The 72089-nt window shown below is 43.5% G+C and overlaps 4 protein-coding genes and 2 pseudogenes across 4 annotated transcripts in view; 5 read left to right on the forward strand and 1 right to left on the reverse strand.

Moving 5' to 3' along the window:
• Positions 1–452, forward strand: part of LOC101881498 (G-protein coupled receptor 35-like) — a 963-nt pseudogene extending 511 nt beyond the window's left edge.
• Positions 453–3788: 3336 nt separating this feature from the next.
• LOC101881334 (G-protein coupled receptor 35-like) lies at positions 3789–4748 on the forward strand. The gene has a single exon (XM_005154137.3). It carries the CDS (start codon positions 3804–3806, stop codon positions 4746–4748), a length of 945 nt encoding a protein of 314 aa, XP_005154194.2. The 5' UTR covers positions 3789–3803.
• Positions 4749–9800: 5052 nt separating this feature from the next.
• Positions 9801–10553, forward strand: LOC106023563 (G-protein coupled receptor 35-like; annotated as a pseudogene).
• Positions 10554–27714: 17161 nt separating this feature from the next.
• Positions 27715–32074, forward strand: GPR55 (G protein-coupled receptor 55). Its single transcript, XM_034064264.1, has 2 exons — positions 27715–27911; positions 31141–32074. Exons 1-2 carry the CDS (start codon positions 27904–27906, stop codon positions 32072–32074), a joined length of 942 nt encoding a protein of 313 aa, XP_033920155.1. The 5' UTR covers positions 27715–27903.
• A 22410-nt stretch (positions 32075–54484) lies between these two features.
• Positions 54485–55390, forward strand: LOC101881166 (G-protein coupled receptor 55-like). The gene has a single exon (XM_031053492.1). The coding sequence runs from the start codon at positions 54485–54487 to the stop codon at positions 55388–55390; it is 906 nt and encodes a 301-aa protein (XP_030909352.1).
• A 14455-nt stretch (positions 55391–69845) lies between these two features.
• Positions 69846–72089, reverse strand: part of ITM2C (integral membrane protein 2C) — a 20158-nt gene continuing 17914 nt past the window's right edge. The window contains exon 6 of the mRNA XM_005153943.3: positions 69846–72089. This exon is cut by the window's right edge and continues 129 nt beyond it. The gene's annotated coding sequence lies outside the window, so the exon portion shown is untranslated.

Here is a 72089-nt window from a genome sequence, read left to right on the forward strand (position 1 = left end):
CCAGAAGGATACCACCGTGCCTGCTGCTCTGAGCCTGCTTTCCATGTTCTTCGGTTTTATTCTTCCATTAGCAATCTTGACTTTTTGCTCCATAGAAGTGATCAGGAGCCTCAAGAGATGGCTGAACACCAGTTCACCAGAGAAGAAATCAATCCAGAAAGCTTTTCACATCATCTTTGCAAACTTGATTGTGTTTCTAGTATGTTTTCTGACAGCCTTCTTTGGGTTATTTGCCAGGTTTGCAAGGGATAGCATTGGAGCTACCTGTTTCATGCTCCAGGTTATGAAGAACGTCTCCTCCGTGACAAAGTGTATTGCCACATCTAATTGCTGCCTGGATAGTGTCTGCTGCTACTTTGTGACCAAGGGGTTCTGTGAAGCCCTTCTACCATCCAAAACACAGCAGTGAAAAAACAGATCAAATCCACTCCTTGTAGACACACACTTGCTAAAGGAAAGCGAGGGGTGGAAGGAGGGAGGCAAGAGGGATGAAAAACAGCAAACCCAAACCAATAAAACCCAATATCTCTGCAACACCAAGAGAAGACACATCTGCAGTGTTACTGGGATAACTGTTGCCCTTTCTCTCTGAAGACATCATAGAATCATAGAACAGTTTGGGTTGGAAGGGACCCAACTGTTCCACCTGTTCATTTAGTTCCACTCCATTACAATGAGCAGGGACACCTTCAACTAGATCAGGTTGGCCAGAACCACATCCAGCCTGGCCTGGGATGTCTCCGGGGATGGCGCAAGATCTTGGTTAGGTTTAGCATTACTAAGTTAATTGTAAATTACATCCTATGCTTTTATTGATTTCATAGAGCTGTATGAAAGTGTGTATGGAATCTCTGGTCATTAACATGTCTCCATTCCACCCTCCAGTTACTCTTACGAGAATACAAGTGAGCCATGTATGTCTCCCTGGGTTATTTTACATCTAAAGGCTATTGATCCTTATTGTCAACACATACAAAAAGAATATATTATGTATTACCTCATTGTGTATTTCGGGTTGTTTGCTTTATTAAATTAATCCAGTTTATTTATTTCATATTGCTTTGGTGGGAAAGGGAGAGGGTTCAGGCAGTAACAGCATCTTGTCAAGGATGAAAGCAAGACTTATTTGGTCCCATAAAGGCACAATGTCCAGGAGATATCAGGGCTGAGCCCTAGCACAGACACCTCCTCAAGGGGCTGCTTCTCCCCTGCGAAGGAAGCCCTTTTAACTCTGTTTAGACCTTTGCCACCCATGCATGTGGCCTGCATCTGGTGCTGCTCAATCTGCTCTTGCCACCTTTGGAACTGAGTTCAGGAGACACAAATTAATAGGACAAATCCTGAGGAAGCTAGAACCTGGCTCCTATAGATAGTGCTACAACTGCTGCAGACAACAGACAGCAAAACCTATCAAAATGGCTGTAAAGTCCCACTGGGGAATGCACTTAAAAGAGTTCCTAAAGGTCTTGACAGTGTGCTCACTGCCTCACCAGCATCTCTGACCATTGACTGTCATTTCCAGCTCGGGCTTTGCAGTGGTGCTGATGAGCAGTGTTGGACACCTGAGTGCTTTGCAGAGGATAAGCCAGCCCATACTGTCTGTCACCCTTCTTGTAAAGACACTGAAGAGAAGCATCCTGGAACCTCTCACCCTGGGCTCACTATCACAGGGTGCACAAGCACTGACGTGTCCCCTCAGAAAGGCTGTCAGCCCCCCCACTGCACACACTTTGCAACCACACTGGAGGCTGCCCAGCCCTGCTGTGCTCCCTGAGGAACTTTTGCTGCCAGAAGGACAATTTGCAACCATTATGGGTTGTATTTCACAAATTATTTGTTTTCCCAAGACTGAAAACATTAAATTTTAATTACTGGGGTTTGTGCAAGGTGAGTGGGGGAGCAGAGTCTGGGTGGGTAAGGATAATGGTGAAGCATTCAGCTGATGTGAGCAGAACAACAGAGGGCACCAGAGACTCGACTGTCCCAAAACCTAAGTGATAAATGAACCACTCTGGGGGAACAAGAGCTCATTGCTGTGTTTCAGCTGCTGACAGCAGGCTCCAGAGCATCTGTGCCCTGGGGTAGCATACTGCACTGGTACCCGCGGACCTGGCACATCCTCTCCCCTGTCACAACACCTGTGTCTACACTGCAACCTTAAGGAGGATCAAACTACCCTGACAGCCCCACAAGCAGCAGGTAATGGCTTTCAATTCTTCTCATACTGAAGTGTGCTCTGCTCAAAACAGAATATGCTTTCTCACCTCTTAACTAAACTGCTAGCCTGCTGGTTAACATACATGCATGAGACCCAAGATGATTGTAACAAACCTCTCCTATGAAAACAAGCCGAGAGAATCAGCCTGGAGAAGAAAAGGCTCCAGGAAGACCTTACAGCAGTTTTCCAGGACCTACAAGAAGTCTGGAGAGGGACTTATGATAAGGGCCTGTAGTAACAAGCCAGGGGAATGGCTTTAACCTGACAGAGGGGAAATTAAGATTAGGTATAAGGATGAAGTTCTTCCCTGTGAGGGTGCTGAGGTGCTGGCACAGGGTGCCCAGAGAAGCTGTGGCTGCCCCATCCCTGGCAGTGTTCAAGGCTAGGTAGGACGAGGCTTGGAGCAAGCTGCTCTAGTGGAAGGTGTCCCTGCCCATGGCAGGGGGTTGGAACTGGATGAGCTTTAAGGTCCCTTCAACCCAAACCATTGGCAATCCTCACCTGCACACAGATGCTTTGGTGTCCTCCTGCTTTGCAGCCACCTGTGTCTTCAGAGGGGTCTTCATCCTCGCTTTGGTTTCACACCAGTTCCTCTTCTGTGTGCAAGGAGACACCCAGCTCCAGGCACACTGTGGGCTAGCAGGGAACAGCTGCAAGGTAGGTGGTACCACAACGCAGCTGAGAACCTGTGAGGCTGGAAGCCCAAGAGAATCAGGACACTGGCTCTATATTAGTTCATCCATAAATTCTACCCTACAAATGGCTGCGCTCCTGTGGTTCAGTAATGACATATGAGTGCTGGGGCTAGGGCAGGTGCTGTGCTTTCCTCTGTGGTTGCCAGCACTGTCTCCAAGTCTTTGACACTAAAACCAGTTCAGTTAGTTCATGCAACTGGGCATTTTCACTACAGTTTAAATGTTGATGCTTACAAGATGTTGACTTATAAGGCAATGTATTTTTAAGACTGTAGGGATCTGTGTGTTTTCTTTTCCTGCCTCGGTGTAAACACTTCCTTCATGAGCTGCAGACTAAATCCGATTTATCTTTCACAGCCTCCTTGCTGGTAGAAGAAACCCTGAATATTTAAAGGAATACCAGGAGATAATCTAAGTTCTTGGTTTTGTGTTTTCTGCTTTAGCAACATGTTGGCTTCCTCTCTTTGAAGGTTGAGATCAGACTTGTGTTCACATTCCCTTCTCTCTTTGGAGAACTCGGACTAGATCTGCAAGGCTGGTGGTACTTAATGCTGAGCAATTCCTCCTCAGCATCCTGCAGAGAGAGTGGGTTCATGGCAGCATGACACAAGCCAGCTTGTACCCAGACAGCCAAGCAGGCCAACAGCATCCTGGCCTGTATCAGCAGTAGTGTGGCAGCAGGTACAGGGCAGTGATTGTTCCCTGTACTGGGCACTGGTGAGGCTGCACCTTGAGCCCTGTGTTCAGTGCTGCTGAGCTGATCTGCAGTGCAAGGGCACAAGGAGCTCCAGAGCCATGAGAGTGGGGCACTGCAGCAGGCCCCAGCCCAGACAGCCTGTCCCCAAGCTTGGTCTCATGCTTGCCCCCTTGTCTTGCAGAGACAACCCAACATGGAGAACTGCACCAAAGACGACGACATGTGGAATGGCATTGCGCTGTTTCAATTTATAGTCTACATCCCAGTGCTCTCTTTGGGGATCCCACTGAACGCGATTGCCTTCTGGGTCTTCTGCTGCAGACTCAAGAGGTGGACAGAAACCAGGGTGTACATGATCAACCTCGTAATCGCAGACAGTTTCCTGCTCTTTGCTCTGCCTTTCTTGATATATTTTACCATGTATGAGCATCCCATAGACAACCTGTGCTTCACCATACAAAGGATCTACATGACAAACATGCCTATGAGCATCCTGATCATCACTCTGATAGCAATTGATCGATACATTGCAATTAAGTTCCCTCTAAAAGCAAAGATTCTTCGATCCCCACTGAAATCAGCATCCATCTGTGGGGCCCTTTGGATAATACTAATGATTTATTCCTACTTGCATCCACAGTTTCGTGACAAAAAGGAAAAATTCTGTTTTCGAAAACAATCTACTCAACCCAGTTATACAGCACTGGCATTTGTCATCTTTGGCTATTTTATTCCCTTGCTGATTGTGACTTTTTGCTCAGTACAAGTCATCAAATGTCTCAAGAAGAAGATGGTCACGAGTCCTCAGGAGACAAAATTAATCCAGAAAGCAATCCGCATTATTTCTGTGAATCTGTGCGTGTTCACTGTATGTTTTGCACCCTTCCACATTGCCCTGCTCCTGCGGTTTGCAGTGGATGTTGCTGGAGCTTGTTCTCTGCTCTCGGAAGCTAGCGCCTGTGTTCACATCCTTGCATGCTTAGCAAACTCTAACTGCTGTTTGGATGCATTTTGCTATTACTTTGCAGCTAAGGAATTTCAGGAATTTCCTTCTCTGTTCCCCACTTGCCTATCAATGAGGTGCAAGATGAACCAAAGCCAAGAATCCCAGTCACCCACGGATCAAGTCATGACATAAACAAGGTGTAGCAAACTACAGGTGTTAAGAGCCACAGGGCTGCTGCAGTTTTGAAGCAGAGGGAATAGGACCACCTACAGTATTTGCAATCATTGTAGCTATAGGTGTACCTACAAAACGGGGCCATCCCATCCAAGAGGTCTGATATTAACTTGAATTTTGTCCTTCTGTCCTCAGTGACTTGACTGCAGCTTTGACCATAGTCTTAGACCATTGTATCACAGCTTCAAGAGGGAGAGTCATGTGGAATGGAGAATAAATGACAAGGCCACTGTTTCCACCATGCACTTATTTGTATGTAACATGCAATTGAACATAGGAAACTGAGCCCCCATACAGCAATACACAAATCCACTTCTGGTACTGTTATATAGATGGTCACTTAAAACCAAGAAAAAAACCATGTACCACAATGCTAAACTTAATACATCTGTGCTGTTCACACCAAACCACACACTGGTAGTTCCCTGCCAGCTTATATGATGTCAAAGCTTGCAGCTATCACCAGGACACAGCTATTGCTGTGCATGGAGTAATGACAGTGGCCTGAGACTATTGCCCCATTCCTGCCATTTAACACTTGTATCAGCTTGTGACAAACACCCTGGCATTTATGAGACTAAAACCATCGTGGGTATAAATAAAGCCATTAGTGCACACAAAAACTGAGCCCTGCAAAGCATTGTAGAGCCCAGAACAGAACTTTTGCATTGTGCCTATACTGTGAAGACCTGATCTCACCCAAGCAACTGCTGTAAGTCCTGGTGACAGGTTTGCTGTACTTCAGTGGGATCAACTCCTCAGTAGGTGTTCTGACTGGTGAGAAGGGATCACATCTGCTCAATTTGCCACAGCCTCACACTGCATGAATGTTGGTGCCCAGAAAACAGCAACGAGCAACATGAAGCAGACGCAGCCATGATCCCTGCCTTACAATCCATGCACAGTTTTCAGGGAGGTTTGATGACAGTGAGGTGTGTGAGGCCCTTCTGTACAGATAGGGCAGACCCACAGCTGAGGGCTTCTTGGCACTGCCCTGTGCATTGCTTTGGATTTGGTGCTTTTTCAGCTGCTTGGACAGTGCACAGCAGGGGTTCAACAGCTTTCCTGCACTTCATTTTGAGACAGTTAACCCTGAAGGTGTCCCTGCTCATGGCAGGAAGGTTGGAAACAGATGATCTTTAAGATCCCTTCCAACCCAAACCATCCTATGATTATACAAAGAACCTTAAGCTTTCTTAACTGGATCCCAGACCACACATGTAAATGGCTTTCCAGCTACAACTTTCCTTTATAATACTTGCTGACTATGCACTGCGTATCCTCCCAACCCACAGGGAAGTGACAACACAGCAGCTCAAAACAGTTAAACCACAAATGGAAATCTTGGCCCACTAGAAGGAAGTGCCCTATAGAGTCAGCATGGGAAACTATAATTACAGAGTTGCTGAAATGCATGTGTTAGCTGTATCTCCTTTGGCTTAATGGCCTTTGACTCTGAGCGTTTTCTGTCTTGTAAATACCTAAACATTCCTCCAGGGAATGCAAATCCATATTCTGCTCATTTAAACCTACAGACAACTAACTTTCTTGGTGACATCTTACAAATAACTTCCCTAAAAGTGTCCTGTCACCTTCTAGTGTCTGCAGGTCACATGCTGAAACCACTGTCTAGACACCAGCCAAACAACATATGAAACAACTATTTGCATCACAGAAAACTCTCCTCATCCAAACATTAGCTCTAACTGTTTTGTGTCAATACCTTGGCACAGGTCCCAACATGATGGAAGCTCAGCACACAAATGGATGAAACCATTCAGGTCAGTCAGTTCATCATTTATGTCCCAATTTTCTTTGATGTATTATTTAATGCTCTGACATTGATGGTCTTTCACTGTGAGTTGAGTGCATGTGACCAACTTAATCACAGCACGCACTGCTTGGCCCTCATTCTGCCTTTTAAAGTCTCTTTTCAAAGACAGCAAAAGAAACCAGACACAAATTGTGCCTGAACTTAAGAATCATCCATTGTTTTAGGAGACGCATGAGTGTTGTCACCCTTGTAGCTGTCAGAAAATACACTGCTGTTAACTACCCTTGGAAAGCAAGAGGCTTAAGGTCCCTGTTAGCCCATTCTTCTTCATGGTGTGCTGTCAATGCCCATGACAGGTATCACGTGTCAGACAAGAGGTGTTCAGCAAGGAAGACATCTGTTTTCAGAAATATCACAAAGGGCCTTCAAAGACACTCTTTCCTGTAGGATCCTGATCCTCTTCTGGGCTTCTGCATCCCATTGGTGACAATGAATGTCTGTTCCAAACAGATTATTATGAAAATGTTGATTACTTTGAAGAGAGATGAGCCTGAAGTTGATTACTTTGAAGAGAGGCTGAACCATATCAACCTGTTACCCTACTGTTAACCCAGAAAGCAAACTACATGCTTGTTCTGCAAACCCCGTCATGTTCATGTTTTCTGCCTGTTGACATGAGTCACCTTGCCCAGTTTCCAGTGAGCTCCAATGAAATTGCCTACTCTGAAACACAAAACAGTAATGCTTTTGTTCCTGTGGCCTCATGGATAGGCCTCATGGGATGGCAAATAAAAACTGCTGTTGAGATACCATTTGCTACTGTTTTATAACCAAAGAAATTCGGAGCAGTTTCTTCCCCAAGTGCAGAGTTTTCAGATCCAGGAAGGATCACAGACAAGGCACTCTATTAAATAAACTAAACAGCTTCCATGGTTGCACCCCAGCCAGCAGCTAAGCACCACGCAGCTGCCCGCTTACTCCCTTGATACTTTTGATGCCAAAACCAGTACAAATGTGCTAAAGCATTTATAGTTGGCATTCCTACACATAGACAAGCTTCCTGCATATAGAGCTGTAAGAACTGAGTGCTTTTCTCTTGTAGGAAGCAAACTGAGGCCTCCACTGTCCATGTTCTACATTAAAAACATTAAGTGTTTCTTTTCCTCATTGTAAAATAGGAATTTGTTGAGTTCACAATCCCAGTCATCATGAAGGAATAGTTTCTGTTGTTTGCACTGACTGCCAGGAAAACAGAAAAGGAAGCATTTTTTGCAAGTGATTATAAAGCTATTTCATAATATTATATGTATAAATAAATATTCATTCAACACCATTATACATCAGAGTCTTCTATTATTAATGCTGAACTTATACAAGAGATTGCGAAAAGACTTAGCTAACATGATACAAAAGCTGCCTTACAACAGGCTACCTACATTGTAACCCAAAGATGAGCAAGGAACCTTCTGATTACCTGAACATGCAGATACTGCCTGGGACAGACATTAGTATCTGCTTTACATGCCAAGTTATAATGATGCTAATGGTGGGTTTCTGACACCTGTCTTCAGTCAGAACAAAACCTCAGCTCCATGAGCCCTCCCAGTAAATGGAACAGCACCTTTGCCACAACAAAACATGGGACCTGGGCCACAACAAACTAGCAGCCATCACACAGCACTGGAATAACAAACCACGAGGACAGCACCACTGCTGTCCACACATTTCTGATTTCCTTACACAGAAGCCTAGCTACCAATAGTAGGAGGCAGCCGCCACAGTCCATCAAAGCTCCAACAAGCAGATCTGGACCCCTGCATTCTGCTGATGTTCCAGCAAGACAGAATCTCTCTGTCCCCTTCAAAGGAAAAGATGCTGACAAAGCCTTAAACTTTAAATAAAGAAATTGATGCTGCAGTAAAAATTTAGGCTGTGGAGGATGAGGAGGGGGAAGGGGGGCGAAGTACACACAAACAAAAAACAAACAAAGAAAACCATGCGAGGAAAAGCCTACAAAGTAGGCTCACCTCTCCAGCAGCCTTGTGAATAGTACTGGGGCCTCAGCAGGGTGACAGCATGGGGCAGTCCCCATGCCAGCTCCAGCAGGAACGCTGGTCTAGAAGTCAGAGAGAAGACCTCAGGATGCTTCAGGCCAATGAGTCCCCTCCAAGCAATGAGCACAACCTGCTGGGCAATGAAGGTTGGTGGGCATTGCCCAGTGAGGTATCAGCACTGGAAACCCAAAGTTGTTCCATTGCCAGAGGAACCGCTGTAAGGCTGCACAGCAAATGAGTGTTTTAACTCACTATTGCAGGCTCCTCAGTCAAAAGGGAGTGGCATGAACCGCACCACTGGTGGCAGAGGAAGCTCAACCCTAGGGAAATGCATTGAGGAGGGGCAGGGGTGCTTCCTCGATCAGCATCACTACTCTCACAGCCACCAGCAAATGGACATTGCAGAGCACCTTACTGGTCATGTACCAGGAGCACTGCTAGGAGGGCTCATGGTACCTGCACATCACACCACAGCTGGTGAGGAGGAACATTCACTCTCTCCAAGGGCAGCAAGTGAGCAGGTAATTCCTGCTGGCTATTTGCAGATCTGGTTATTTGAGCTCTGCAAGGCACCGCTTTTCCCCAGCAGTTGTGGGACACCAAAATGGTGGTGGAAAAACTGAGAGGGCTGGAACTGGTGCATTTTCAAAGACTCATTTTGATACTGGCCACATTAGACTGAGAGAGCCTTTGATAGATGTTCCTGTTGTCTGTTATGATTGATTCTTGTATTTTCTGGCCTCTTTTTCCTTGCCCAAATCACAGAACTGCCGCAGGTATTGGCTGCAGCACATTCCCTCACCTCTGAAGAGGTCTCCTGGCATGATTCCTACAGCAGCATTTTCAAAGCTAGTCAAGAGCTGCAGATGCACATAAATGCTGCAGCACTGTCCTATGGTTTGCTTACTCAGGCCCAAGTGTTTTCCCCTGCTGCCCTCCATATGCAGCCTTCCCCATGTAGGATCCAATGCTTTTCTCTCCTCCATAAGTGATCAAGCTCATGTCCCACTCCCTTCCTTTCCTACTAAGTATCCTTCAGCCAGCTCTGCTCTGCAGTCATTTTCACAGTCACAGTTGGTAAAGCCCTGAACTATCTAAATTAACCACTGACTCAGCCAAGAGTCTAGCTTCTTAAGGGTTTAATCTGCTTTTCTACAAACTGTGCCTCTTAAAACTCCCAAAATGAACCTTAGCAGCCGCAGTGTCACAGCCTGTGAAAGCTTTCAACTTGTCCAGCTGTGTGTTTACATCCCAGATTTGCTTCTAGGCATTTTGCTGAATGTGTTGGCGCTGTGGGTGTTCTGCTGCAAACTCGGCAAATGGACAGAAACAAGAGTACACATGGTCAACATGCCTATGGCTGACTGTTTGCTGTTCTTTGCCTTTTAAAACTTGATCCCAGTTCCATGAGCTGAAGGTAGGTACATGGTACCTGGCTTTGGAAGGTGGATATTTCATAAACCATTTAATGAGCATCAGTATCATCACTGTCATTGCAGCTGACAGGTACCTTGCAATCAAGCACCCTTTGAAAGCCAAGGTGCTGAGGTCACTGCTGAAGGCAGTTTTTGCAGCTGGAATTGTTTGGACAGTCATCATCTGTGTGATGCACCACTGATCATCTTGTGTTATTGCTCCATACAAGTCACTGCAGAACTCATGAGAAAGAAGAATGAAGATCATCACAAAGAAAAGGTACTCAGTAAGGTCATCTACATTGTGTCAGAAAATACAGCTGTGTTCATAATATGTTTTTTACCTTTCTACCCCAGCCATCTCCTTTGCTTTATAATGGACTCCATCAGCTCCAACTGTTCTGCAATACAGAGGTTTAATAATTCAGACTTTAATTTGATGGTCTGCCCTCCAATAAGGCTAAACATGCCTTTAAGATTTCCTCCCCAGTATGGGATTTGTGTGCCAAGAGTACAGTGATGTGAGAGATTACCTATTGCCAGTGTGTTTTTTGTACTCCTCGAGTCTCACCAGCATGGGTGCAAGCTCTTCAGAGGTGAAAGCTCTGCCCAAATCAAACAGCCATTTTAGGTGTGCAGGGAAAAAATACTTCACTTCCAGTAGCTGCTAATTAAATGGGTGGAGGACATACAAGGCCACCTACAAACAAAGCATTTCCAAGCAGATTCTGCTAAGCCACCTCACTTTGAGTAACACCCCTTCTTCAATCAGCCACTTGCTAAAAATATAGAATGTACAGAAATATATATGATGAATACTTGGCCAAAGACAGCCAAACTTGCTCCTCACAGAAACCTCACACCGAAGCCTCCATGCAGCCCTAGGTTTCTTAGGTGATGCTGAGGTTTGGAGAGGGAGGGAGCCTCAGAGGGGCCATGGAGGAGACAGTTGTGTTGTGAAAATGCTAGATGGAGCTGAGCAGGGAGTGAAGGCATGGTCCTTACAGAATCACACAGAATCCCAAGGGTTGGAAGGGACCTCAAAATATCATCTAGTCCAACCCCCCTGCAAGAGTAGGGTAACCTAGAGTACATCACACAGGAACTTGCCCAGGCAGGCCTTGAATATCTCCAATGTAGGAGACTCCACAACCCCCCTGGGCAACCTGTTCCGGTGCTCTGTCACTCTCACAGTAAAGAAGTTCTTCCTGATGTTAACGTGGAATCTCCTATGCTCCAGTTTACACCCATTGCCCCTTGTCCTACCACTGGAGCTTACTACATAGCCAGCCTCCACAGCAGCTCTGAGCAGGACCACCACCACTCCTAATGACTCCTAGTAATGGCAAAGATGCAGGAGAGTATATTTCACTCTCAGAAAAGAGGGTAGATAAACCATCCCTTAGACATAGGACCGAAACCTTCATTTAGCAGGGTCTATCCAAGCACAAGGCAGTCAGGGATTCAGAGATGCTGGGGGCTGAAAAATGTGGCACAAGGACCAAGAAACCTCAATTGGCTTCCCAGCAGGAAAATTGGGTTGTGGAGTTCTGTTTGCACTTTTTTTTGGGGGGGGGTGGAGGTTGCTTTTTGGAGCTTTTGGCTGATTTAGTCGGTGTTTAGTAGGTAGGTCTAAATTCATAACCCCTCAGGCTAAGCTCTCCCACACCTTACAGAGAAGAGCTAAGGGGTGAATTAAGCAGGAAGGAGACAGCAGCAATCTACAGTAGTAGACATTTTTGGTGGGCTCAGGAGCCTCCAGGCAAGGCTGATCTGAGCACATGCCAACAAATACCAGCCCTTCCCACCACTGCCTGGAAGGCAGACAGACCCCATCCCATACACAGACTCTAACTAGGAAAGTGGAACAGACCTTGGCTGGCTTGCTTTTATCTTGCTGCAAAAACCTAGCTATCTGATCACATAGATTCAGAGAATCAGTGAGGCTGGAAAAGACCTTTAAGATTATCAGCAGCATTACCAGTATCACTAAGCACATCATCTACATGTTTTTGAATACTTCCATGGACAGTGATTCCACCACTTCTCTTGGCAGCCTGTTCCAATCCACCAAGCTTTCAAGTATGTGCATCTTCACCTTCTTGCAATAGGACACACACTCTGTCTTTCAGACTTCCCAGATTCCCAAAGAGCCAAGTCTGGACAACATCAGCCTCAGACTTTCCAAGTGATGAGAGTTCAGGTGTAAGGAGGGCAGGTATCTCCTATCATGCATTACCACATCCTGCCCTTGTCAAGCCACACTGCCCCCCCAGCACCTGCAGGACACAGCTAGCACAAACACCTTGCACTGGCATTTCCTACATTATATTTGTATTTATTCTATGAACTGATGGCAGTTTGACACCCTTCACAAGCACTGAATGGACTTGTTACACAAACAGGTCACTTGAAAGCACAAGTAGAGCTGCTGCAGTGCCCTAGAGGTGGCTGCACAGGTAGGACACACACACAGAACACAGGACTCACACCCAAACCTCTAACTTTGATGTTGCTCACACCAGCTTTCTTGCTTGGGGTTTTCTATTTGCTGTTGCTGTCACACATTAAATTAATCCTGCTGCCAACTACTGAACCAGGGCAGCTGACTGCAAAATAAGAGTCGAGCTGAATGCCAGCAGTGGGTGGAAAGTGTGAAACCTCTCACCAGAAAACTGGGACATACATCAATGGTGCCCTCATCAAAGGGAGAAAAAAAGAGGGCACTCCTGGGGAAGTGAAAACCAGGGTGGTTCACTAGCACTATCTTCAGAAAGAAGCACTCCTGTAGGTCTGTTTCTGAAGGCTCAGAAACACCACCAGGTCAATCCTGAGGGATAAGCACTGCATGCACCAGTCCAGGACATCATGCACCCCTCATCCTCAAAGTTGTTAAAAGGCTGCAGCATCTGCAAGCCTGTCTGTCAGAAAGCCCGGCAGCTCTCTGCCAGCAGTGTCACTAGCTTCAAAACTCCTGTTCTGTTCCCACCTCTCTCATAAGGAATCTCAGAGCTATTTTAGGCACATCAGGGAGGTCTCAGTAGAGGCAGATGCTTGAAAACCTCCCCACAAGGTAAAGCAATTCAGGAAATGGAGGTCCTGCAAATAAGTTCCCATGGAGGCAATGCACCCACCTCCATCTAGGTGCCCATCTTCTGCTGGGTTGCCCAGGGCAGAGCCATCCCATCAACCACTTCCCTGGACACCAGCTGCCTTATACCACCTCCTGCCTGGGACAGGGACTCTAACCAGGCAGCACCCCACTGGCTTTCAGAAAGTAAAATAAAGTTAGCAAACAAGGAGAGAAAAGGCCTCCCATGGAGATGTCATGTCCCTGCATGTCAGGAAAAGCACTCTGCTTCAAAAAAGAGTTTCCCAGAGTTTGCACTTATAGTCACACCCCAGGTTCAGACTGTGCTGCTGCTGGCAATTTATCTACATGATCACTGTGAAGCAGATTTGAGGTGATGATACTGAAACCAGTCACGAAACCCAGCACATTTCTGTTTGTTTATTAATTGACATTGGCTCTATTTTTTGCCAGAAAACCCCAGGCTGATTAATTTCCACTGCTGTGTTTCAACACTTTCCTCTTCCTCACGAAATGCAAACACCCTTGGTCCTGGTTTCAGCTGGGATAGAGATTATTTTCTTCCTAGTAGCTGGTGTAGTGCTATGTTTTGGCTTTACTCTGGCAATAACGCTTATAACACAGAGATATTTAGCTGTTGCTCAGTATTGCATACTCTATGCCAAGGACTTTTCAGTCTCAGGCTCTGCCAGTGAGGAGGGGCAGAGACAGGATACCTGATCCAAACCAGCCACAAGGATATTCCATACCACGGAACATCATGTTCAGTATGGAAACTGAGGGGGAGCTGGCCAGAAGCCATTGATCGCTGCTCAGGAATGGGTTGGGTCATAGTATCAGTGATTGTTGTGAGTCTCCCCTATCAGTACAGAGCTATAGTTTGTAGGCAGTCAGAGAAAACGTGGAAGTGCACAACCTCTCCACCTCTCCCACGCCATGAGGAAGAGAGTCCTGCATGGAAATCAGGCTCCCATAGTACAGGTCATTTCCCCACCAAGTTCTTGCCAGTTGTAGTCACACTGAATAGGAAATAGAAACCCAGCATAGCCCATGTGCTGCCCTCCAGTCCCTGCTGCAGCCACAGTTCTACCTATCTATAGCATCTGAGCCATGGGCAGGTTAAAAATGCAGGGCCCTGGCACTATTCCACAAATCTGGAAGACCGTCCTTGCTGCGGCAGGTTGGAAGCCCACCAGATACTTTCCCAGGTTACTGCAGCCTGTAGTTTATGAACCTCCTAAACCAGAGATTGCTTCTTCATGTAATATGGCACATTGTGGGCTTTTCTGCTTTCCATAAGCACACAGAACCATTCTTATACCCATAAAATTACTTAAAAGAATTCAATATCTAACTACACTATCAACATCCAGCTGTACACAGTGTAGTCAGCACATCCCTGTACATGCCAGAGCCTGGTGCAGCATGGCACCAGGCAGAGCAAAAGGAGCCAGCACAGCCAGCACCCTCCTGGTAAATCCTGAACTGGATACTGCTCTGAATAGAAAACCTCTGCACCCACCTAGAGCTGCCAAAAGCTAAAGATTGCTCTGGAACTCCATCAGGCCCGAGCTCTGCTCTCCTTCAGGGCAGAAAGTGTCAAACCACTAGAGGGAAACCGGATCTCAGCTCACCTCAAAGCCAAACAAGGGGGATTTGTAGGAAGAATGAAACACAAATCGGGGTTAAATGAAAGGGAGGGAGGGAGGGAGGAAAGAAACGTAGTTGTGAGGCAAACTATTAATGAGTGTCAGTTTTGATACATTTTAAATGTATTAAGCTCCTCTGAAATGCCATTTTCCCCTCACTTTCTCACTCTGTTCACTCCTATGGAGTTGGGATGGAAAGCAGGGACTGATTTAAACAAGAAATGTCTTTTTTCAATGGAATTCCCATTCAGCTGCAGAGGGCTCAGAAGAACAATTCTTAGAGGCACGGAGATGCTGCGAGGGCTGGAGCAGCTCTGCTCTGGAGCCAAGCTGAGAGAGCTGGGCTGGCTCAGCCTGGAGAAGAGAAGGCTCCTTAAGGGGAGACCTTAGAGCAGCTCCAGTGCCTAATGGGGCTACAAGAAACCTAGAGAGGGGCTTTTGACAAGGACCTGTAGGAACAGGACAAGGGGGAATGGCTTTAACCTGACAGAGGGGAGATTGAGATGAGCTCTTAGGCAGAAGTTCTTCCCTGTGAGGGTGCTGAGGCGCTGGCACAGGGTGCCCAGAGAAGCTGTAGCTGCCCCATCCCTGGCAGTGTTCAAGGCCAGGTTGGACACAGCAGCTTGCAGCAACCTGTTCTAGTGGAAGGTGTCCCTGCCCATGGCAGGGGGGTGGAACTGGATGAGCTTTAAGGTCCCTTCCAACCCAAACCATTTCACATCATGACATTTTTTCACCCCTGGTCACAGGCAGGAAGGTGCTAAGTCCCCAGCTCCCCACCCCTCTCTGGGGACGGGCACTCACTGCAGGGACAGCTCTTCCTTTGCAGCACTTCAGTTCACAGGACAATTCTCCTTTCAGAGACAGCCTCCTGGAAGGATGCAGCCATTTCATCCTGTTTCAGGGCAACACTTCTCCATGTGCTATCATTGCAACTGGCCACACACTTCCCCTTTGTTGGGGGAAGGGAGGAAAACCAATGCATTTCACTTCTGGAAAAGCTTCGGTCTGTGATGAGAAATACCTTGCACACAGAAAAACAGCACTCAAGTGGGCTGTGTAGGCTGTTAGAGACACCAGGAATGCTGGAGACACTGGAGATAAAGACTGTGCAGGTAGTATTTTACCCTGGCTGCTCTCCTCAGCTGAAACAACTGCAGCAAGCTGGGTTAATGCGTGGATTCACACACTGCCAGCACCAATGCAGCCTCTGCTGCTGCACCTTTCTCTGCACAAACACTCATCCCAGCTCTAAAGCTGGCTCCCATCCACATTTGCCTAGGAGCTCTTGTGCCTCTGAACACTCCCTCATGTGGTCTAGGTCTGAGGGTGCAGTGAAGATGCTGCTCAACGCTAGAAACACCAGATGAAGGGACAACATTTACAAGTAATGCTCTCTAAGTAATACTTAAAAGTAATGCTCTGACCACTGTTAATTTACTTGCAATGCACAAATGAGCACAATGGGGCAAGCTCTCATCTTTTATTTCAGAGCAGAATCTCACAGCGTTTATCATTAAGTGATTCTCTTTAGCAGCAAAAACATGACATTTCTTTTACTGTTAAGCAGATATCTTGCTTGTGCAGGTTTACTAGATTATTTCCCATGTTAGACAAAATAAACTGTGTACAACTTGGAGAAGAGTGCCCTAGTTAACACCAGGTAGCAAGCTCCAGGTTTGTCATCTGCATTAACTGCAGCTGGATGACCTCTCCACCCTTTTCTTTGTATAACACTAGTGATTTTGGCAGCAGAATAATGTACTTTAAAACATTTAGACATTGTTTAGCCAAATGATACAGCATCAGACGCAATTATCTATCTTCTTTTGCTAGACAAAGCTCTAGGGTCATGGATATTTTGTAATACCAGAATTAGTGAAATTCAGGATACTCTTTAGCCAGGCCTTAAAATATTTGACATGCAATCAGATACAAGCTCCCTAACATCAACTTCCAGATGATAACCCAGAAAGAACTGCTTCAGGGAAGCTTACTCTTGCCAACAGATAACAGATGGCAAAAATGCATCTGAAGAAAATAACATTATTTTTCAAACCCTTTACTCTATTTTTCTCTCCCAACCACCTTTTCTTACTGCTTTCTGTTGCTGGGTTTCTTTTTATAGTGTGCAATGACTTGTGGGAGAACTCTTGACTTTCAACCAGCTGTAGCCACTGCTGAGATCAGGAAACAAACCTCAGCTCAATTAGGCAGGGAGTAAAGAAACTTGGTGGTGATACCACCTGGTGAAAGGGCTCCTGTCAGCTTGCAGAAAAGAAGGACTCATACTAAGGTAAGAGTTTTTGCCACTCTGGGACTGCACTGATTTGTACTCACAGTGTGCAGTCAGTCTGGTACTTCTCTGCCCCCCTCAATGCTAGCACACATGTTCCTGTTTTCTCTAATTCATTTCAATCTTTTGCATGTGAAAGCACAGGTTTGCAAAGAAGAGGCAGCAAGAGACCAACTAATGAAAGTTCAAGTATTCCCACATCACAGCTAGCAGAATTTTGTTTAACCTGCCTTTAATAACACCTCAGAGCAAGGTGTTATTAAGGTGACAAGGTTCATTTATCTTCAGCATTAGAAAGGCTTTTTTACATCTCCAGAGTTTCCAACTGCAGTCTAAATCATTGAGTGATAAAACAGTTTGGGTTGGAAGGGACCTTCAAAAGTAATTCAATCTGAATCCATTATTTCTTTTCCCATCTGCAGCGGATACAGCAAACTATTTACTCCATTCTCCTTCATAGCTACTATTTATGCATTTTAAGACCTATTTATGTTCTCCACACTTCAACATTTGTGCTCTAAATATACCCAGCTACTTCTGTGCTTCAAATGTAACTCACTGTGTTTGCTCCTACTTTCTAGATTCTCTCCTGGATTGAGCTGGCTTGGGGTTTTTTCCTTCTTTCTTTAATTCTTAAAAGATGCACCTAAGACTGAATATAGTTCTTCTAAAGCCTTAAACAATTGCATATCCCTTAATCATGTTGACTTTTTCTACATCTTCCATTTCACTTCCAGTCATACTCCATTTGCAACCTACTCCAGATCCCCTTCACATCTGCAGCACATCAAGCTCACCCATATCTCACATTTGTATTCACAACTATTCCTATATACATACAAAACTTTGCATATGTCTTTATGCCTCGCTGAATTCTTTCTTTTCTAACTCATTTATCCAACTTTTCAACAACGTTTTAAATACTGAATTTCACTCCCATGATCTTGTAGACTCTAATTCCTGCAACAACTGTCATGTTTTAAATAGGCTTAAGTCTTAGTTTAACAGACTGCAAACAGAGAAACACTTTCCGTAACACTTAATACAGGGAAATGTAAATCTAAAAGAGTATGTTCACCCAGTCATAAACTACAGCCATTTTCTTTATACCACTATGAATTACTCTAGTCCCTATTAGTAGACAGCCTACACAAAAATCTGGAAACACTGCTGCTTTCTCGTGCAAGAACTCTGTTTTATGCACCAATTTCTTGACTGTCAATTGTGAGAGATCTATGAAACACAGCATGAAGGTAAAGCCGCCCCCCAACGGCTGCAAAAGCTAGGTGCTTCTACCCACCTCTGCCCAAGAACAGAGAAACACAACACTGCACTTCTACAAGCCACAAGTGATGCAAATACAAGCAGTACTGCTGCTGTGCTTCAGAACACCAAAGCTGAAAGACCACAAGGTTCTGGTTTTAAATTAACCTCAATTTAATACTTTTTTGTTAAACAATGAGGAGCAACACGCATGCAAGAGACACAACATAATGTCAGAGTCAGACACCCTGGGACCCATCAGGTGGCGCTAGGATATATCTGTCAGAGATAAAGTGATGACCAAACGGTGTCTTTATGTTTAACGAGTGACTGACTAAAACATCCCCCAGGCCAAAACTGCCCTCTGCTGCTCAGCACCAGAAGAGGCCCTGAACCTTCTCCCACTATGTCCCAGAGCAGAGCTCTGGAGTTCTCTCAATTGCGTTTCTCTGGCAGCACTGCAGGCTGCAGCTGCATCCCATAGGAACAGTGGGTCTGACATTGGGAAGGCCCTCACTGTAGTGTGGCAAAGGCTTGAGTTGTGACCAGACCCTGGCAAGCTCCAACTCCCCCATTAGTTTAAAGCACTCCTAGGGAAGCTTTGCTTTTTCAAGCTGGGAGATGATCCTCAGGGTGAAGTGTAAAGACTTGCCATTAGAGGAATACTGCAGATTTCAGTTGCAACTGGAGAAATATCTGCACATCTGGCCTATTGCCATTGTTTATCTGGGTGTTCCAGAACAACTCCAATCAGAGGTTTAGGCTCAGTGAAATGATTTGCAAAGGAATATTTTACTCTGGCTTAAAAACTTAATAAAGCATAGCTTCACATTTACAGCCCCTTCTTACGAAGACCAAAACAGCTCAGTCTTGGTGCAAACATATAAAGTAATCCCTGGGATCAGTGAGGAGTCCAGCAGCACAAGGCTTCAAAGCAATGATACCATTCAATTCCTCTATAAGAAGCTACTGTTACAAGTTTCTCAGCCACATCAGTACAATCCCTGTACAACTATCCTGGTCTTAACAATCACACTTCCCACCCAACACAGGAAGAAATGGAATTTATTCAGAAGTGGTGTTCACAGAAATTCAAAAGTTGTCATCTCAGGAGGGTGTTTCAATAACCTGGTAAGGTTAATTTGAGAGGTTTTAATCTGTTTGAGGTTCTTCACTTTCCTGCAAGCTGCTTTCTTGACCCCTTTGATGTTCTGAGGCTTTTCTATAGAGGCTATTTATAGAAATGCACCTGTACTGAAGTGAAGGGACCTTTTTAGCATTTCAGATCAACCTCCAGCACTTGATTTTAAGTGGGAAGCTGGGAGTTTATCACTGTAAGTGGCATGATTATACTCAAATGAAGTCAGTTATATTTCCAATGCCATTCATTCACTCTAACTTTTGTGTAAAGACACTTGGCTATGGCAGGTAGCCAGAACAAAGACAATCATATCAACTTACCTAGACTAACATTACACACCAGCAGGAATCAAACATCTAGTCACTGTTAGGCTCAGACATCACAACCTCTCTGCACACACAGGAGGATGAATTCCCACAGTCTGTGAAACAAGACAGAATGCTTTTTTCTCTTGGAAGCCAGCTGCAGCATCCTCACTTTTCATAGCATGCAAGAGCCTGAGACCAGGATCAATCATAGAACACCAGGTTGGAACAGACCTCAAGGATCATCTGGTCTAAACTTGCTTGGCAAAAGCACAGTCTAGACTAGATGGCCTAACACCCTTTTCAGCTGACAGGGCACACGTATGGCTCATAATTCAACTTGCCAGATCCACCAGTTACATTCAGAATACTAAACATATACTGATAGCAAGGGCAGATAACCTACAGGCACAGAAAAAAACAAGCTATAGCTGGCTGAACTTACAGCTCCATTACTGTCCTCTTCAGACACCAGGTTCAAAGACGACCAATTCTCTTCAAGGCAGAGATCCATTTTACACTGGAATAAACAATGAGATTTACTCAGTTGCCCTTAACAAGATAGACAAAGGCATGTTTTCACAAAGAGACATTTCTTTCAGCAGCATAAACCAGAGCTCTCTTTCTCTCAGAGACTGTCTATCTCACTGAAACAAAAGGTGGCTGGTCAGGACTGATTAGGAGAGATGACAACAAAATAAAGCTCATAAAGTAAGTGTGTATGCAACCCATGTGTACAGTGCAATGACTGTTAATAAGTCATTATTATACTGATGAACACACAAATATACACATACTTTTATATACACACACACACATATATATATATGAGGAGAGAGAGCACCACTTAAGGGAAAAGGAAAATTCCACCTTGATGCCCCTTGTCCGACCCAAGGTGGCACTGTCGGGTAGCGTTTCCTCTACCAGCACTGGCAATCAGTCAGAACTAGGACTCGGAAGTAAATGCAGCCATCAGTGTAAACATTTCCTAATTTTTTTTCCTGTTTTTCCTTTTTTCTTCCTCTGTCTGAGGCTTTTCCTGGGCACTTCTACTTCCAGCAGCACTTGCTGCACCTCCATGTTAAATCATTCATTGAGTCAAACTGGGATCTTGGTGCCCTGGGATTCATTAGAACGCAGGCAGCAGCAAGGTTCACAGCAATTTTCGTACCTCAGATTTAAGTGTCAAGATGAAGGGATACAGGCTGGAGAGTCTGCACTGACAAGTGCACTCTTCCAGTACAGTTGGGCTATAGTGGAGCAATCTGTGCTATAGCCTGCAGAAACCTCAAGAGAAGCTAAGCTAAGCTAAGCAGACACAAGAGCCATGGGCATGCTGACTGCCACTGTTCAGGTGAGACAATACCAGTATGAGAAACAGTGCCCAGCTGATTCTCAAACAGCCTTGTCCCTGGGACATTCAGTTGGCCATACAGCAAGGGGCCAACTCTGGCCCCACTTCTCTACAACCCTTTGAGACAGGTCTTATCAATGCACAGCTGGATACACACCAGTCTGAAAACAATTAAAAAAAAAGTAGTGGCAACTTGGGAAAACATAAGTTAAAATAGGAAAGACCCATGAGTGCAAATATGACATGCATTAATGGAACAGGGCACATCTCAGATCTGGAAGGCATTACTTCTAAGCCAGTCTGTGATCCTCATTCAACTCTGACCCATCAGAGTTACAGGCTTGAGTGTGTAGGGCTTCCTTTCCAGAGCCACCAGTCTCTACACTGAGGAAAAATAAAAAGAAATGGAAAAAATGTAGTTGCCACACAAGTCAGCTCTTCATCAGTCCAAGCCATTCAACAGAGATGGGTCTATCAGAAAGTTGTGGCATTCAGAGTGCCTAAACTCTGCAGATGGGGCAGCTCCTACCTCTTTTTACAGGGCCATCTGTGTGAAGGTATACAAATGACTGTGCACAGCACAAGTATGCAGTGCACTGATGTCCCTCTGCACAAGACTGTAGTGATGGTTTTTGATATCCATCAGTCCAGATGGAAGATGGTGAAGGTCCAGTCAACGGTGCTCACTTCATACTCAGTACCATAAAATCGCACAGAAAGTAATTTTCACTATGTGTTTCATCACCAAGTGCAATGCAAAGGCTGAGAAGAAAATGTTTTTCAATGGAAAAAATAGAATCATAGAATCATAGAATAGTTAGGGTTGGAAAGGACCTTAAGATCATCTAGTTCCAACCCCCCTGCCATGGGCAGGGACACCTCACACTAGACCGTATCACCCAAGGCTTCTAGATAAATCATTTATCAGAGTATAATGTTATATGGTGTAGATAGGTGAGCATAATGTGACTGATCTGATTACTGACTATGCCAGGATAAAGAATAGTATGCATTAACCACATACTTCTCAGGTCACAGGTTTGTATCCACGCTGCTGCTATTAGATCCCTTTACTGGATGATTGTGAGATTAGTTGGTGGTTTTGTTCAAAACCTTACTTTTGTGCACATCTATGATTTCCTTTGGTAGTGCCACTGCTCAGTGAACATGGACTCTTCATTAAATAAAAGCTTTTCTCTGTTCTAGGAAATCAACGCAGCAGCGTTGCATTTCTCCCTTTCCAGCTGGCTCCTCAAAAGATACAGTCTGTAGACATCCCATAGAAACACCTATAAGAATCACATGCATCTTGGTGGATGGCAATGTCTGTGGGCTGAGCAACCACAAAGCCTGGCACAGGTGGGGTGTGATGGTGAATCCTGTGGAGAGGGCTGCAAAGTACATTCATGCAGGAAGCTCTGTGTCTATTCTCACACAGTCTCACTAGAGCTGAGCTCACAGCTTGACTGGCTGCTCCTTCCTACAAACACCCAAGAAAAGTTATAGTCCATTGGTATGGCCATGATCAGAACTGTGTTTGGCCAGATGCAAGCTGCTCTGTCCCTGCCTTGGAGGAGGGATGGACTGGCCATGTAACACATGTGCTCACTGGCACCTGACTGACACTGGTCATATCTAACCAGTCTTTTTGGCTTTGGAAGACCCAACTGAACTATGGTGAATTAGACCATTTCAGCTCAGCTGCCGACTGTGGGTATCTGAAGCTATGAAGGAGACGCCACCCTGCATGCCTGGTGTCCTGCTGTACTTTAAAATATTGCTCCCACAGTTCTGCTCACTCAGCCATACCAGTATGAAACTGGGTGCTCAATCAGTTCCTTTTCTCTCAACATTCAACCCTGAGAAACCTTTATAAGGTTTCTCAATGCAGTCAGAAACAAATCTACATTCATAGCTGGGCAGCTCCAAGAGCAAACACACTTTTTTCCTCTGTCTTGAGCTGCCTTTAACAGTGTTTGCTTCATCTCAGAGGTGCTGGATGTGGCTGTTCCCCATAAAATACAGCAGTTGCCAAGTTTCCTAATTTCCAGTTTTGCAGTGTCCTGAACTTGCTGCAAATGCTACATAAGAAAAACACAACCCCCTCACCATACAAAGTTCCCAGCTGCACAATAGGTCACAGTAAGCCAGGTGTTGGTTGCTTATGACAATGAGGAAAAGAATATTGAGCAACCCATAGTGTGAAACACAAGGCCTCCAGAAAACACTGCTTTTACTTCAACCCAACCACAGACAATGATTTCAAAGTCACCAATGAAAACTGAATTTGTTCTTTAATTTACCTGTTCTTTAGACAGAAAGAGCATCAAGGTACAATTTCAGTTAGGTGATAGCATCACAAGGTCTTTGTGTAGTTCTCCTTTCCAGAAGCATGCTGCTGCTTAGCTGGACTTAGATGAAGGAGAAATTAATGTCCTTCTTTTAAAAAGCCCCTTTTGGAGCTACAAGCTGTTATAGCCTGCTCGGAACAAGACAACTTGTTAGCTGAACTCACTTTGGCATTCCAGTTTTTTAAACCCTTAAACGCAAACAAAACTATCAGAAATTTCACAGCACAGCACAGAAGATAACTTGAGCTTAGGCCTGGGCTGATAAGACTTCTATTTCCCCACTGTATCAAGCACTTTTCGCAAGGACAAAGACATTCAGGTTTTCACTCACCTCCTAGCTCTACTGGGCAATGTCTTTTTCCTGACTGTTTTTGCTCTGGTTGATTAAGTCCTGTTATCAGAAATATTTTATAGCTGTCTGCAAAAATAAGTCAGACATGCCTTCAGAATGGCACAGAAACACACTGGAACCCACCTTTGAAATTTGATTAATTTGCATTTGAGTATCTTAATTCTAGATTGAAGATGCGACTTATTGCATTCTAGCCATTAAGTATTCCATCCTGGCAAACACATATTATAGTCATTTACGAAAGCTGAACTGCAAAGCTGTTTTGATATATTTTCCACTAAAAAGAGAACAGCAGAATTCATGATTTTGTAATGCAAATACATGTGGGTTTGCACTGTATGAATGTTTCCTCTGAAAGATATCTGGATTCCTTGAGAATGACAAGTGCTGGTTACTGTTGCCTGACCTAGCATGAGCAGCAGTTATTGCACCTAGAGAATAAAAGATGGAGAAAGCCCACCAAGCTCTAAAACATCCCCCACCCCGACCCCCCCCCCCCCCCCCCCCCCCCCAAACAAGCAAACAAATGAACAAGAACCCTGGCACATTTTAGAGTTAATTAAATAAGAAAAGAATCAAACTAAATCAAACAAAGTCCTCCTCCCCATTGAAAACCTCAGAGCCACACAGGTGCCGGGGGCTCTGGAATTCAGCAGTGTTTAGAGAGCAGCAGTGCTGGGTGATAGACACTGCGAGCACAAAGGACTTCACTCTAGATAGAAGTTGTCCAAAGTTAAACCAGAAAATCCAACCTGTAAAAGGCTTATATGGACATCAACAAATGGCATGCTCACCTACAAGTGATGAACTCACACATATCACAAGAAAGTTACCAACTTGGCAAATACAGTGTGTTTAGATTTGCTGCACATATTGATACTAAGTGGGAAGTTCACAGATCCCCAAGGAGTGAAGCTGCTGAGGAGAGTAAAGGCAGCATTAAGTACTAAAACTCATTTTAAACTAAGTTTGAAATATGCCTGAGGTGAGAGGATTAAAGAAGCAACCCCTCTTCAGCTGCAAAAGGACACAAAATCATTCATTCAGAGATCACACGTAATTGTAGCGTACTTGTTTTCACCTAATACTTAGTTGCACTCTTAGATTTCTTTTCGTGACCCCAGATTCATTTCAGTCCATTACTGAGACTTGTAACAAACCCACAGCTCTGAGAAGACAGAAGCTGAAAAGCTCTTTAAACCTCCCAGTTCCATATTTCCCAAATGATATGAATCAGGCTGCCTTAATTTTTTCTCACAGAACATGATCTGCTTCCAAAGTTTACCCAAACTTTTTCAGGGTTCTGTTTGTTTGGGGTTTTTTTTGTTGTTTTTTGTTTGTTTTTTTTTTTTTACTTCTTCAAATCTCAGACAGAGGAAATATAAAATGTGTTAAGATATTGGTGTGTATTTTTTTCTCCAAGCCATGGAATACAAATGCTGGTGCTACTTCTTCTGCAAGGAGTGCAAGCTGCCCCTTCCCATGGCAGAGGGTTGGAACTAGAGGATCTTAAGGTCCTTTCCAACCCAAACCAGTCCATGATTCTACTGATTTCCCCAGAAAGACCAAAGTGCCTCCAAAGCCAGGTGTTAACTTCTAAAATGTCACTTAGAGCTTCCCCAGCCCTGTAGTTACAACCACAGCAAAGGGTTGCAGTGAGTAAGGTAAAAGAGCAGTCCACAAGTTAGAAGAGTAGGTCTCAGCATTAAACAAGCAAGTTTCATACTTCAACATGAAAGATTCCAGAGAGACTATTTGCATTCATCTGTATGAAGTGCCCATATGATATAGACAGATGAGCTACTTGGGGCTTGATTCTCCTGCCAATTGTGTTGCTTGGAGATTAAATTATTATGTACGAGAACATCACATTGTCATCATACAGCAATTAACTTTTTTTCCCAGTAAAAGATGTCACTTTATGTAACCATGAACATCATTTAATGCCAGTCACAGCCAAGCCACAGCTGGCCAGGACCTGAGGAGACCAGGAGCTTTGGGTGTTTTGCTGTGTCAAAACCTTGCCTGCTCTCTCCTGAAGATAGCAGTGGATGAATGCCCTCATATTCCTGCTGTTTACTCTTTGCAAGCACCATTACCCTTCTGAAAGGTGTACATTGCATGACACCTCCCAGGGCAAGACCTTCAGACTCCAATCAGGAAAGTGCTGTTGATGGAAAAACCTTGAAAATGTGTCTTGGCTACTGCATGACTCGCATACAAGCACTAGTTTAGTGCTCTGATTACCTCACTCCTCTCACCAATTTGCTGACTTGCACTTATGAATCAAAAACCTCAACTGGCTAAAACTGGCACATGCCCTTTAAACAGTTTAACAGCTGCGTGCATGTAAGTAGCTATATCTTTCAAGAGCATCTGAGTGCTGAACTACTGATCTCCAGTATGCAAACTGAGCAGAAACTGGGGGGGAAACCCTATTTCTATGACAGCCTCTCCTACGACTTGCCACATCCTCATCTCTCCTCCAGCTCAAGGAATAACTGGGCATGTGGAGGTAGCCACCACACCAACATAGAAACTCTCAGCTCCTTCACACAAGGTAATGTCCAGTCCAAAGCCAACTGGCTTGAGAGACAAATCACTCCCTGCCCTATACCGACTACTGACTGGAAACAGCTGAGGATTCAGCTCTTTGCATTCTTTCACCTTCAGTTGTCTATATAAAGAAACACAAAATGTGTTTTGAAATAGGAAGGAAAAATGAAAAAAAAAAAAAACAAAAAAGATAAGGAGGATGTGGTTATGCCATTTACTAAGAGCACTGGTAGGGTATGGTTTATAAGCAAAACCTCTCATGCTCTATAGAACAACTTGGACTGAAGCAACACTGCTGATCTGCTTGCTGGGTTCAGGTAAAGTAATTCGTATTTTAACTAATAACTTTTTTAACCCAATAATTTAATAGCAGCATTGATTGCAAAGCAGTATTTTTAAGCTAGTTTGAAAAAGATCAAACATGTAGTGTTGCTTAGCACAGAGCAGGAAAAAAAAAAAGAGGTCTGCTCTAGTGATAAGCATAGATATATTCTGTTGTAATCAAAATACTTAGAATAAAATGATAAGAAATTATCCAACCACAGATGAAACATATGGCAGATACGGGCAGGACTTACTGCTCTGCATTGCACTAAGCAGTTTTACTCTTCTCCTGTGCGCTCACAAGTGAATAATTTATCTCCAACATGAATAATCTAGCAAATTAATATCAACAAAGTCTACTTTGCAGCAGTAACATTATATGTTTTGTGTTGATTAGGAAAGTGATTATGGTAAATGCTGTAAAATTTCTTGCTGAAGCAGTGATTTGAATATTTCTTATTCCTCTTTTGCAGTATAACTAGATTAAAAATCACTGACTTGCTGTGTTCTGTCATCTGATTAACATTTCCTTACTATTAGAGCTACAACTACACTTACAGTAAGTTATAGATTTTATGCAGAGAATGTTCCTGCTAATGAAGTATTCATGGACAAGAATATCCTTAATCTGTCATCCCAGTCTGTGCTAACATGCAGACTTGTGCGAATCCCAGCTAGTGCCAGATGAACTCAGATCTGAGCTACAAGGAAACCACAGCATGCTGTGCTGCAAAAAACCCTAGCAAAGCAAATTCTGTAAAACCTTGCTGTTCCATTTCCTATGTCAGTACACATTTGCTGCTAGCTTAACCACTAACTCCTGCTATCAGTAAACCCAGTTAGCTTTTGACTGGTCCTTAGGAAGTGGAAAATCCTCACTCGATAGGAAAAATCAAGAAGAAATGGACCAGTGATGACACAAGGTCTGGACCAGAGAAGAAAAACTCCTAGAATTAATTACAGGCTCTTACATTTAGCTTCTAGTTGTCTGAAACTATCCTAGATCTGCAGGCAATTCCTTCAAGAAACTGCAAGATGGAGGAGTTTTCTTCAGACGACTAGAAAAGAGCAATCCTGGTGCCTGTCTCTTAAGAAAGTGGAAAAGGAGATCACTAAGCCTGGCTTCAGCATTTGGGTAACTATTGGAATCACCCACTGAAGAATCTGTTTGCAGGCACCCAGAAGACAATGCAGTGGTAAGTAACAATCTGCACGGATTCATCTAAGAATGACTAAAATAGAAGTAATTCGACTTCTTCTGTGAAAAGTAGACAGCAGTCAGGGACAGAGTGGAGGCGGGGGAAAGCAGGTTTCAAACACTATCTCTAAAGAAATTCTCATAAGCAGACAAAGGAAACATGATATATATGAAACTTCTATATGATTAATGACTAGCAACTGAGATATAATCAGTGTCTACCATACAGGAAAGATGTGTTTGGTACAATTCAGTATCTTGTAGGTTGGATACCATCAGTATTAGTAATTTGGACAATGGAGTAAAGATGGTGCTTAGGAAATGTTTGCAAGGTTATTTGTCAATGAAAATGCATCTTGAATAATTTTGAGCAAATATATTACTGAGTGTGGACTGTTTGCGAACACTTCCCTTGGATATCTCAAGATGAGAAATTTAAATTTGAAGAGGGTAAAATGATCAAAAATGTCAATTTTTTGAGAATGAGGCACTCCATTAGAGTACTGGAAATTACCAGTTTAGAGGCTGGCTAACATTTCCTTAACAATTTGCAGGGGTAATGCCGTATGTTATTTGGTACTAATGAATTCTAAAAAAAAAGCATTCAGTGAAGACAGAAACCTGATAAAAGTAGAATCTAAACTTGGACTTTTATGAGACATCACAAGCAATTTTCTGATACATTTAAAATACAAAGTGCTGGATTAACAGGTGTCAAACCTCTAAAATAGTTCATTTCATCTGATTTTTTCCCCAGCTGAAAGGATGCTCTTGGTCACAGAAGACACATGCTCACACAACAGAACAGCACTCTTTTTTCCTCTATTTCCTATTACCTGTCCTGCCCTCAGGTGACAGCAGCATCTGCCTACAATAACCCCTTGAACACATGGTGCACCTCCATGTTTAGGAATTATCTCACCTCTCATGTACCACAATCACATGGTTTTCTAAGCAGCTGCCACACGCTGCTGGCTCAAAGGGATTGACTCTATCTCAGATTGAGTAATAAATCAAAGTTTTCTTTTTGTTCTCCTTTCGTTTATAAAAGTTTTCCTTTTGCTGTTTCCTGAGCTCACAAAGCTGCACCAGTCCAACTCGTGGCTTGGTCCGGCTGTCTGGAAGCTGCAGTTGGATCTGCCCCCTGACCAACAGTAGGTCACGCTTTTTCTTATGGTGCAGCCACTGGGGGAAACACTGCCAAGGATATGTCTCAGTGAATTTGTGTATCCCTCTAGTAGCCTGCATCCAGCCTGTTTGTGGTCCTTATTAGCTTTCTTGCAACCATTTTTTCACCTACTTAACAGCCCCTGTTCTGACCTCTGGTTTTCCTGGTGCTTCACTAGCATGCTAGTGAAGCTAGTATGCTTCACTGAAATGCAGGTGCTTTCAATCTTCAGCCTTACCCTTATCTGAAAAAGCAGACACTTCAAAGAAGATAATGGTTTGACAGGATGTGTCAAACCGCTATTGAGCAGTTTTCCTTAAAAATCTCTTAATTTGACTCAACAGTTATAGAATTGCTTTAATCACATTTGATTAAATCTTTACAGTGAGGGTGGTGAGGCGTTGGCACAGAGTGCCCAGAGAAGCTGTGGCTGCCCCATCCCTGGCAGTGTTCAAGGCCAGCTTGGACAGGGCTTGGAGCAACCTGCTCTAGTGGAAGGTGTCCCTGCCTGTGGCAGGGGTTGGAACTGGATGAGCTTTAAGTCCATTCCAACCCAAACCATTCTGTGATTCTATGCCATACTTTCTTTCAACAGATAAACTAGATTAATAATTTTCTAGATCCACTAATAACATATACACTTCATAACAATTAATAGGTTGGGCCTTCAAGCTTTATGTGCCTCTTCTTTTAGTAGTCTGAGTTAGAAATAAACTGTTTTCACTCATATGAACATGTTAAGCTCAGAGTTCCGTCTGAGTTCAGGTACAGTTATTTCCATTATCACTCATGATTCCTCTAAGTCAGCCCACCTCTGACCTTCTGCACAATATCAGCACCCCTCTGAAAAGCAGAGATATAAGATTTGGCAAAACCCAAGACCATTTTCTCAGTTAATATTTAGTAGATCTACTTGTCCTTCATTTTTCTCTCTTTTTATTTTCTCTTTTATTTTAGACATGTAAACAAATTGTTTCTTCAGCAAAGTTCAGCTCCATTTGGTAGTGTTTATGAGTGACCTGTCACTTTTTGTCCTCCAAAGCAGATGTTCTTAAAACATCTTAACTTACTCCTAAAATATCTTTTGAATTATTTGGTTGGCTGAGTTGGACTGCGAATTCTACCTACCAATATCTTTTTCATTAGGATTTTTTGTGATTTTGATTTAAGGATATTATCAAAAAGCACTTTTAAGGCACAGTTTGTTAGAGCATACATATGTTTTTAAGACCGCTGGTAACACTTATTCTCTACAAAACATACTTTTTTAAAGAACAGTATTATGAAGATCATAGAATAGTTAGGGTTGGAAAGGACCATAAGACCATCTAGTTCCAACCACTACTTGCTAATCTTTGCCAGATTATCTAAGATAACCAGTTAAAGTACTTGTAAACCCAAAACTTATCTAACGCTGGAAGTTAAGCACAAGCTAGAAAACATGTTTACTCAGTTTGTATCTACATAAAATATCAGTCTTCTTAAGCTTACCTTCTAAAAAAATGCATCAGACAGAAGCACTATATGAAATTATAATACCCATATAAATGCAGGTGTAGTAAAAAGACATCAGGAAGAGCTACTGATGCATAGGGAATCATGGATATAAGAATAAAAACCTAGATACTAGTTTGACTCACCTTAATATAGAACAATAATTTCATGAGGAAAAGGAACAGAAGTGTTATGGAAGTTTCAACAGATGTCCAAGTTACTAGAAACAGCAAGTGCACTTCAGAGTTTTCAAAACGTATGTTTGAATAAGTCAGTCTCTTCGATATCTGAATGGGATTATTTTAAAGGGTGTGATAGTCAGTGGATGCTGACTACTGCTGTCGGGAATCAGGCTCCATTATAACAGATCAAGCACACAAATCAGAAATAGAAAGCTCTGTGCTTGAAATAAGGATTTGCTTTCGGTAATCACCAAAGACTGATCAAGCATCTAGCTCAAAACCAAAAAATCCCAGAGCTGTGTTTGAAAGTATCTCGCACTGATATATCAAGGCTTTCACTGGGAGCCTTACACATTCCCAATCTGTTTTCTCTGTCATTTTAGGGGAGGAATGTCCAACAGCAGCGGGGAATGCAGCTTTGCAGACATCGACAGATTAGCAAAGACCCTGTTGCTGGGGATCTCCATCCCCACCTTCGTTCTCGGGCTGGTTCTTAATGCCATGGCTCTCTCTGTGTTCTGCTGCTTTTGGAAGAAACAAACCAAAACTTCAGTGTACATGATCAATCTCGCACTTGCAGATGTCTTGCTGCTTCTCTCGCTCCCACTCAAGCTGTACTACTCTATCAAGAAAGCACCCAGACTCCTGTGCTCATTCATAGAGTCTCTCTATTTCGTCAACATGTATGGCAGTATCTTCATCATCGTCTGCATTACCGTCGACAGATATATCTGCATAAGGCACCCATTTGAAGGTCGAGCTAACCAATCCCCCAAGTGGGCTATCTTGATTTGCTGCTTCATCTGGGCAGTAGCCTGGCTTTGCAGCACCCCAATGTATGTGTTTCATGAGGAAGATAATTTTAAGTGTTTTCACAACATGTCAGAACAGACGTGGAGCACCCCCCTCATTGTTTCTGTAGAAATCTTTGGATTTCTGATCCCACTTGCAGTGATTGTTTTCTGCTCTGCCCAAAACATCTGGATTCTTCTGAATCACAAAAGTCAAGCTAAAAAGAAGGTAGAAGGCAATGGCTCTTTAAGAGTCATTATCATCAACCTCGTGGTGTTTTTGGTGTGCTTCACACCTGTCCACCTTGCAATCTGCCTGCAGTACCTGGTAAGACAGCACGTGATAGTGGACTGCAGTCTGAAACAAACCATCAGCTTCTTCATTCAGGTATCAATGATAATAGCCAACCTCAACTGCTGCCTGGATGCCATCTTTTATTACCTTGCTGCAAAGGAATTCCGTGAGAAGACACACCTGAAAAAGGCGATTGAACTGTGTCCTGTTTTTAAGCCTTGTGCCACATGATGGGACTGCCAGCAGTAGGAGAGCACCTCTTCCTTGGCTCCGACATGCCTCACAGGATGCCAACAGAAATAGCAGTAGGGTCACCTTGCTCATGGCAGGGAGGGTGCAGGAGAAAGAAAATGATTTTCTGATGAACGCAAACCTGTTTGGTATTTTTCTTCTCTTTAATGTTAAAAAGGGAAAAATGTTGGAAAAAAGTAACAGCATTAGCAAAGTGACAGAGAGACACCAAAAGAAGCATTAGCCTTGACGGTATCTACGAAATGTGAAAGGCTTGACAGGGGAAAACTATCCAGATCACTGCAGTGCCAATGAAAATCAACCTTTGCCATTGCTGCACCAGTTTTCTTTTTGCCAATGTGATCAGAAAGTTGTTAAGGGCCAGGTAGAGAAATAACTATTCAAATCCTTCTTTCTAACTTAGAAGATGTCTGAGAGTTCAATAACAGTACCCAGACAAAAGTCTGACTCTGCTCTTCCCTTCTGTAAATCTTCCAGAAGGCCACTGTTGGAGCTCATTTGCTCTGAACAGCTTGGCCAGCCTCAGATAACAGTGAATCCTCCTTCCTGTAAACATTATATACCGATCAGGGCTGCTACACGGGGCAGCAGCCTCTGTCTTTCATGGAGAATAGGCTGCCCAGTATACAACCCCAAGATAATGTCTTGGTACCAGCAATTACTTGAGCAACAGACATTTCTGAGTATCTTTGCTGAGGAGTCAGCATGGTTTTCTGCTGCAATTTTAAATGTTTCTGCATATGAAAACCAGAAGAACCTCTTCAAATACGGCATTAAGTGAAAGAGTGTATGTGATGAACTGTATTTCTACATTATTGTATTTCTGGCAAAGATACAATGTGACAGATGTACAAAATCATTCTGCCTGTCTTTTCATTCTTTCTTGGAGGAGGGGAATTAGGGAAGCAAGCCCTGCATTACAGAAAAACGGGAAGCTCCTGTCTGATACACTCCTTATTCTCAGCTGGAATTCTGAACTAGCTCTGTTCAACTCATTCCTTAGAGAATTGCATCTAGCCTTCACTGTACACCTCACAAAACACCTCTGGACATGTCTCAACCCTTCTCAGTCAGCATTTCTGGTATGTCAACACTCTTAGACCATTTGCAAGTTCGGTTCTGAGTCTAAACTCAAGGTTTCCTTGTTGCAATTAAGCCTACAATTTTTCGTACCATTATGTTGCACAGTTCATGCTCTCAGCCAGAAACATTTCTCATCAAGAAATCCATTTCTGTATCTTTTAAAAATGGCTGTAAAAATGGCCTAAGATTGCTTGTAATCAAGTCTTCATTCTGGGGCAGATATTCTCTTCATTCAGTATATGAAAAGGAAGTACCTTCTGTGGAGCAAATTAAAAAGAAAGGGGTCAGCTTTGGGAGTATAATTCATACTCTCACATTTGAGAGTACAAATTGATTTCCATAGAAATGATTGATTGTGCAAGTGGGCAGCTGCACATATCTAATACTGGGTCTAAATGTGTGTTTTATAACTTTTTAGTATTAAAGCTATGACGGCAGCTGAGGCATGCAAGATGCTCAGAAGCAAAGAAAAGTTTTTTTATCCTCATCTTTGCCATTATCTGCAGAGGCGCAAGAGAAAGAGTTTTACAAGACTAAGTTTTCTAAACATTATTTGCTAGTGCTTCAATCATTCAGAAACTTGCAGCCTTTTCAATGAATTAACCTTTCTTCTTTGCACCTTTCACATTACTTTGCATATGAAACATCTATGTGAAAAAGAACATAACCTGTATATATATGAAGTGTATGATTTGAAAATACATTTTAATTCTCCAGACATCAGTATATAATTCTTATCTACCTATTTAATCACAGATTTTTACCATTTTCTCCTTAAAATAGCTCCAAGACTTAGTTGGAGGTTTTCCTTCACAGGAACTACATCAGGTTTGTAACTCTGGCAAGCAAGAATAACTGATTAAGAAATAACAAACAGAAAAAGTAAGAACAGGATAGGTGTTCACACCCAGAAGTCTGGAAAAGCTCATATTCTGATCTTCAAAGGAATAAGTGCACATATGCAGTAGGGACAGAAGAAAAGTGTGTAGGGACTCTCCTATGAATGGACGAGGGAGAAGTTGGATCTGCCAGGGCTAGGGAGACAGCATTCACTCATGCCAATGCTTGGTCAGTAGTAGAGGCCCAGCACACTCAGGTAGTGAGAGACTTCCACTTACATATAGAAATCAAATGGATTTTCTCAATAAAGGAAACAGAAATCAGTTTATGAAAATCATCCATAAGAATGGGGAGTCGTGGGGTCCACTACTAATAACTGCTCTACAGACTTTGTCTGGTTCTTGTCATACACAGCAGCAAACTCTTAATACACTTAAATTCTTTCTTTGACCTGCAGCTAAGATCACAGGTCTTTTTAAATCAGAATTTTACATGCAGGCTCCTCTGTGAAATTTACTCATAGCTCTGGAGAATATCCAGTTGGTGTTATTTTTATACCAGGACACAAAAATCAATGAAAAGCCTTGTGCAGCTTGAGAAGGTGCACAATTCTGTCAATAATAAAGTTGAAGAGCATCTGACATTTTAAAATCAACAACAAAAGTCTTCCTGTGTCAATACACAAGTTGACTGTTTCTATTTTCAGACTGCACAACAGAAAAGGTTTCTTCCCTCTTGATGTTGTTATTAATACACAGACAAATGGTAAGGACCTGAATGTGAACCCCTCACATACCCAGGTCTTCTCCCAGGAGTTCAGTTGCACTTTAAAGTCAAAGCAGCATTGTCCTAGTGAGGAAAAAAAAGAACTAAAACAAAAATAGATTAAGAATATAAAAAAACACTAAGTACTACCCCAAACCACCCAAAATAATGCCTTTCAAAGTTACATTTTCAGTTCCGCTCTCTTTGGTGAATTGAACAAAACCAGATGCAAATATACACAGTCCTGAAAGAGCAGCTACATTTAACTTTATATTTTCTGGACAGGGCTGTTGCAGGACACACAGGTTTTATGCAGTCAAACTTCTCCAGCTGGGCCAAACCCAGCAGGTCTTTCCAATACAGAAGAGGGCTGGCTGCTCTCAAAGGGATTCTTATCAATAGAAGACTAGTCCACCAACATCATACAAGTAGCATTTGTGCAACAAGCAATATAATCCCCAAGCTGTATTTTGTACATTCAATCAGCAACTGAAAGACTGTAAGGCATAAAAGTAGTTTGGACAAAAGAAAAAGAAATACAATCCAATTAAAAACAAAACAACCCCATAGTTTGTTCCCCAAACTCTTTTTGTGTCCCTTTACCTGGTGGGTTATGCTATCACTTCAGCTCAGTGCCACTCCACTAAGCATATATAAAAGTACCATCAGAACAATGCCAAACCTTTTCAAAAGTAATATTGTCCCAGAAATCCCTTGGAAATAACATATCTAAATGATTTTTAACAAAAAAAAATAATAAATTTTAATGATCTAATAGCAAGTAGAGAATCTGCTACGGAACATCTTACAGCCTTCATAAAATTCATTTTATGGTATTATATGATTTACAAGCTGGAAAACCCTAGCTTGAAGCACTTATATTCTCCTACCTTGTAGCAAGGGGCTATGGTGAGCATAGGTGGACACACACTATGTAGAGCTCCAACATCATTTCATTATGATTAAATACTTTAGTTACAAACATTAACCAGGCAGTTTTTCCCTGTGCAAATGATCAGCCACCATTTATTCCAAAGTTTTACTCACAAAGAAAGCCTAATGAATGTCACTCTAGCAGTTTATCTTATCGTTTCAAGTGTTCAGAAATCTGCAGTGAGAAAAGCAGCTACTTCGCTGCCTAAGGCAGCCTGCAGATCTTAAAATGATGTTGAAACAGGTTTGAAGACTGAAACTGATCTTCAGAGAGATCGTTCTAAACTTGACATCTTTGTGTGCTGCTGTAAGCAATATTTCACTCAAATGTCATTCTCCAACACCACAGCTTGACCTGCCCAAAATGCACAAAAACAAAAGACAAACCAATGCTACTCAAAGGTGCACATTTCTGCCTCTCTGAGCAAAATGGTTTTGAAGGTTTTTTATTCCACTCACATTCAGGATATTTTCCACTTTAGACTAACTCATTCCTACAAATCATGGATGTGCTCTCCATACTTTCAGCCAAACACAAGGAGAGGAGCTGTGGAAAGGCATATCCTTTGAGTAACTGGCAAGTCTAATAGGAGCCCTATGTGTGAACCACCTGAAATGTCCCTGGCAACTATCCTGAGGGGCTGCAGGCACCTGCTCAACACCAGAGAAGCAAATGGCAATAGTTCAGGCAAATCCTTTATGGAGCCAGAAGAACAATGACACCTTGGCTGACACACACCAAAAGGGACTTAATTTTTTCCAAGGGAACTGTCTTTACAAAGAGGGGCAGATATGTGCTTGCCCTGAGCAAAATCAGAAGAAATCTGCCTGTTATTTATACAAGAGTACAAAGCTGGCATCGTTTAATTTCAAATTAGTGTGTTTGCAAATCATGTAGAGAAACAGAGAGAAAAGCTACACACATGCTTTGCTCTGGCTGCTCTCCTAACACTGCCAAAATAACGAAGCACGGAGAGAATAGCTCAAAACTCAGTTACCAAAAGTGATAGTGGCTTCTTCTCTCACTCCCTAGCTCTCTGTCTCTGTATGGGAGAAGAGGAAGATAAAAAGAGGATGCTGCAGCAGAGGTGGAAAGTGGTTACTGCAGAGGAGAGCTGAGCCCGCTGCCATGAGAAGGCTCTGCCTGAGCAGCTCAAGATGGCTTCAGTCCAAAGATGCAGACCTGCTCCTGAAGTAAAAACTCAGAAAACCCCTTCAACACCTATCCCTGTCCAAGGCAAGATTTTGTGCATCTCCCCATGGGTGTCTCCAGGCTGCCCTGTGTGTGCATGCCCACTCAGCACTCTTAAAAGTCATGCCTTTTGCCACTGCATCTCACATTGCAGTTTCCACCCGGCCCTCAAGCAGGACATGGCAAGGCAGGACTGGGCACCTGGCACACTGTGTGTTGCCCACCTAGCTACTCAGTGGAGTAGCAAGCGTGGATGCTGAGACAGGTCTGCACAGGCTGGGGTTTCCTTCAGCTACAGTGACCACTTCTGAAACAGTTAAAACTATTTCTCCAGTAAAGGTAGGCGGGAGCAAGAAGAAAACAAATTCAGAACTAAAACACACCTATATTTTTAAAGTTAGGAAACATCATTTTATAGACAGTATCAGGGGAGGGAATCTGTGCTGCTTCTAAACATGTCATTGACATGAGTTTCTGTTGGCAAAAGATTACTTTGGAATCACTCATAGGAACTGCTTGCCACATAATATCACTGCATGATGAGTTTTTGCAGTTCTGTTACCTCAGTAGTAGCTGGAAAGCTCTAGAGAGATAAAACTCATCCCTTCAGCATAGGTATGTTCACACAAGCAATCTTCTGTTTATCTTGTTAACATCAGGCCAATACACAGACTAAAGCAAACGTTAGCACTGAAACAAGCCTCGCCAGACTAAGAATAGCTGTATTTATATATTGTCTTTCATCTGAGGAAGTCAGAATGACTGAAGACAAGACACACAATCTTCCGCTGTGCAGACTGCTCTCCATCTAGTGCTGGAAATACGAGAAGTAAAAAGGGTGATAGGCAGTGGCTGAGCAGCCAGTGTAGCTCTGGTCCCATGAAGTGATCCTGTGTTCCTGGATTGGCACAGTTCATCACCTTTGGCCCTGTTTGAACTTATTCTCTGATTTATTTAACTTTAAAATATGCACAAAATAAATGTTGGCAGCAGACACTGCAGCATAGTGCATTACAGAGAAATCACCAGAGTCAAATTCATGCTGCAACCATGAATTTTTAATTACCTTGTGTTTTAAATCGCTGCTATTTCTGCCTCACCAACAGGTCATAGGGATGGCACTGCTTTCCCCAACACCCATTACTCCAAGATGAAGACTCATCTGTCCAGGAGTGAACTCAGCCACCACTGGACTGCACATACCCAGCTCAAACAGACCCACAGTAAATCTGCTCTGGAGGACCAGGATGTCATCTACGTTGCCTGATCTATACCAACTGACATACTTTACTCTAAAAATAAGCCCTTACCCAGTTGCTGGCACCTCCTCCACACCATGCCAGCTGCTTTTACATAAACTGCCTATGCTGAACCGTGCTTACTCATTTAAGCCACAGCAGGCAGTGCTGTGGGGAAGCAAGACATGCTTGCAGATCTTGTGGCAAGATGCAGGTGTCTTGAAGCAACAATGTCCTGCCATTTATCTTCTCCTCACCATTTCTGCAAGTCCTCTTTTAGCCAGCATTTTGGGCCCCAGCCCTGGACCCTGTGGACAGCTTCCCATGGGTCAAAGAGCATCATCCCACAGGTATGAGAGATTCTATCCATGACAGCCCCCTTGCAGCCTGCTCCATAGCACCCAGAAGTGCTGCCAAAGGCAGGCTGCTGCTTGTGAGCTCTTAGGTTTGTGGGAGGGTTGAAAAATCAGTTGGTTTTCCCCCCATTTCCTGAAGCACAACAACTTCAAGGGCAGACAGATGTCTATGTTTAAAAAATAAGTGGAAATCTGCTTTTCTACTTCATTTTTAAGCCCCTAGTTACTGCTTCCTTTTTCATATTTCCTGAGACATGGCAAACTACTCTTGTGAATAAGAGATGTTGCTCCACAGTTAATCTTCTTTCCAATCAAAACTGCATTTACCTAGTTTAGTGCATGGGTAAAGGGCTGTTGCAGTTTTGAAACTGCAAACAACAGCATTGATGGATATGATCACCACATCAAGATCGCACACCACAAACTGTCCTCCTTTTAAAAAGAATGCGGCTTTAAGTAAACAAGACATTCCAGACAAAGCTAATACAAAGAGCAGAGAAAGGCTGTAGGCTGTCTGGTTATGTGAGATATCAATATAAATATTACAGATATAGAAATATTTTATCTTTTGTACAATGTGCTGAAATGAGAGTCAGGTTTCCGTTGGGCTCCCCAGAGCAGTGCCAGGGCTCAGTGTCACCTTTCGGTTCCCCAGAGGTCCTCTCAGCAGCTCTGTTTCTTAGTTGCATTTTACCACACTGTCTCCTGAGTGAACTGCTCCAACCTTAAGCAAAGCACCCTCTACTGCAATGTCAAATAAACTATTGAGGCTCCCTCAACGGTCACTGAAAAGCTTGTGGCATCTCCAGTGAGCAATTCAGCTTTTTAGTGTCTGGATTGCCCTCAACAAGAATCACTCCATCCTCCTGCAGGACAGAAGGCTACTTGGACATCTGGGCTCTCAAATCCCCTGTCTGTGTCCTCCACATCTGTTGGACCCTTGCATATCTGTATGTTGCAGATGGAACTATGCAGCTTATTAAGCATCTCTGCCACCTCATTACTGATAAAAATGAAGCCAGCAATTATTCTAGAAGCTAGCTGAGCTCTGGAAAGGAGACTATGCATGACTACCCTTGTAGGTTAATAGGAATCCAAATAATCATTAGTACCTCTATTAAAATGACTAATTGCCTGGTGCTACTGGGAAAAATGAAGATTCCAGTGTTTTGCTGAAATCCTCAATCCACTTATTTACTGAGTAAGCATAACTGTGATTCGTTTTTCCCTTTCCTTGAGTATACTTTGGCTGGGGAATTTTCCTCAGTATTTCCTACAGTCATATCAATGCCTGTGGAATATACCACTTTTAAAATGATCCTCATACCTCAGCTTCAATCTTCTACAAAACACTGCCTTTTCTCTGCTTCCACTGCACTGCAGCATCTTCCGTGTGCTCAGCACATTACAGTTTCAGTAAAATCAGAGAACTCTGAATATCTCCAGCTAGATCTTTCTAACTTACTGAAATCATACTGCTAAGCAGGGTCTGTGACACAATTGCCTTGAAACCATAGGAGATCACTTGGCTGGTTTAAATACAGCTGTGATTCTTTTGGCTTTTTTCCATGTAACAACAAGCACCAAGCTCAATAAAGACAGTAAAATTATTACCAGGAAATAACACCTTCAAAACCTGTTTCTCTTTAGGCTTTTGTAGTAAAAACACAAAGGCATCCTGAGAATTAAATCTTTTTTCTTAGAAGTAAACAGTATGATTCATTTTGAGTCACAAACTTCCCTAAATGAATCTAAACCACATTTGCCAAATTTACATAGCGAAACCTGTTCTTTCTCCTGTTTTGACTTCCAGCACTGGAAATTCAGCTTGGGGAATTCAGCTGGATCATTTCTTAGTTGCACATCCCTGTCAAACAAATTCTGTGCTGGCTTAACTCCCTAGAAGTCCATTTCGCTGCTGTTTTCTGGCAACACACAAACATAAGAAGGGACCAAAGCTGATGCTACAGCCAGATCCTCACTAGCAAGGATGCTGACAATGTGAGAGCATGAGCACATGATCCATTTCCATGCTCATGCTGGAAAGCAAACCCCTGCTCTCTCTTACATCATTATTCATTCAGAACACAGCCTAATTCTTCTAGTATCATCACTTGTGGATTTCAGTCTAACTCAGTGGGAATTGCCCCTATGTTGGCTCAATACTGCAGACAGGAGAAAAACAGAAGCAAAAAAAGACCTACCACCAATTAAAGTATCTCGTAAGTGCACCAAGTACCAAGTCTATAAAAGGTGTTCAGATAGCTCTTTAGAGACAGAATTTGCTATCACCACCTTCAGCAATCCAACCAGTGAGAATTCTCTCCCGTGGAAACCTGACAAGACTTAACATACAGTTTGTAAACAGAGAACATATATCATGCTCTGTCTCCCAGCATCCAGTAGGTGGGAATTAGCAGGGAGACATTTCCCTGCTTTCAGCCTTTAGCTACACCTTGCTTCCAGCCTTTTGCTCTTGAAACACCCTTGGTCATGCATCAATGGCTTGGTTTTTCTGTCTCCTGCTTTTAAGCTGCTGTCTTTGACTTTCTGGTGCATTCTTCCTACAATTTGACCTCTGGACATATCAAGAGGTGTGACCACCTAAATCTTTCATCCTGTTTGTACCCAGTGCACCCACTGATGAAAAGCCTTTTCAATGGCAACATCAAACATTGTTTATTTTAAATGAATTAGAACATAATGTGGCTGATAGCATTGCCAATCTCTATCAATGTCAGAGTTAGCATCTGCACCAGGGACTCACCATCATTAGTCTTGTCTTTGGGTCCCTGTTTTACCAGTCATCAATGTTCCCTCAATTTGTTTGACTGGAAGGTGGAGAGTGTATCCATGAGCTTCAGTGTGATCTGTAAATGCGTAAAAAGCAGAGATAACATTAGCAGGAGGCATCTCAGTAGAGGCCCTTGGTGCACACAGGGCCACAACAGTGATGCTAACTGCTGAGTCATGGTCCTTTTAAATATGCCTGCTAGTTCATCACATACAGGTGATGTCTGTCATCCGTGACTCACCTGTGAGGCCAGAAACCTCTCTAAAAGCAGCTGTCATGAATGACAAGGTATTGATTTTTTTCCAAGTTTTTAAGGATTTCAGCTCTACTCTTTTCCTGTGATGTGCTTGCATAGTTCTTTAACACAAGCACAGCCTGGAGACAGCACTGGAGAAGGGGCATGTTGAAAGGCAGTCCCTAAAGGACAGCACGCATAACACACACTTGCTGCATTTACAAGACCTGGCACAGAGCTTCAAACCAGTTGCTTTGCAAAGGTCAGTAAGTCAGATGGTACACATATTATACAATATAAATAAATCCCTGTCTGCTCCCTATCACCACAGACAGCCAAGATACCAGCACACTGGTAGAGTGATCCCAGGAGCATTTTCAGTCTCTCAGCAGGCGCAGAGTTTCCTATGGCACAAATGCTGGGCTAGCTATGCTCTTCCACTGAAAGTTCTTAATGTGTAAGTGGCTGTACCATGTAGAGTACCAAATACATCACAGTCCTCCTCCAGGCCCTAAGGTAATACCAGTTATTCAAATTTTAACATTCCAGGCAATCTGTTTCTGTCCCTGAGCATGGCCTCAGCTGAAATGCAAACCCTCTTCCATTCCCAAGCCTTCCACACATTTTAATCTTTAAATTTCAATTCTCAAAACTGATTTGCTCCTGGGTTGCTTAAATTGAACAGCTCCTTACCAAACTTTCCAGCCTTGCTTGTCCTCTCACCTCCACCTAAGGCAGGAAGGTGTCCTCCAGGCTAGGGAAAAGACATCCCTCCAGCACCCATGACAGTGACCCTGAAGAGCCACCCCTGTCTTACCCCACGGATGTCCTCTGACTTCCTCCACCTCGTGCTGCCCATTGAGGGAGTTGCCTGGTCATGGGGCTCTTTCCTGTGCTTGACACTTGCTAGAAAGCCACAGCTGAGACTCTTCAGAGAATCTGCCCCAGATTTCCCTCAGCAGAAGGAAAAGTCTGCTTTTTCCTATACACTGGAAAGAGTGAGATTGAGTCATATGTCTTCTCATTTCTGCAAGCTGGGAGTCCTGAACATTGTGCATGTGCCTCAGGGTGGAAAATGCAGTGCTAAGTAAAAAGTGAAGAATGGAGGGTAATTAAGTAACTGGTGCACAATGTGAAAACAACATGAGCACAAAAATGCTGCCTGGGTTTCCTTCTTGCTGGGAGGTTTGATGCACAGTGCTCAGACCCTTCTCAGTCACTCACCCAGGTTCATCTTCAGCAGCATGATGCAGCCTTGGTGTCTCCTGTACCTTGGTATAGAAGACAGACCTATCTGAAATGTAATGAAATTAAAAGGAACATCTATGAAGTAATGAAGACAACTTAAAACACAGCCCTTTACTACAAGCAGAAAGATATCTGAAGAGGAGATCACCCACCACCAAGCATGGCCCACCAGAAGGAAGGCACAAAGTGGCAATCTTTAGGGTCCCAGCACTGAGGCCCAACCTGCTTTTCCTGCCCTTCTGTTGAACAGCAACTGGCCCCTGGACCCCCAACAAGCTGGAGGGGACTAAATACAAGCTGTGCTTCCTCCACAGCCACACAGCATGGCAATGCACATCCTGGCTGTGAAAACTCAGCTGAACGCAAACCAAAACCCAGCACTTGCATTCGCTCTGTGGTTCACCAGTATACAATGGTCTAACTAGCATCAAGGTGACAAAAACAAAAGGTTTTACAGGGACATTATGCACTGCCTGTAAATCTCTGTCCTGCTGACTAGTAGCTCCCTCTACCACGGGTCCTTTGGAGATTGGTGTGGAAGGTGGTGTTGAGCAAAAGAGTGGGAAGCCGCATATGTTTGTGGGGGGAAATACAATTAAATCAGCATGGATGGGTTTCCCCTCAATCCAGAATCAAAAGCAAGAGTTATCCTATACAAAACTGGTCAATATTTCTTAGTTTGATAAATCAGGTCAGTTTAAAAGAAGCTCCAGGAAGAGATTTGTCTGAAATGTGACAGGCTATGTATATGTTATTAAACTGCAGTTTAATAGTATATTAAAGTATATATGCAGGACTCATCTTGCTATTGGATTTGACCTAAATTTTGCAAGTTTATGAGATACAAAGGAATGGAAGAAACAATATTCTAGATCCTGGAACAATTTACTTGGAAGAACTAGGTGTCACCATTGCAAAACTCTGTAAACATTGAACTATGGCAGGAATAATCTCGTAGTTTAAAAAAAAGATATTCTAACAGTGTCTCCCCCTCCCCTGTACTTAAGCTCACAAGCCTAACTGCTAAATAAGCATCAGAGCTACAGGACTTACTTAGTTTGGCTTCAGTGGTTGTGGTTATTTACAAAAAAATGCTCAAGACCAGAAAAATTTTATGCTAATATGTTTGAATACTTGACTTCAGAGCTGCATACCAGGAAAACAACAGGAAAAGGATGTGGCCTGATAAATGCTCATAACAACTTTATCAGTGTCGTATTTATTCTAATCAATTTGATTTCAGTAAGAATTAATAAGTGTGAGGAGTCTGAAACATAAGCATACCACATTATAAAATTACCAGTTCAATAAGTTCCATTTCCAGGCAGGAAGACAGACATTTTTAAACTCACAGCAAATGTTGGTTGCCAAAAGCCCTTTAAACCTTTCACTGGAGGCACAGAAAATAGAGACAAAAGGCACAGAATGGTGCAGCCTCAGCCCTCTGAGGAAAGCAAGAGCTGTCTGGTGGAAAGAGGGAGGATGGCATGAAGGAAAGGGCAGGAACAGGGGCTCTCCCTTCACTTGGTTGAAACCCAGGTTGTGGTGCCACATGAGCTCCTTTTAATAGGAACTACACATCTAACTGTGCATACATACTATACCATATAGTTACATATACAGAGTGCAGGTGGCATGAACCTCTCCCTGCCCTTGTGCTGCAGGGCAGGAACACATTACACACACCTGCAGTGAGAACAGATGGAAAACATACAGAAAGCACATTCAGCTGAATCCCCATGAAAAAGTGAAAAGGCCATCAAATCCCTTTCTTCTGCCTCCTGTTGTACCCTGCCTGTCCCCATGAATACGTGCAGACTGACAGCAAGCAGAGGCTACATCACTCCTGTCTGCATCAGCCTCCTGCAGCTCTGGCTTAGAGAAAATAAACAGTAAGAAATTTGGCCTTACTAAACAATTAGAGGTGCAAGAAAACATAATGAATATATCAGCCTTTACTTGCTAACATGATCAAATCCCACCACTTCCACAGTGGGGAAAAACAAAAATTGAACAAAAAAGGCAAATGCATTTTATTAAATCGCATCTCTTGTCTCAAAGACAAGAACTTAGGAGGATTCAATGGAACAACACACAGATGCAAAACAACAGGTATTGGGAAGAACTGCTTCCCTTAAATCATGTTATTTACAGGTTATTTCTTGAAACAATGCTTGAATCTTTCTCTCCCCAAACCCTGCAGTACAAGGGACTCAGAGGACTAAACATGCCACGTGCTGAGTACTTTTCTGAACATGCCTCTAAGCTTCAGTTATGTGCTGCATGTAGTTCAACAAATGCTTTCCTAAGCAAATCTACTCTGTACATATTGCCCCACAAACATTAGACCTCACACATTCCTCATTTTATAGGTAAACCAACTCTAAGGAGATTTTTAAACCATTAAAGGAGACACTATTAAACCATAGGGCTGCTCAGTGACCAGTCTCTTCAGGCATTTTAGTCCACTGCTTTGGTTTACAACAAGCATTGATTCCAGCCTGCAGGACAGGAATAAGCCAGTGACCACTGTTCAAACTCTCTTGCAGAATCCTGGGCAGCATGTGCCAGGGTCCCTGCCTCCTGTCCCGTATGTGCTGCAGAAGAGACCTTCTCTGCCCCATCCCATAAGGAGAAATCCCTCCATCAGCCTCAATGTCAGGCAATGAGAAGATGTCCACAAGTCATTAGCATCCAAGAGGGCAAACTGCATCCTGCAGTACATCACAGTATAACCAACTGGTTGAAAGAGGTGGTTATCCCTTTGTATTCAGCATTGGTGCAGCCTCACATTGAATACTGCATGTAGTACTGGGCCTCTCCAATTAAGAAGAATGTGAAGGTCCTTGAACGCATTCAGAGGAGAAATGTCCTAACACAGAGAACCTAAGGACTTTGGGCTTATTTAGTTTGGAAGAAAGGAGGCTGAGGGGCAATCTTATTGCTCTGCAGTTTCCTGAGGAGGGGAATTGGAGAGGGAGGTGCTGATCTCTTCACCCTGCTATGCAACAAGAGGAATGGTTCAAAATTGCACCAAGGGAGTCTTAGAGTGGCATTAGGAAGCATTTCTTGACCTGGAGGGTGGTCAAACACTGCAACACACTTCCTAGAGAGGTGGTTAATAGTCCAAGATTGTCAGTATTGAAGAGGCTTTTAGACAATGCCCTGAACAACATGCTTTGACTTGGCAGTTGGACTAGATGATCATTGTAGGTCCCTTCCAAATTAAATAGTTTAGTCTATTCCATCAGTCAAAACCTTTTAAAGGGACTGTGTTCAAAATAGGGCTGAAAATTCAGAGTTCCCTTTCTGCACCCAAATGTGGTTACCGCACAGTAGCTCTTCTGAGAAGACAGAGTAGGTCAGAAACCAGCTCTTGCAGAGGTACCTAATGCTAAATGGCAACAGTGACAAAGAACACAAAGCTATCAGAATTCTTCCTTTTCCTCTGCCTTTCATCTGAACATGAAATTAATGAGGGACTGGACTTGCCTCTGCATAAACTGCTATCAACCAAAGCTAAAAAAGAAAAAAACACCCTACTAAAAAAAAATACTGTATCAAATGCAAGCAAATTATAAATGTGTGAAAACAAAACAAAAAAGTGCAGATTATTTTCTATGATTCACAGACATGTGGGATGCCATACACATTTCACACAGGAGAAAGCAAATGCTTAACACCACTGCTTAACCATAGTCTAGAAATCATCAGCAGCACTGCAGTAGGCTTTAGCGTAACCAAACTGGTGTTTCAAGACCTGAGCCTGTTGTGAGAAAAAGTGTGCTGGCAAGGCACAAAAAGAAGAAAATCTTCTGCTAAATGCACAAGAGATATTTGGCCAAAGAAACCAAATATTTAGAAGTACAAGTCTCTCTAAGCTGTACTGTCTTCAAAGGAATAATAATGGAAAAAATAAATTATTAATTATGAGTGCTCAGCAAATTTTCGTAATGTAGGTGACTAAATGATACATGCTTCGGCACAAACACTACCATCAACACACAACAGTGCAAGATCTGCTTCAAGGCCACCACTTCCTGAATTCAACTACAGAAAAAAGGAGGCAGACAAAGATATTCTTCTCTTAATCCTTGCCAAATCTGCACAGAGTGTAACTGCAGAGACACCATGCTTTTATCACATATACACAGCCTCCCCTTATCTAAACTGTTACTGAAACTACATAGAAACACTGAAAGATTCAAGTGATCACATATATATGGAAAATGATGACTGTCACATTTTTGATTACTTCTTTTGCATGTTACTTCATACTTTCACCACTTACCAAGAGAGAATAGTTAATTCTGAATATGGAAGAGCAGACACACAAAGTATTTCTAAAGCATGTAGGACTTGTAGAAGGAGCGTGAGCATCCAGACATGTTTGGTGCAACACCGTCTCTCCTGGGCTGCAAAGTGGTTATAGCAAAAGTAAATCCTACTACTACATAGTGATGTAATAAACCTATGCCTTGCTTCTGACCCATTAACATCATAGTAGACCATGAGTTGACATTTGGCACAATAATGGTACACACAGTTTACATAATGAAGTAATAGGGCAGACCACAGAGAAGGCAAATAGAATTTTAATTTAAATAAAAATTAAAAGCTTCAATTAAAAAAAATTACTTTTTTAAATGCATTATTCTGTAAAAATATTTCCTTTGAGGAATATGTTGTCAATATAAATTCAGGAAAAGTAGTGTTGCCAAACTCTGACTGCTGTCACTGCATTTTTAACTCATTTATAACTCATTTATCTCTTCATGTTAGTAATCTAAACTCAGATGTTTGTGATCTTTCAAGAAGAAAGAAGACCAAAAACCGTGATTCAGCTGGCAACCAATCTCCTTTCTCTGTTAAGCAGAAATAACCAACAAACTACCTCTACTAAACACTGGAAAAGTGAAGTTATAGTATCACACAATTATATGGGGGTGGTTTGGCTTGGTTTTAAAGAAACCAGTAGTTAAGTACTACAGTTCATAAATATCCAACTGGTTCCCTGAAGTACTAAAGATGCATAGATAAAGCATTCTGTTTTTTTCCAGCATAAAAATGCTAGAATTGTCTGCTAAACAGATATGCGCATACCATCTTCAGTGCATGGCATGTATCTGTTAAGGCCTCAGTAGAAAAACAATGGGGTATGGGAACAGCAAAGTCTGGAACTTAAGGGAGCCTTAAGATCAAGCTTTCATTATTTGCTAGCCAAGCTTCTTATTGCTAGAAGCACTGTGAACAATAGGAGTGCATTTTCTTACTGCATTCTTCCCCTAAATATCCACTGCGGCCTCTGTCAAACAGGATGTCATATTAGACATGCTCTTTCTCTGTCCTAAAACAACTCTAATATTCTTTAGTTCATTATTTTCTCACAATGACATGTAACAAACTTCCCTTCCTTCCATGAGGGCTGCTGTAAATACACCTAAACATTTCTCAGAGACACACGGCCATTACACAGGCCCCAGAAACAAGGCAAGGAAAACTGACCTTTTCCATTAAGAAGAAATAGAGCCTTGAGCCACGTGGGTTCTGATGGAGGTTCTCCCAGTCACCACGGGGTGCACACCAGAAGGATGCAGTTCGTCAGCCATACGAGCAGCCCTGTGAGCTCAAAATGTGTCTAAAGGTCTTTTGGACTGGAGGCCCAGTTATGAGTTGAAGACCAGCATAGCTAATGGTTTGAGTGGGGAAAAAAAAAAAACACAGAAATACCTTAAGAAGTGTCAAAATGACTCAGCCAAAAGGCTGGAAGGAGACACACAGTGATCTGTGTGTAAGGCCCCTGCCAGGGTGCCCAAGTCGTGCTTGAACAACTGTTCTGTGGAGTGGGAGAATAACTGTAAGTGAAAGAGTTTAAACACAAGAGGCAGATCTCCATCAGGTTGTAGGTGTTGGGGCTGCAGCTTGAGAGCCAGCAGAGTAAAGATGTAAGGGAATAAATGCCTGAATTGCTCAGGCCTTAGATCACAGCATGGTAGAAGATTTAGGAAGAGTGTTTCCTTTTGTGTTCATTCACATTTCATTAGTCCTGGAGCACTGATACAAGGACCTCCCACACTACTGACCAAGGCTCAAGGAGTCACATAGAAGCATCCCCAGCTGATTTCTCTGTGGAAACTGAGATATATGGCTCAATAAATACTAGATCCCTTCAAAACTAAACATACCAGGGCTCAGAGAGAGAAATCAGCTCACCTGCCCTCCCAGGCAGAAGATTTAGCTCTTCCAGCATTGAAAGGACCCTTCTCTGCTGGGACACCGTTGGCGCTGGTGCACAATCAAGGATTGCTGGTGCCTCTCTCTAGCTGTAGAGGCCTTCAGAGGACACTAATCAGCATTGAGAAGACCATTGCCTGGGGTCAGACCATTATACTGGCGTCTCAGCCTCACCAGCAGGGTCACAGGCAGCAGGGTCACTTACTCTACAGAATAGCTCCACTCCAGTTGTTTGTGAGCTTTGGTCCTCTCTGCACCTCACCATCAGAGCTGTTTGCTCTCCCTTTTCTCATCTGTCCTGGGCTGTCAGGATGGTGGGTGGTGAAGACAACAAGCTCTGCTGGTGGAGGCAGGTTATGGCATAAGCTGTCTGAGCTGCAGGAGAAGCTATTCCTTTTGGTGACCCATCACTGAGACACCAGAGGGCTGAAGCCATGTTTCTCATTTCCCCTGTAGCCACAAGATGGAGCATCACTATAACAAACAGCTCTCTAGAGCCACCAGATTTAGGTGATGGGACATTTCATCACAATTCTGGCACATCCAGAGGCTACAGGCAGCCCTGGTGGATGATGCAATGGCCCAAGGCAAGTACTTGGCCCATGGCGGGCAGGAGCAAGCTCCCATAGCCTCTTAGCCCATGTCCCACGTGAGATGCAGGGAGAAGTTGGCATTCCTGGGTGCCACCGAGCAAGGCCTCATAGCAGGACTAAGGAGTTCAGACATGCTGTTAGCCCCCCATGGCCACCTTAGTTAAGCACACTCTAGCAGTAAAAGCTTCTCCAACACCATCCCAAGGCTCCATACATTGCTCTATTGTGGCCTGCATTGCCCAACTTCCTGCTGTTTCCTTCTATCTGGCTTCTGAAGCCTCCTCAATAGCACAGAGCTAGAGCAGTCCTTCAAAAACAGAAAATCCAGGGTCCTGGAGACATGGGAGAGTAGGTGGAGGTGAATGAAACTGAAAAGTGGAGAAGACTTGAAGGAGGAAACCAAGGAAGAAAGCAAGGGGTTCACAGCAATGGATGCTCTCTCTTCACAAGCAGAATAAGTACTTTTCTCACTGGTTAGATTCTGATTTAGACCAAGAAAAAAGCACAATGTCTCCACTGCACAACCTTGTCAAGTGCAGTGGGTACTGATCTAGCTTCTAAACTGGAAGGATGTCAGCAGCATCATAACTGACACTCTTGAGAGCCAGGATGGACAGCTCAAGAGCCAGGACCATGGCACTGCTGTTTGTGGTATGGTCCAGTGTCAGGACACAACAACAGGACAACAGTGCCTTGGGATGGCTGGCGAAGCCTGGCACTGCAAGGAGAAGGGTGGTTCCCAACCAGGGATATGTGCATGGCCTGAAGGGGAGGTCTGCGTGGAAGCAGCAATATGGCCAAGTCCTCGATACTAGCAAAAAAAAAAAAAAAGCATGTGGAACAGCTCCTTTGTCAGGAAGAAGGAAAAGGTGGTGCAGTGAGCATCTGAAATTGCATGAAGCAGCGGGTTCTTCACATGCTGATGGCATCAGTGACACACACAGGGGTACAAAGGACAGAGCAGAGTTTGAATGGTGTAGCCCTCTTCTCCTCTGCAAGAAAAGAGACAGACCTCTTGGCTTTGAGGACTTCATGAAGAGTCCTGTCCCATTAGCACAGAACAAAGCCTGCAGTGAGAAAGTGACCTTGACTGCCTACAGCTTTCTTGCATCACAAGTAAGCTATTGACCTACAGTCTGAGAGTCCTTCATCCATTATACTGCTCACTGGATTTAATCTTCCCCTCTCCATCAGCCCTCAGCATCATTATTTTTCACCCTGTGAATGGAGAGGAGTCTTCACACCTTGTCCCAAGTGCATTTGTACCCCCTGCATGCCTTTCTGGCCATTTCTCCACAGATCCCTCCCTAAAAAATATCACAAGGGTGTTTGCTGGAATAAAAAAGTAGACCAACCACTCCTGGTGGCTGTACTATGACGTGCCAACCTGGCATTGCTGCTTCCTCATCCTTCCTTTTCCAAAGCATCTTTCTCCACATGGGGCTTTGTGCAGCAAGCAGGCCCAAGGAGGCATGCTTCTGGTGAGGTGAGCAGCACTTAGGTAGCATAAGAGTATGGGTATCAAAGAGAAAATGAGAAAGAAGAGAATGCTCCAAGTGTGTGAGGTGGAAACCTTGAATGAGGAAGACAGAAAATCCACTCGGAGCACTGGTGGCGATATCAGAAGTGAAACCTAGCTGAGGAATGCAATGGAATATTGTTCACTCAGACTTTCTCTCATTTTTTTCCCCTTTTTGGTATTTCTTCTATTTTTACCAAAGTAGAGTCATTTTGAGTGAAATACCATGGGGAAATCCCAAGTACTATTTTGTTCTCTCATGTCCTATCCCCCACTGCTTTCACAGATGCAGTTTGAATCCAGCCAATATAATCCTCAGCTTTCCTATCCATGGGCTATGCAGAGGACTAAGCAAAACTACCCCTCTGGCACTGCTTTTCCCCTTTGGTAAGAAGATTGCAAACACATGTGCAAGGGGGGAAGAAAAAGAAAGAATTTAAAAAAAGAGAAATTAAATCTTTTTTTCTCCTTCCTACCTAACCAAAATCAGCCCCTGACACTCTTCACAGGCACATGCCCTGTTCCCTAGGGGTATAAACACATTTTAGAGTAAACCCTGTCTTTTCTTAAAAATACCAACTGGAAATGAACATATCAGATCACCACTGAAAATCAATGGCCTCATTTTCCTTTTTGGTATCATGAAAAGTAATGGAAATAATGACAGCAACAGCTTAGGATTTAGCTTAAAGCACACTTTAACAGCTTATACTACCCACAGATGTTACCTACAATCAATAAAACCATGTCTTGTAGAGGAAAAAAGACAAAGGTCTGTAAGGCCAGAATTTCCTCCTTTGTCACTGGATACTGTTTTGAATGGGTGACTCAGAGACACTCATCCCATAAAGCGTTTACATCCTTAAATGAGCTCTGTGTGACATAGTAAGTACGTATTGCACGTATGCAGACCCAGCGTGGGGAGACAGCTGCTGTAATGGAAATATGTGATGAAACCAAAATCAGCAGCAGTTCATGCTTCCTGACATCCTGACAAGCCATTTGCATGCAGCTCACTCCACTGCCTCCAAAAAAACAACACAAGGCTCAGGGATTCTACAAGCTGAGAAGGAAGAAAAGTCACCAAGCAGAGCTAGACACAACCCAAAGGTAAGATGGTGAGAGAGAATATTTCACTGTAGTAAAACCTTAACAGCTTTTCTCTTGCTACAGCAGCTGAAAACTAAATATATTTGATACAGCTTGCTTTGTTTATAGCATATCTGCTTCTAATTCTTAAGAATGAACAGAGCTACGCTTTTTGTTCATGCTTTAAAAAATGTTTTCTGCTTTGCTTACAGATCTACACAACAGACTCTGGTCTAAAATGCCTTTTGATCATAAGTAGATTTTTCTCAGGTTAAAATCTTGCTATGAAGCTGAAATCCTATTTCTCTGTAATGGGTTCCCTCCCAGTATTAGACTCAAAGCATTTCATTTGATGCAGGGGACTCAGCAGAGCAGCGTATTGGGCAGTATCTCTGCCCAGGTCACCAGTGGGACCCCTCAACTGCCATGAGACACAACCCAGCTCCCAACAAACTTCCAAGCCCTGTGGCTGCAGAAGGGTTGTACTCCCAGGCAGTGAACAACCTGCAGCCTAACAAGGGGTACTTCTACCCTCCAGCCTCTCAGATCCCCAAGTGCTTCACAAACTCATGCTTTTCTATTTGGTGAGGGGAAATGCATTCTTTCCCCTCCAACCAGCCTCAGTCCCTCCCAGATGGCAGCAGAGCAGGTACTGCTGGAAGGGTTGCTGCTGCGCTGAGCCATGTCCACCCATTCCTTACAGACAGTGATGCTCTGCTGGCGGAGTTTTTACACAGCCAGCAGCACTTCCAGCTGCAGGGAACTGAATAAAACCTGTACCTGCTACAACAGCAGATGGAACCCTGCATCTGACCCCACTAGAGGGATGCTCTCCTGCAACCATAGCCCTGCCAGCACACCATTCTCCTCATGAGGCTAGGTTTCCACCCCTGGTTTTCTCACTTCTGCGATGTAAACAAGTACCTTACAGAATCATTTACCTGGCACTAGTTTGTCCCCAAGAAGCAAACAGCCAACCTGCTCTGTCTTCCTAACAGTAACTGCTAGGTTTTAAGAAATAATTACATTTCCTTTTTGCTGATGCTAATCCCCCTCAAACCACTGTGCAAGAGAGCTTACCTCTGAAATACTCAGGGAGTAATTTGATCTGCAGAACAGGAACTTTGATTGCACATTTGAAAATAGGTTCACAAGTCTGAAATGAAACAGCATCAAGATCAGTAACTCATATAGGAAAGGCACTAGGTGGAAGTAATAACAATTAGAGAGCAGCAGATCAAATGTAATTCCTGGTTCCTGACAGAAAGGTCTCTGAAAGGTTTTATTTACAGGTTACGTTTGCTGTGACGGAAGTGGCTGGAAGAAAGGACCAGCTAGTCTTGTGCATTTGCATTTTAAGTGATTCCGGCTGATCCCAGCATTGCAGAAACCAATGAGAGCCTTCCCAGTCCTTATCAAGAGAGTTTCAGGGCAGGATGAAACCGGCACCCTTCCTCTAAAGAAGATTACTCCATGACCCCTGCTCACAGGGTACCTACCTCAACATTTTTAGTTCCCTCTTTGCAGAGGAGAAACAAGCTGTTTTCTGCAACTCCTGTCCCTGCAGACACAACTTTATCTGCTGTGGTAAGTCTGGCTGTTTTAGACAAAACCTTGAGTTCTTAAATCTCCTTCTGGTTCTACAGATTTGACCTCTGCTAGAATCAGCCTGTTGGAAACTTCCTGCCTGCTGCTTTTAGCAAGCTTGTCAGAAGAGACAGAGGTAATCACAGCCGGTGGTGGTGGGAGGGGGTGGAGGATGGCAATGACCATTCATGATCTTCACGTTAATAAATGTGCAGGATCCTTCATGCTCTTGATTCCCAAAAAATCTCTTATAATAGCTTGATTCAGGAAACCCGATCCAGCTAATTGCTTCTATCCCCATAATCCAAGTAACCCTAAAATCAGGGGCTGCTACCCTGGCTTTGCAAAGAGATTGCAACACTCCAATGGGATGCTGCAGTCACATCTATATTCTGTCAAGCCTAAATTATAGGGCAGCATAGTCTGGGGTAACAGTGCCAGTGAGGCTTACACCTCAGAAATCCTTGCTTCTCCTTGAGGCATAACCTTGCCCCAAGATCCCTTGGCAATGATAAGCTCTGTGCAATTCAGCACACAGCAGCCCAAGAGGAAAAAACATCTCTATGGACACAAAGACCTCATTTGCCTTCACACTGTGTCTTAAATGTGACCTTTATCCTTCTTTGTGGTGAAGGTGATTTCCTTCTCTTCCAGCTGGACAATATCTCTTCATACCTGGAGATATGAATGAGACCCGTGACAACAGCAGCATCAGCAGTATTAGTGCTACTGTGGAACTGTTCCAGCTCATCATGTACACCCCCATATTCACTCTGGGACTGCTGTTCAATGTGATGGCTCTGTCATTTCTGTTTTTTAAGGTTAAAAAGTTGTCAGAGTCTACAGTCTACATGGTAGCCCTTATTTTCCTGGATACTTTGCTGCTGTTTACTCTTCCTTTTAAAATCATTTCCTACCACCTTCAGAACCAGTGGAACTTGGGGTCTGTGTTTTGCTCCACCTTGGAGAGTCTTTACTTTGTAAACATGTATGGCAGCATCCTCATCTCCCTATGCATCTGTGTAGACCGATACATTGCCATCCGGCACCCTTTCACAGCTCCCACCCTGCGATCCATCAAGAAAGCTGCTATAGTCTGTGCTATCATCTGCCTGGGCACCTCAGCCGGGACAGCCTCTACTTTCCAACTGCATGGAAAGGGCCACAACATCTCATCCTGCTTCCATAACTTCTCCAAGAGCACATGGGAAAATGCAGGCCTGTTCAGCGCCTTGGAGGTCACCTTCTTCAGCAGCATGGCAACCATGACCTTCTGCACTGCTCAGACCATCAGGTGCCTGAGAAAGCACAGAAAACCGGATAACCCCCAAACACACACCACAAGGGCAGAGACGATAGTGGTGACAAACCTTGCGGCATTTCTGGTCTGCTTCACACCTTATCACGTGGCATACTTCCTGTACTTCTTGGTGAAGAATAACATCATTCACACCAGGTTTCAGCAGGTGCTACGAGACATCCTTCAGGTCACCCTTTGCTGGGCAAACCTGAATTGCTGTCTTGATGGGGCATGTTATTATTTTGTTTTAAAGGAGTCAATGGAAGACCCATTGCAAAACACTGTATGAACAGTCACGTGAAAGCCATGATCCACATGCTGCATGTGAGTTACTTTGGATCATGTGTCTGAGGTTTTCACGGGAAGTTCAGGGTCCTGAACTGCTTATGTAAGCAACTTATTTAAAATATTCAAATCTGAAAATAGCTCATAAGAAACAAAACTAAGTCTATTCCCAGGGGACTGCTCTTAACTTTTTTTTGTTTCCTTCCATAATGTTTTGTGTTAGCATTTATGGGTAAAAAGGAATGGAATTATTGCTATAAATGATGATGCATGTTTTTTTTAGATATGATTCCTCTTTACTTTGTATAAAACCAAAACAAATATTTACTTACATGGGATAGGATCTTTCAGCTTCCCTGTCCACACTGCACCTGCAAACCTTCAGGACTTCAGCCACTACAGACTTGGGCTGCTGAGAAACAGAGATTTGGAAAGTAAAAAGCTTCAGACTAAATTCTTTTGCCCCCCCACCCTAATCATTTATGTTCACTCTCACACCTCAGGTTTAGATTTGCACATGTGGTTTGGAGAAATAAAATGATTGTAACTCTAAATCCAAATGCAGCTTTAGGTTAACGTGGGCACAGCAAGATCTCCATGACATTCCTCCACTTGCTTTGCAAGGTGCAATGCTTGTTTTAGCAACAGGTCATGCACACAGTGCACTTCTAACTAATGCTGCCACTAGCTCAAGTCCTTGGATAGCTCAGATTAACTATTCCAGTTCCAGGCTTCCTCACCAGCTCTTCTCCTACTCACAGGTTTTTCATGTATCTGTTCCTTCCTTCTTGGTTACAAACCTAGTTTCATAAACAGAGCCAAAGCAAACAAGAACATGAAACAAAAAGCCCAATGTAGTAGCAAATATGTGATTCTGAAGGAACAACCACAACCTTAGTGAGGGTTAAGAACAGCCCTGATCCCTAAAGCAGCAGCCAGCAACACGGGATCCCAGGGGGAAAGCAACCTTTCAAACCTTGGAGCAAGCTGAGCACTAGCACTTCCCAAATAAACAAGGCAATAAAAATTAATCCACCAGCAGGAGCCTAACATGCCAATCAGTTACTTCTTGACAGTGCTTATAGGTGCCTAGATAAACTGAATGACAACATGCATCCAGCGTGGAGAAAGGCAGCTCGCTGCTCAGGGTCACCCCAGTTGATGCTCTTTACTGAGTGATGAAGATGACAACAACTGAAGCAATTAGATTTCATAGTCATGTTGAGCATGGGCATCATAGGAAAGGATTCTAATCTCAGCCTTGGAACTGTCTTTTCTCTGTACACTTTGGAGAAGGGTAACATACAAACTGTGCATTGATTTCTTCCCCAAGCAGGACTGCATTTGGAGACTCCAGCTCTCAAAAGTGAAATTTTCTAAGCTGTTACATCTATGCATGAGATACCAAACAAGCCCAGCTGCTGAGGAGGCAAATACTGACCAAACATAGACATAAGTGTGTGTTGCTGCTTACAGGATTGTTTTAGTGTTCAGAGATAAACCAGATTACAAGGGTTGTGCATTTCAACTAACAATGTCCAGCTCATGTTCAAGTGCATGAAAATAAAACCCTCCAGGATATTCCAGCGAGAATTCTTTCTCTGTATCAATTGCCATTTCCATTTATTCCCTCAGAATATCTAACTTCTCTCCTAGCAGATACTCATTACATCCTTGCTCATAACTCATCTCTTAACTAACTGCATTTCAATAGACACCTGGGTTTTACCACTGCCACTTCAGGTCATTTTGGAAGCAGAGTTAACAAAAAACCACAAGAAATTCAGAAGATTTCTTTTACTTCTCAAATCAGCAGGCAATGCCAAGAGGTCCTCCACTTTAAATGATAATGCCTGAACATAGGTAACAGGGATTTAGTCACTACCTCAAGAGGCAGAAAATGCCAAAGTATGAGAGAAAACTGATCTCAATTGTTTTTCTACAGCCTGTGGCATGTCCATTAGTTTTACCAGTGTGTCTTTGGGTTTACACTGCTATAATTGAGACTAGAAGCTCGCCTAAAGTTTTGGTTTTCTTCTGTTGCTCAGCTTTTTTCCCCCCTATTTTAAAGTATGTATGTTCTTACTTGTTTCCCTGCTGTCCTTGATAGAGGAGGCAGGGATGCTGACCAACTTAAGCATAGTTATAATTGTATAAGGGACAAGTTAAAGCCATTTCTTTTTCTCCCAAGCTTCCCCCCCCCCCCATGTTTTTCCAGTGTTTTTGGCAATTGATTTTTCTAGAAGCAAACAGGTTGAGATGCAGAAAAGCTGTACCTTGACTACAAAAAGGGTACAGCCAGCCACCATGTGAGCTCTCTGCCTCTACACACATCCCACAGTACCTCTGCCAGCTATAACAAAGCACTAATGGTCAAAGGCAACATTTTCCACTCACGCTCCCTGCTGGATCATACTGCTTTGTAGCCTCTGAACATTCACTTTCTGGGCCAAATCTGGTGTGGTCCTATCCCTTCTTTGCTCAGGTGGGTAGCTATAGCAGCTCTTTCATTTGTAGGGCTTCATATCCAGATCATGATCGTGGCTATCTAGTGAGACCACAGACATTTCTCTTTTCACCAAGAGAATATTAAAGACAGAGTGCTAAGAAAGAAAAGGGAAAAAAATAAATTCAAAAATCTACAATCGAAAGTCACAGGCTTTCCGTATTACAGGTCCAAGATCAATAAAGAAAGCAAAACCAAGGATTTGTTTGGAAATCATTCACCCCTAAGAACTGAGGACTCATTCCTAACACATTCTGTTCTCCACTAAAAATCACTAATTTACTGTGTAAAAATGAGAATGGGAATTAGAGAGCTGTTATGGAGCACTTTTTTCACATACATGTGTTTTTACATTTGGATAGTGAAAGGCAAAGGGTTTAAACCACACTGGAAGCCTAGCAATGAAACTCAAACTTAGGCCTCCACTAGCTCTGTACATCTGTCCTTTGCTTTTGACATTTCTATTCTTCTGGTACAGCTATTATCTTGTGTTTCATGCTCAAGAAGTATCTGCTTGGACTGGGAAGGGACAAGGTTAAAGAGAAAAAAACACTGATGATATTAGTATATAAGCACAGAAATTCCAACCAAAAAAAAAAGAAAGAATCAGCACAGGCACCAGGAATGCAGTACTTCCTACAGATTTCACTATTGCCTTTAATGCTTTATGAAAGATACTCACATACAATGAATGCAACAAAATATTTACCATGAGCAATGCCACATGGTAAATATGTTTGTCAGTGATAATGAGAAAAACCTCAGAAAAGCAAGTCTCAAGGTAAATGTATAGGCTTTTATACAAATCCTCATATGCATAAACTCTCAAAGTGTTTTTAGCATTTCTATTACCATGAGAGAGGGTTAGACCTGTCCTTTGTTTTCTCTGCAGAAAGATGGTGCCATGAGCTAAAGATGAATTTATAGCACTCCAGATGCTAGGGAGAAGCCTTCTGAGAAAAATGGCACAGACAAGAAGTGTGAAATAGTTAATTTTGCTGTGAAAGTGGAGTACAACAGAGGCACATACAGAAAACACAGCTCACTTCAGTTATTTTCTCACAGAGCAAAGCTGTTTGTATGCTCTTTTCATCTGTTGCATTTCCTAGCGGTACGAGATCAAAGTCTTATAGACAAGTAAAAATGTTCTAAGTGACACAATAAAGTGATGGAGCATTTCCATTGCTGACCTGGGTGTGACAGACACACACAAAGCCCTGAATGTGCCCACTTCTGGTGGGAGGATACTCTGACTCTCAGACTCTACCTGTGCATCTTGCTCCTAGATTTGCAACAGCCCATGTAAAGCTACAATGCAACCAAGTGCTCTGAGTCACCTTACTCAGCCCTGTCTTCACAGAATAGCTAGGGCTGGAAAGGACCTTAAGACCATCTAGTTCCAAACCCCTTGCCATCCTCCCTTCCCTTTCACATGCCTCTATCTTCAGCTTTTTGAAGGCATTGAAATCTCCAGAAAAGCAATTCTGGGTTTCTTCTTACTGAGAAACTTCTACCATAGCAACCAATTCTGATGAAACATTGTCTTTAGCTACCAAGAAAGGGAAAGGACACCTATAATCTCCTTCATTTTATCTCTATTCTTCTTGTTTTGATTTTTATACACTCTTACTCCATGAGAATGACATTTACAACATCATCTAATGTGATAAAAAAGGCTGCTGCTAGCTAGATACTGATATAACCAAAAAACCTATGAGGAATCAGAAATGTTTCCCAGGAAAGTAGGCTGAATCAGTGCCATTTACAGACATGAAAGGATGTAGAGCCTCCTGTCTGCTGTATGTTACTGATTCCTATTAATCTTTATTCCAAGACAAGTATTAAACTGAGAGCACAGTTGAGAGCAAGTATCAGCAGTTTAGAGTTATAAACACTGTGAGGCAATTGTTAATCTAATACTAAGCATTACAAACCCAGGAAATCCAGTTTAGATTACACTCCAGAGTACACCAACACAATCCTGACCATTCCCTGTTAAGTATTAACTTTGTGACTACAAGGCTGCCTCCCAGAGACCAGCATTTAACCTGGTCCCACCTGGCTAGCCATAGGATCTGAGACAATGGACACTGTCTGCAGTGACAGAGAGCATTTGTAACCTATTCTGTGCTATAATGGGAAGACAAAATATAACCCTACACATGGTAGTAATACAGAGACCTCTCTTTTTACAACACAGAGGTAAGAATTGTATGTACCCTTGTTTTGTAACAACTGGGCAGAAATCAAGCAGTATCACTGAGTCTTATCCTAGATTTAATTTCTGGACATAATCACGCCGTTCACATGGTTATTATACTTGATTCTGTTGAAGTTTTAGGTTATTGCTCTCTCAAGTTAGCCTATGTCACTTGCCTGGGGATGCCTACATACACCACATACACTTATCACAGAACATCTTTAGAAGACATGCCAAATCTTTCACCCACTTTTGGGCAAACAAAGAACTCACCCCGTGGGGAGACATACCCAGTCCAACTTTTAGTCTATCAGGTTGGTGCTTAACTTGCACAACACAGCAGCCAGACTCCCATACTGAAAACTATTTTGTTTACATCAGATAAAGGGCTTGTGTTTCCAGAACTCCGCTTATTTTCAACATTATTCCCAGTCACATCAGACTTACAATCCAGATCCTGCCTCGTGTTTACAGGTCCTTCAAACACAGATGCAACCACAAGTCCATACGTCACAATCTCTCTTACCAAAGTCTGGGCAAAACTACTCATGGTACAAATTATCATCTGCTAGGATAAATACAAGATGTCAAAGCAGCAAAGCTTGATGGTCATCCTGACAGGGAGCTGAGAGGAAGGAAGCACTTCGCTGGTCAGTTCAAGGACACCTAGAAAATTCTTGTGACATTTTGACTGGTGATGAAACCAGCACACAGTAGGTAATTCCCAAATCCAAGGAGATGAAGACATGGCACAAGGAGCCTGTGGCAGGTAACATATGAACCATGAGCAGAGCTGTGTTAGAAGAGGCCCACTGGAGCAAAGGGGCAGTGGATCAGGGGAAAACCCACAGCATCGGGGAAAGAAATGGGGTTCAAACATGGCTGGGAACAGCACATGCAAATTTCAGTTCTTGCACTGCTACATTTGCCTTTGAGGACCCTGTTGGAAAGGTACATCACCAATGTAACTGGTATTTTCTGTATTACTGCACCCCACTCTCCATTACAACCGCATTCGCTCAACTTCTGCTGCATACTTAATCCACCCAAAGTTAGAAACCCTTTTCTGCAGCACAATCAGTTGCTGTGGAAATGAGCCCAGTACCTCAGAGGATTACAGTCTGGAAGGTCTGATTTAATTGCACTGCCTGGACAGACCCAGACTCCAGTGGTCAATGTCCAAATGAGGAATGAAGTAACAGGGATGGATCAGCTCTTGAGAAACAAAAAGTCCCATTTTCATGCAAACAGCATTTGCTAGGAAAAGCAATGAAGGAGAAATAAAGAAAAGTCAGAGACAAAGCCACAGAATCCTTCTTGGGCTGAAGGTTTTTCAAGAGGCATCAGCTGTTCTTTAAACTGTAAACAACATTTCAGAGCTTGTTTAGATTTGCTTTTGCATCCCTAGGTGGGAATTGGTAGATGCAACCAAAGCAAGTGTCCGATTTGCTTTAAGTTTCTTTTTGTTATTTGGCTCCTATTCACACCCTTAGATGCGAGTAATTTCCAACATCTGTTCCCAAACTCTTAAAGGAGAAAGAAACTTCAAGAAAGAAAGAATAAGAAAAGAAGGAAAGAAAAACACAGCAAAAAGAAAAGCGGTGGCAAATGGTGGCAGCTTTCCTCAGCAGGTGCTGGCTGTGAAAAGTTCCTTTGGGAAATCTTGGCATCAGCATTCCTCAGCCCAGTGCCAGTGAAGGCTGGTGGTGGGACATGAACAGAGAGCTAGCAAGCAGTGGGCAGCAGTCATAATGCCTGCAGCAGAAGCTGGAGGGCATTTAAGGCATTATGCAAAGCAAGGAGGAAAACTCCAGCCTTACACTGCCACAGAGAGAAAACACCAAGAAAAGGTGTATACAATGACAAGCTTTTTGAATAAATCCTGTTTTGCATGCTTGTCTCTCAATGGCTGTTTTTCCATGGTTTGTTTTTACATCAGAGCACAGCAAGAGCAAGTCTCATCCAACACCCACATGGGGAAGGGCTTACTGCTGCCCAGCCTCAGTCACCAACCATGCCAGCTACTCACTTCTTTTACCACAATTGTTAAGATGACAAAAGCAGTGACAGATGACAAAGAGATGCCATCCCTTGTGGCACGGTACTTTGTCTGCCCTTCCTCCCCCACCACCCTCCACACAGCTGGTTTAGTTTGTTTAAGCCCCCCAAAAATACCCCAACCACCCTCAGATGATTTCCTAAACACACCACCACATTTGGGTTTTCATCTCCAAGATCATGCCCCGAGGATCTTCGTTTTGCCATGGCCCCTGACAGGATACCAAGGGATGGGGAGGACAAGCCCAGCTGTGAACAGACTGTGCCTCAACACAGCAGCCTCAAGGTTTCTATTAAACATGGACAGCAAAGGATTTAACTTCTTTCTCAAAGCCACTTGCCAAATTCAGTGCCAGTTTCTGTCAGGAAAGCAGTATTACTTTGATAAGTTTCCTGCAATCAGCGGAGATTTAGCACAGACACACTCAGCTCCAGTGACAGAACGCTGCCCACAGGGCCACCTTTCTGTGAGAAAACAATGTGGGTTTGACATTTAACTATTTCTTTCAGCTTCCCCCACTTACTTCATGCTTGGGTGAGTGCCAGGACGTTAACACAAGCGAGTATAAAACCACACGTGAGCAGGATCGAGGTGCAGGGCACACAGGCAAAGTGGGAAGCTCCTCTTTCCCTCAGCACTGCCGCCATTATCTGCCACCCTGGTACACTGGTGTGCTGGATGAGGTGAGGGGTGGCCAGCACTGTTACAAGATGGCGGTCATTTGATGGGCTAATCACATGCTCGTTAATGGAAGCAGCCCCAGACAGTGGCTGAGCAGCCCTCAGCCCAGCTTGTTGCCTGGGAGGTACAAGCATTAGGAGGTATTAATTGATTTCATGGCTTCTGCGAACAGCCCCGCATGGAGATGCCATTTCAGTGGTCATAGCATGGAAATAGCCAAGCATTTACTGTTAACGGGGGCAAAAAGTGAACTGACAATGGAGAGACCCAAGTCCCTACAAGCACAAAGCACTGCTCGGGTAGAGGAGGTGTTTCAGAAACAACTACACCAGATGAATTCAAATTGTCAGGGAGATGGATACCAAATATTTACCTTTCAGTACGATTAAACAACTTCATGAAAAGCGCTGAATGAAAGCAAAGTGCATTTCCTCTGCAAAGCTCATTACTGCATTGACATGGCTTCCTCTCCACACTTAGCCTTCCAACCAGCCAGCTCAGTATTTGGCACCTGCTGTCATAAAGGCAATGAGCTTGAGTCTGTTGTTTGCTCATGCGTTTCACGGGCTAACACTAAAATACTGGGGCAGGGAGAAAGGGAAAGCATTTCTATCCATGACATCTTAACTGAATCTATTCTTTAAAAGCTGCTAGAAAGCTCAGAGATGACACAAAACCTGCCTCGTGTTTCAGAGAGGCCCAAGCTACATTACAACTATCCGCACGGTTGTAGAGGTAATTTCTCTTGGAGAGCTGGATGAGTACTGGGTTTTAACACTTCCTTTCCAAATCCTGCAAAATGCTTCTCAAGACACTTGAATCAGGCAGCTCTCTTCCCATTGCTCAGCAACGTAGGAGAGGAGCTGCTACAGGCAGTGCAGGGACCTGGGTTTGTTCAACTAAACACAGGAAAGTGGATAAAATAGGGCAGGAAACAGAATATGTTGAATTGGCCCTCATTTCCTTCCCAGGTCCTGGGCTCAGGCAGGAATGCAACCAACAGCTGTGACCTCCTGAACCCAAAATACAGCTAAGCTCCTGATAAAGACCTGTCTTTAGGGTTAGGGTTAGCCCTAAAGGGCTGTCACTGCAACTGTCAGCACAGGGGCTTCGGATGAGGCTCAGTGCTCATTCCCACCCAGCACAACAGAGACAAACACAACTCTGCACCAATATGGCTGCCATTCCCCTGTGGCCACCCAAGCATCTCCAGGGCCAACCACTTTTCCCCTGACGTATGAGCCAGTTTCACAACAACCTTGCCCACAAAGGGAACCCCAATATGGTTAAAGAGTTATGACCAGTGGTGGAGTGGGAAATCACCTACTTGCTGTTCCCAGCCACATTCATTGCCCGAGGGAGGAGGAGGAGGTCTGCTCATTTACACAGTGGGGACTTGTGTGCAGGCAGGTGATGCCTGTAGTGCTGTGGGGATTTTTCCTGTGTTGCTCAATAGCTGGCTGGGCTGTTAGTTGTTAAGGAGGAGGTTGTGTTAGCACCTCAGACCCAGCAGGCAGCCTCAAAGGCAGTGTGCTATAAGCCCTTTGCAGCATGTGCCCTGCAAAGGGATGTGAGCCCCGTTGCAAGCCGCATCCCTACTGTGTCACGTTTAAAGGGGCATTTGAAGTACGTATTAGAAGCTCTTCATAATGCTTCAGTCTTCAGAAGCATTGCGGAAGGTCACAGATGGGGAGTGCTTTCTGAAGTTCAGAGAGAGCATCCAGCCCCCCATAGCCTATTCCATTCCCCCTCCAGCTAGCCTGACAACCCTAACTCACCCTGAGACATTGCTCATGCCATTGCAAAACCAAAAGCCACCAGCAGCACAGCCTGTGACGCGAGCAAAATAGCAGCGTGGGGCTGCCAAGCCACACAGTCTTGCCTGCTTTAGAGCTGGGGCTGCAGGTGGCCATGCAAAGCCGATCTCAGCTGATTTTAAAGCCAGCCTGTAGATGAAGTGTCTGTACACAGATTATTCCATCCTGGAATAAGTATTTTTTCTTTTTTGGACATTTTTTTTGTCATGACCTACAGTGTTTATTCTTAGCTTGTATAACACCAAGACATCAGTCATATAAAACACTGCCTTAAGTTGCTACCAAATCCATAGCTGTGTCACATCCAAACCTTTCTCTAAAGGGTGCTCCATTGTTCTGCATTTTCCATTACTCCCCCACAGAGACCACTGATACAGTGGTGATGGTTCAATTACCACAAAGGCTGCTATATATATTTATTTATATATGTATATATACCTTTATATTTATATATGTATTTAGTGTGAGGTGCCCCTGCCCGTGGTAGGGTGTTGGAACTAGACGACCTTAAGCTCTTTTCCAACCCTAACTATTCTATGATTCTATCTATAATTCAGTATGTTCAAAGCCACTGAGCTGTGCTTGTCTTTCATTTCTCAAATCCAGTTTGCCAGATTTCTTATGTGCATAGAAAAGTCACTGCCCACTGACCCACAGGCATGTCCCAGGCCTCCTCAGCACTGTGGGACACAGCCATGTTGCAACAGAAGGCACCGGGGGGAGGGAGTAGCCTGCACCCTCTAAAACTTCTGCAAAGGGTAATGCTCTGACACCACCACTGACATGGGGGCATTTTCAGAGGGCAGCCCCCTGTATTCACAGTGCCAAAGCAGGTAAGGTTATAGCTGCTTCCCTGAGTTTTGACATGCAACAATATCTGGATAAGGGAGAACAGCAGTGGCAAACACAAAATCACCATTTGAAAAGAGTGAGGAATGAGTTGAGGTCTGATCCAAAGCCTTTACTGTTACTTGACTGAGAACAAGCTGCTCCATGAATAACAAATGGGGGAACAGAGCAATATCCTAGAGAAATCCCTCTAAAAGACAACAGACTTCAACTTGTGAGGTTTTCTCCAACATGAAGTTGTCATCTTTGTTGAAGCTTCTTTCCTCAGTCAGACCACGTGAATATTTCAATCACTGCAGAACAAGATTTCAATTCAAATACAGATCTAAAAGTTCAAGCATGAAATTACACACTTGGCCTTTTCACATTAATTTATCCAAATGAACAGAATAACCTATTGGCTTTCACTGGAGAATATCTTTGTGCTAGCGAGAACAGTTAATTAGAGCTGGCACAAACACCTTCCACATTCACCATGAATAACAATATTCCAAGAGCACGTATTCTCAGCAAGCTTAACAAAACAGCTGATTCTTCATTCTTCAGCCCACCCATTTCTTTGCAGGTTTTAGCAAAACCAAAGCAGTTAAAGTGCTGGTAATTATCACGCAATCCTTTCACCATGTGCTCTTCCTGCCTAACTAACGTACCCAGCTCCGGCCCATCATCTGACATGATCTGCTTATAGAAAAGGTGCCTAAGCCAATATAATCAGTTCCAGTTGCAAGGCTGCCTTGCATGTTCTGTCAGTTCTGCAGAATCCTCCCATTACCCCCAGTAGGCCATTAGTCACAGCTCAGTGACAGGCTGAGGCTCTGGGCTGTGCTGTGCAACACTGGTCTGCAGATGTTTTGTAGGAGGTGCCTCTTGGGGACCATCCACTACTATGGGTCATAAGGCATGTACCATCTTGCTGGGGAGAGCTGTGCCCCACAAGACTCACCTGTGCACTGTGGAAAACGGACTATACAAAAGAAGACTATGGGGATGGGGAATGTCACTTTATGATACCTGTGGAAGCAGCTCCAATCTAGGTGAAGAGATTTTCCTTTAACACAACAGGGACTGAAAGCAGCAGTCACAAGACAGCACATACGAATGTCCCTATGGGTATTTCTGCTCAGCACTTACCTCCTTACCTGCAGACACAGCAAGTCAGAGCCAGCTGCATTTCAGAGTAAGCAGGTCCAGTCCTCAGGCAGAGAAGCAGAAGCTCCCAACATACAAGGTGTTGTGTACAGAGCAGCCAGGAAGAACAGGCAGCATCACCCTGTCCTAAAGTCAGTGTTGCTTTAAAAGATACCAGTCATTAAACATATCTGACACATAAGGGGGTTCATTGTGTCTAACTTAGGAGACTAAGGTATGTGGAAACATCCTCCAGAGATTTCCTTATTCCCTAGGAAATAAAGGCTTCTCATTTCAGTATGACAAGTTGGATGGATCTAAATGTCGCTTCAAGCTACAGTTCCCTCTTCAGCCCCACTGAGCCCTGCTGGCAAGTAAGGCTGAATAAGAGGTTAGAAAACGATGGACTTACCCTGTTGGGATATGAAGCAAATTAAAATTAAAACAAAAATCATAATGAACCACCATTAGGTTCTTTACCTCAGCTTTTGACAGCACAGAAAAAGGTCATGTTTGCTTGACATTATGGTCAACATAAATATTTGTTTAAACACAAAATGAACAATGTTCTATCACCGTGTTACTTGACCATTTTAATTCAGCACTTTCAGATGAAAACTGTTTCAAAACAAGAAATCATAACTTCATTACCAAAACATTGTAGCAGATTCTTCAGCTTAGCATCAGGAAGTTTAGCAGCTTCCACCCACCTTGTTACGCTATGAGGTTATGCTCACACTCTGCTTTCTGTTCATTTAATCCAGAAAACATTCCCTCTGACAGAGCTGGAGCACCTCATTGATTTCAGTGGCACATTCATGCCCCCATCGGGAATTGTACTTACCAAAAGGGAAATAAACAGGCATTCCCCTGAGAGATGCGACACTAACTTGGGAGCTATTTTTGTTAGATTATATAGCTGCCCAATCATGCTTTTTTTTCCTCTGGGAAGCTGTGGCAGCATCCACAGCACATTTTCATAATGTCCGGGGGGAAATACAGAACAACAGCAGCAAACTGCTTGGGAAAAACTCTCTCATGTATAAGAGAGAGAACAAGCTTTCATTAGCTTGACAACAACATAATATATCAGATGGCTGTTCATGTTGAGCTAAATGGGCTGCAGTCAATTCGCAGTAAGGACAACTGGAAGTCTTATAAACTATAATGAACTGGGGACTGCTGAATTTCAGGTACGCACATCAGGGAGTCAATTCACAGGGTAACTGCTGACAGATAATTTTCATTCTTTATAGCATACAAGTGGCCCAACAATCCCTCTTCACCCCCAAAGCCAAAAGACAGTTTGTAAAGTATAATACCAAGCCAGTGTGGCCCTTTGGACACCCAGGACACCCCTGTGGACCAGCCACCCCACATCCACGGCAGCAGTGGGCATAGCTGCTGAATGGGATGCTTGCAAGCACAGAGCTTCCTGTGCCTCCTGGCATCACCAGTAGGGGCGCTCCCATTGCCCATTCTTTGCTACCCCCTTCCCAAGGGACCTGGCAGATCTCCTCCTACCTGCCCAGAAGCATGTGCCATGCATCAACAAGATGCATCAAAACAAACAGTTCCTCCTCACACTGGTGCAAAACCAGGTCCTTCAGCCTCCTTGCTGGTGCCTGTGTGGTCCATCGTGGCCAGAACATTGCTCATCCCAAGGTAATCCCAATGGACTGCACTTCATGGGATGGGACAGGCCTGTAAATGTTATGTAGAAGACTTGTAACAAACAAAGAGCTTGCCGATGGTTTAGAAGAGACATTGAGGGCCCTCTCCTCAAATGTTCAGTGTATAGGTTTCCAGCACACTTCTTAAAATAATCCACCAGAGCCTGGCAGTGGATGCCCCTAGCATTAAACCAACACTTTGACTTGCTGGGCACCGCCTGGAAAACCTAAACAACCACTGAACCATGCTGTAATATGCAAGTATTAAAAGGTAAACTATATTAGGTATTAACTACTATCACAGTGATCTTGGAGTTTCAACTGCACCTCTGCCACACAGTCCTCCTAAAGCAGGCTTTATTGCCAAGCTTTTATATGTACCACTGTTCAAATAAGGTACCCTTCTCCCAGAGCACGAGCAAATTCTAGGAAGTAGAACTGACTTATCTTCTGCCTCCTAAGAGCAAGGGGCAATGGGCACAGCCTCAGGAAATGAAAAACAGAAACAAGAGTGAATGTTCAAAAGAAAATGCAGAATTTAACACTACAAAGCTGGTTTTCTTTGCACTGGAGACAAGGTGGCTTACTTTGGTAACTAGATTTACTGAAACACATCTGTCACGTTCTTAGCACCAGCATTTCGGCCTTCAAAAGGTGAACATATCTAAAGGGGTTGGCTTCCCCAAGGGGTGAGGCAGCACTGCCTCCTCAGTCCAGTGCTGTTTGAAGGAGAGGGCCACTAAGCTGAGCTAGGCTGGGCTAGCTTGGGAGAAGAGGCTTTGGCAAACATAATTACTGTAAGATACAGCATTCTTCTGCAAATCCACTGCAAAAGCATCCAGAAAAAGCATCCAGTCACTGAAGTAAATGCAAAATGCTGCAGAATACTGCAGCAACTAAAACTTGAACTTCCTCACTGACTGACCAGGGACTAACTGTGGGAAGAGGATCAGCTGAGTTCAGGAACAATATTCTAACACTTCCCTACCAGAAGAATGAAAGAGGGGTACAGAAAGCTCAGGAGAGCACTAAGGGAACCACATCTCTGCATGCAACAGACAGGAGGGAAGCCCTCCAAAGACCTGCCCCACAGAGCCAGCCAGAAGGCAACAGTAAGCTTAGGACACATACAAACAGACAAATTCCTATGTTGAAGTCAGGCAGCCAGAGAAGAAAGGCTGAGCATGAAGGTCAGACACCAACCAGCGAGCATCAGAAGTACCTTACCTTCCTGCTTCACAGACCTCAGTTTAGCAGCAACCATCCCACCATGGGCTGCCCTTGGGTCTCTCAGGGAAGTGCAAAGACAGGGGAAAAGCCCTGCAAACATGGGCAGGCTCCACAGTGGGCTGCTCAGCCATGTCCCCACACAGCTCTCCCATCCCTATGGGGAAGGGCCTCTGCGCTGCAGCATCCTCCCACTGCCCAGCTCCAAGATGGATCACCCTGGCTGCTGCCTCCCATGAGCAACAGCTTTATGCTGGCTTTTCATTCTGAAATTCATTCAAGCACATGCTCTTCATTCCGAACAAACACACTCTACAGATTGGAGGTAAAAGATTTTATTATCCCACAGATTTTTCCTAAGAATTAAGAGGGCTACCAGACAAAATATACAAAGCATCTTATGTTTTCTCTCTAGACAACTGCATTCTCATTGTATGAAACAGTGACCACGTTAATTCACCTTAAAAGAACCAAGGTTTGTCCTTACAGCTGCAGGATTGCACAGAGTTAGCATATTCAATGACCAGTTAATTCATGCAGAATCAGAAGGAAGGGGAAAAAAGGTCTGTATGTTCACCTGAGTGCAGGCTTAGGCTCCTAGAAGTAAATGCAGGGCTTAAATTTACCAGTCTGCAGCACTTCCATTAAGTGAACCAATTCACTTACCCATTCATTGTCATCCAGTCAGCAATGAAAGATCAGGGCTAGCAGCAAGTTACCACTGGAAAAACACAATACTAGAAAAGCAAATACCCCTCTGGCAGTGGGAAACCTTCCTGACCAACCTGCATGGAGCTCACATAACACTTCATTTTACATCAAGCTTAAAGCTGAATGAAACCAACGCATCCTTCTCTACTTGTTAAAACCTGATGTTTATAGCTCACTGTGTTTATATAGAAAAATAAATTGTCAGCACTAAGGACACACTCATACCTATTGCATTACATGACCATTTAGAGATCCTGGTTTGTTTTCACACAGTTAACTCAAAGCATTATTACTTAAAAGTTTTATTCTAAAATATATTCACTTTTTGGTTGTGCTGAATTAATGATTGTACTTGCATTTATTTGATCCTTCTCCTTCTAAAACAACAAGCTCCTGAATTTCAGCAGATGGTGAAGTTCAAGTCCAGATTTGCTGGAAATCAGTTAACAAGAATGTGCCAAGCTGAAACTCACCCCATTCTTTCAAGCCAAAAACCTGCCTGTGTTTCAAGAGCCTAATTAGTTTTAACTATATTTATGGAACAGAGGGAAGGATATTTAATTAATCTGCATTTTTATCTCTCTGATGATTAACAGAAATGCAGTTTTGATCACACAATTTCTCTGCAGTATACTGATCTGCTGAATCATGCCTCGTATCAATATCTGTACTACAGTGATGCCTGCAGATAATGTGATACATGGCTGGACTACAGTAATCACAATGAAACCAGCTTTTAGAGGTGACAAACAAGATTACACATACTGTTAAAAACAGTGAATTAAAACAATCTGATTCTGCACTTGTCAGTAACTCCCAGCTCTGCTTCTGACACCACTCTGTACGTAGGCATGGCACACCATCCACACATCCACACACAGATGGGATCTCAACAACTCCGGAAGACAGACACATGAACGTAATCTTCCCAAGCAAGCAGAGCTGTCCAGGACAGACACAGGGCTGGAGTAAACCACCCAGTTCCACCCACACCCATGGCCTATTAATGAGACATCAGTGATGCGAGGAGCTTTGGCACCTCACATCAAAGATTCATCCCTTTTACATAGGCAAAGTAACAGCAGATCTGCCCAGGATCCACAGCAGCTGCAACTGTGTGTTAGAGACAGGGCTACCCAGCCTTGCACTTCACCTTCTGCTTTGTGGCTGAGAAGCACGGACATTCTGTGTCATTTGTGTCATTCCCAACCCACCTCCTTGCCCTGGCCTCCTGCCCACCATGAACACCCAACAGGATACCTTGCATTGCTCCATGAGTCACACTGAGCCATGATGTGTTCAGGAGGAGACATGAGGGATGAACCCAGGAGCCATAACAACACAGTAGCTGCTTTCAATGGTTGAAAATCTGATTCTGGCCTGTACGGAAACCCTCCTTCTGCTACGCTTTCTGAACCACACTGTCTGTAACATCACAACTATTCTTTTCCTAAGTGCATCTGGTTATATATTTCTGGTCATTATACCAGCACTAAAACAGTAGCCCTCCTCTTATGCATGCACCTTCTGCCCCAGTGCCACAGCACCCTCAAAGCACTACACCAGCCTGAAATCCCTCAGCCTATTTCGAGCACTCCTATTTCTCAAGCTTGCTTCCAAAAGATTCCCATCCTGTGGTGTGAAAGAAACACCATCTACTTCCAGGTTATCTTTCACCACTGTGTAAATTTAAGCCCAATAGATGTCTCAGGTAGGCAGTGGGGAGAGAAGAGAATCCACTGTGATGGACCCAAGAGGTTAGAGCTGCACAAGCAGGGGAGGGAGTAAAAAAAGTAAGACAGATTACCATGTCTAAAGAGAGGACCGAGAGCATGTGTGTGCATGTGTGTGC

Source organism: Melopsittacus undulatus, chromosome 6 (genome assembly GCF_012275295.1).
Source record: "Melopsittacus undulatus isolate bMelUnd1 chromosome 6, bMelUnd1.mat.Z, whole genome shotgun sequence".
Taxonomy (NCBI): Eukaryota; Metazoa; Chordata; class Aves; order Psittaciformes; family Psittaculidae; genus Melopsittacus; species Melopsittacus undulatus.

What these genes read in the sequence shown, in the direction of transcription:
- LOC101881334 (XM_005154137.3), top strand. Translation starts at nt 3,804, where the DNA reads ATGGAGAACTGCACCAAAGACGACGACATGTGGAATGGCATTGCGCTG.
- LOC101881166 (XM_031053492.1), top strand. Translation starts at nt 54,485, where the DNA reads ATGAATGAGACCCGTGACAACAGCAGCATCAGCAGTATTAGTGCTACT.